Genomic DNA, 72,089 nt, shown 5'->3' with positions numbered 1-72,089 from the left:
GAATGAACTAAATGGCTTTACTTTAAATGTTACCTCAGAGGTTTAGATACTGTGCTAAATATTTTTCTTGTCACTTTTATTTTTCCTTCTTTTTCTGACAGATCTGGTTCTCAACTTTCACATGCCCTGTGCCAAAGCTCCCTCTTCATGCCTCACATACTCAAACTTAAGGCTCTGGTCTATATTTAAAGTTGCTGTGACTATCTCAAGTTCTTCCTAGCCCACTAATCAAGTAGCACACAATCTTTCAAAACCATTCTTATATAATCAGAGCAGATTGTGTTCATTTTGGCTCTCATCATTACCTTTTTCACTACATGCAACATGTATATATATTAAATCTACTAATAATCAGTTCATTTTTAAAATGGCACCTACTCTTTCGTGTAATCATGAGTATGTTCTTAGAAGACCCACTCAAAACTGATATCTTACTCTGTATGAACCTAAGTTTGTAGCAGCATACTGTACTTGTAATCACAGTATGTATTTCATACATAACTATCATGTCTCACCACGGGACCTGAGAACACATGACTTAAGTCAGGTCAGCAAATAGCCCACATATCTTAAATCTGCTGATTTACAGTACTTCTAACTGGGCACCACCACTGCAAAGAGCTACTGGGCAGAAGACATACGAAGGAGTCTGGTTATTGCCACATCTCACTTTTAGGGTCCTGGCCAAATTCACAACACCCACCACAGCATCCTGCCACAGTGCTGGGCAGGCGCAGGACCCACAGCACAGAGCCTCCTGCAGAAGTGGTCACCAGAGGCTCCCTTAATAGAGTCAGTGAAAGAAAAACACACACTTGGTAGCTGCAGGTTGTCTGCCCACTGTAGAAGTCCACCATAGGGTGAGCATCCCTGAATTCCACAGATAGTACTGACTACCTCTGAAGGGAGCTTTGGGAGAACAGGAAGGCTGGACCTAGCTAAAAGGCAGAGGTCTATATTTTTAGCAGATGGACCTACCTGAGTTCCCAAGAATAGGATCCACACCAACCATGGGGTGAGAAGGTAGTTGGTTAGGTTAGCTGATGGAGAACGATATGGGCCAAAGCAAGTCTTAAACGCTGTCATTGTTTGTGAGCCAGTTGCCTTTCCTGGGGCTGCAGAGACACTTCATTCTGCTTAGACACAGGTGGTTTTAGCCTCTTTGTGTTAAGCCTTATAGCCTTTTATTTTAAAAGTTGAATGCATTGACATTGTTGAGATCCTTCCTCAATGCAAGGAGTGAGACTTTATATCCTCCAAAGCCAACGGCACACCATGTCCCTGTCCTGAGATGTCACATATTATTCCTATATAGAGTTGCCTATCCAGCAGATGAGGAGAGGCTGACAGACATTATCGAGTCTGTATGACATGTACATTATCACCAGTATGCCTTTTTCAGTTTACTGAAGCATAAAACAGATCCTAAAGTGGACAGGGACATCAGATCAGCAGAAAGAAAGGAGAAATCATTAGATGTTTGGAGTACCCAGTCACAAAAGGAGTTACCAATTACCTTTGCATCCATCTCAGTCACAGGCACATATGGGAGGTGGAGATCTGGATGCATTTCTCTTCTCCCTCCGGGCAGATGGGCAAAGGACTGCCCAGCCCTGTGAGCAGGATGCAGAGAGCTAACTGCCACTGCAGGTCATTCAGCTCCTAGGGCACTTCACTGATGAAAAATGTAAGTGCATCCAGACAGTGTCTCCAGGATGAGATGGCAGCCCTGTGAGGATCTTCAGAATTTACGTTTTGGGCATGGTGAGCATAAGTGCTCCATATTGTTGATGTTTGCAGCTCACCAATCTTGCCCTTCTGGAAATCACTGAAAATGTCCATAAAACTTTCACATTTTAACGATCACAACACACTCTCTCACAATCATTCATTCACATTGAGCTTTGCTTCATGCAGGCTTGTTAGCAAGGCTGATCCTCAATGGGAACACAACAGGGAATCATCACGATTTTTTGGTGTCTGGTGAGTGGGATTAATCGCTTCTAAGTTGAAATATCACACTGCAGTCAGTGGGGAGAAACAGTACTCCAACTGGCGATTCATTTCACATAAAATAGATATTTACAGTGGCCTGCAAGGTATTTAGCTCTTATATCTCCACAATTATGTGAGATGAATATGAACTGAGAAGTCCAGGATAACAAGGCAAAATGTTTTAGAGAAGATTGTAACAGCCAAAGTGTGGGTCACTTCAAATACACATTTATAATTGCTGCCAGATCACAGTCTCTTGTTCTGTCAGATTTTATTTATTTTTAGACTTGTTATTATATTTTATTGTTTAATGTTTTCGTTTTTAGCTTTGTTATTTCTAGACTTCTTTTCACAATAAGCTGTGAGACAGAAAACATTTCTTTGTTATTTCTATCCAACATTTCCAACTGGACAGAAGCTGCAGTACTATGAGCCAAGTTACAAACCCCCATGGTAACACAACGAGACTAGGTCAGTGGTTCTGACCCACAGAAGGTCACAGGCAGCCCTGAACACAACGGAGAAAGAGGACAACTTAAAATTGCTTCTAAGGCAACACAAAAGAAAGGTAAGGCAAGAAGGGTGAAAGAGCGGGAGGCCTCAGTTTTAGTCTGTTATAGCTGGCTGTCTTCAAACTGCTTTAAATGTCAGGTCAAGAGTGATGAAAACACCAGTTCACCTGCAATAGCAGTGACCTTGTCACCTCAAGGACAATCAGGACAGTGAATAACATTTAGGAGACTGAATATCAGAGGTGAAATAGTGTGGAAATGCTGTAGAAAGCTTAGCCAAAATGGTTGTATTTTACATCTCAGCTTGAATGCACTCACACTTGCTCTGAATAGAGCCATGTTCTAGGACACAGCCTTTGTTTTTCACTAGGTTTTAAAGAAAAATGTTGAAAGGCAACTTCTCCTGTGGTGCTAAGCATCAGACCTTGCAGATAATTAATTTCTCCTGGAAGATAACTGAAAGCTCTCAGAGGATTCAGGACTGTGCTCTGGGACATGCTCTCACTGCACTCCCTTGCCCAGCCAGTATTGGCTGAAGCTATGGAGAGGCTTTTGAGCTTAACTTTCTGTAAAGCTAATTTCAGCAACCAGGGTCAAGGTCACAGCGAAGTAGGTTACCGTGGCCACACTCCTCCACAGTGTTAGAGCTTAAAACACGCTGCTGGCCGGAGCTGCAGCCACAGCAGGCAGGTGCAGGATCAATCTCTGTGGCTGCAGGCCCCACACCAGCAACATCTTCGGGGCAGAACAGTTCTGACCATTGCCACTTCAGTAAAAGTTTCTTACTGCAATGGATGCAATCTCCAGGTTGTATATTTGAACTGGAAGACTTTCACCCACAAATACAAGGCGCTAAGGGAGCAGAAAAAAATCTAGCCAGCATTTGTTTGGGGGAAAAACAACCTACAATGTAGCATCCAAATGCATGACAGGCATTGATAGCAGAATCTGTGCTGGAGGGAGAACGTGTAGAAATTCAAAATATGATCAGCTTTGTTTTCTGAACTGATCTCTGCTCACAGGTGGTGAAGGAAAATCTTCGGTGCAGCAGGGTCAGAGGCACAGGCAGAGAAGAGCAGCTTTCTGTACACGGACTTTGAAGTCCGGACAAATTTCACATGCCTGGCAGAGAGAAGACTGAAGAGTGGTTACTGCATTCTCAGGCTAAGAAATTCAGCAGGTCTTCCCAGTTGCACAGCATATAGTGTTCAGGCTGGGAGGTCTACAGTGTTGCTAGTGGCACGTAGGAGTGTGAAGACACCCTTAATGTCAGCCTTTCCCGACCTGCTAACCTAACACATCCTAGGGTTTCACAAACATCTTTTGGGGCTGGTAGCCAAAATCTTTTAGAACTGGTCTTCATGAAAAGCTCTTTGAGGTTAATGGACATCTGTCTACTCTTGTCAGCGGGCCTTGCATGAGAACTTTACATCAGGATGCCTCCTTGGGATGAGTATGACAGTTTTCTGTGTTCGATACACTGATAAAGAAGTACTTCCCTATAACTCGTGTTTGCTTATGGTATGACATTAAGGAAATACTTTGAGTGAAACTTTACAGTGCTCTTATATCAAGACTGACTGATGCCTCTGTTGCTATCAAAGTAGTGAAAGTCTCCAGCAACTGGTCCAGCCGCCCTGGCACAGGAATGGACACAAGGCAGCAAGGGAGGATGTGAACTGGCTGTATAAGCACAGGCAGGGTGCTTATCTCAGTGACAGCAGGGCAGGTTACTGTGAGCTTATTTCTGAGTAGGACATGAGGTGCTGCCGATGTCCAGCAGGTTCCCCCTTCACCCTACCCCAGAGTGAGGTGTCTGTGTGCCCACAGCCTGATTTAGTTCTCTTACATGAAAAGAAGTGAGTCTTTAATAAACTATGTCCTGGCACTGCATAGAAATATATTTTTTATCTCCGTGAACAACCATATCAGCACTACTGCTATGTGAAAAGCTCTCAGCTCTAGCTCATACAGCTGTCGTGTGAGTTCTTAAATCTCCAGAGCCATTTATAAGGCACCCTGTAAACACTCCCTGTGAGGAAGGTTTGCCTTTAGTTACTAGGTAGCCACCAGCCGTTGTTCCAACACACCCTGGCGCCTTCGGCCTGCAGTGCTTGTGTGGATCTGTAGGACTGTGGGTGGATGAACCTGCTGCTGAAGGCTCGTGGCCTAGCTCTGCCCCAGCGTGCAAGCCTGCATGGATGCCCTTAACCCGAAGCGGTGCTTCCTCCTCCTGTGTGGGAAAAAATGCTTCCTATTTGCTACAGAACAGCAAACACAGATGCTATGGAGCAGGTGCTGCATTTCAAGAAGGCAGCATTATTTCTCCTCAGATGGATATGTTGCCCAAATCCACATAGCTAAGCTGCAGCAGCCGCAGAGAAGTGGGAACCATTTCTTGGTGGCTATAAAGGCCTGTAGAAGGGTATGCCTAGGTGGGGTTTTGGGGGCTCTCCTGAAGGACAGAAGCTACTGAAGAGATAGCACAGCACTGCATACAGCATCCAAAAGGAGTGGAGTCTGGAGTCCCTCTGTGTACTCCTGGGAAACCTAAGGCAGCCCCACCTGAGTCCAACAAAGCAAAACCTCTGAAATTCCAGCTAAACCCTAGCAAAACTGAGTCCTTAAATAACTTTTGGCAGCCAAATAAGAAACAAGTTCAGGGTGATACTCTGCCTATTAGCATGAGCTTTTGTTTCCTCCCACTCTCTCTACTTCACAAACACCAACAGAGAACTCTTGGACTTAACTGTACAGTTTGGTTAGATTAAAAGAGAAAAAAGAAAGGAACAGCACCACGGTGGGATGTCATTCCCTCAGCTAGAAGATCACCAGGAAGATCATCTAGCCAGCAGTGGGTAGTTTATATAGTACGATGTCCACCATGAGAAGATAGAGCCCAAGCCTAAGAACGTGGAAAGGGAACCATGATCTGCCTGAGGGACACTCAGAGCAGCATGCAAACAGAGCCAGCAAGCTGAAACCCTAACCCGCATTCCATCTGGGGGAATAAAATACCAGATAGAAAGTGCCTGCCCTGCTTCTGCATTTGTAAAGCTCAGAGGTGGAAGCAGCATATTTCCAGCCAGGAACCACTGCAAGAAAACATGAGGGGCTGCAAATAGGGTATGTAGGGATGAGCTCCAGTGCCAGCCCTTGAAGTATAGAGACTAGGCTGGATATCTGTATTAGAACCAGGAATATTGTTGATTTTAAGAAAAAAAAAAGTTTATCTCCATAAACGTTTCATAACATGAGATCTGGTGTGACCGTGGTTTAGCAATCATTGATTAGACATTGTTTTTTACAGTAGTTTGAGTTTCTGGATGCTGTAGACAAGACCCTTGAGTTAGTCAGGAGATGCCTGAGACAGGAGCAACACAACATATCTTTTGCAAGGTGTAGGTGCGCTCTAATAATGTAAATGGGAGTAATGAGTAGATAAAGTGCCACTGAATGGTGGCTAAAATATGTTTCTGCTGGCTCACCACATTCATAAAGACCCTCTGCAGAGAGATGCTGATACTTACATTTCTATTTTATTTATTAAGCCAAACACAAGGCCAATATAAACTAGCCTTGCTCCAGTGAGAAAAGTCATGATCCTCATCTTAAAATATTTTATTCTGTGAACTAAAATCAAGTGAGAGACAACCCTCAGTACAAACAGTATTGTTTTCATGATTTCGAGGCAGTCAGAGTGATTAATGCAGTGCTTGTGGTATTTAGTTTTCAAATTGCCCACATCCAGCATTCCAGCTATAGGCTGAATTTGGTTTGCATAACAGCATCAAGTAACCATAGCAACCGAAATAAGTGGTTGATTCCTGAGAAAAGTATGAAATAAAATAGCAAACGTGACCTTAATTTAAGTAGTCATGGCCTAATCAGCTTTCCTTCCTACCTAGGGGTGTTTGGTGTTAATGAGCCCATGAAGGATCTCATTCTTCTCTCTTGAGTTCAAGAGGAATCTTGCTACAGGTTTTAGCCAGGCCAGAAATGAGCCCTAAGTGCATGGCGGCCCTATTTCATGTTTTTTTAGGGCAAGCGAAGCTAATATGTCTGCAGTGACACCACAGGGAGGGAAGGCAGGAGCAGATCCCCTCTCAGCACTGACTCACCCTTCCATCTTTGAACTACTAATACACAGCCAAAGAGAGTCAAGAGGTCTCTAATGACTTTCTAATCACATCAGTCATTTACCCTGAGCAAATGGAAGTAAATCTGAAATGAAACTTGGCACAAGACTATGCAGACTGGAATTTTGTACGTAACTATTCAAAAGAAATTGTGTGTTTGTTTTGTTTTGGTTGGTGTTTTTTTTTCAGTACAATTATGGAATAAAAGAGAAGCCAGACACAGATACCCTAGACAATCCAGCAACCCCCTCTCACACCAGGACCCAGACTCTTGCTCCAGGCTATCACTAATACAGCTGAGCTTTAGGGACTGTCAGGATCCAGCCCAGAAACAAAGCTTTGAACAGCCAGATCCTGGAGCAGCCCAAGTAAGCACCCTCAGTCTGGGCTCCCCCAGTGCTTCTTTCCTTGGTCAAAACCCACATCTGATATAAACTGATATAAGCCATTTGGAGGTTGCCCTCCTCATCTGTTTTACTAGACATATGTTTGGACTTTTTGCAATACAATTGTTAAGAGTAAACAGTGATTTTTAACAGGACTACTGGCCAGGAACGTACAGGGAGCAAAGTCTTTTAACACTCAATAGCTACAATACTAAGGTTAAGCTTCCTCTTTTGTTTGTGATAAATATCCCTTGCCCTCTTCCTGTCTTAGCAATCACACCTTGTGCGTCACTGGTGAACAGTTAAATCCACTTTTTCCTTTCTACAAAATCAATTAACACATCTCAGCATGAGCAGATGGAGGCTTCATTACCTGAGGGTATACAACTGCAGACAGAGAGCAGCGAGTGAGCAGTGCACAGACACCTACATTTGTGCCTGCAGACTTCAGTGTGATACGGCTAAGGAAAAAACAAGGCCATCCGCTCCCTGCTCAGCCAGCATACCTTTCCTCGGAAGCACCATACCCTCTGTTAACACATTATCGTTCATTCCCTTCTCTGGAGTGCTTTACGCTCCCAGGGCTTGATTAGGCAACCAGTAAAATCAAATCTGCGTGCAACCAAAGCAGCTGTCAGCGTACCTTTCCCTGGATCCGACCACAGACAGTCCTGCAGCTGTGAACTGCCAGCACATGGTGTTTGTGGCACCTGGTGCCAGGCCGCCACCCTCCCTCCACCCCTGAGCGCACCGCTGACCGCAAGGCACCCCACGCTGTGCAAACACTTGCAGCTGGCCGTCTCGAGGGGCTGCCCGCTTCCAGGAAGGGTGAGCCTGGAAACCCAGGGACTCTGTGATGTTCCCAGAGCACCTCCCTTGTTTCCCTCTCCATGTGCAAGGTGCTCTCAGCAGACTGTGCCGAGTAGCAGCAGGATCTGCCCTTAGCAGGGTGCTACAAGTGGTGTTCTCCCATCAGACATAGGCGAATTGCCTATACTGCAGCCCACTTCCCGTTGTTGGAGCAGACACTCGAGGCAAAATTGGCCGTATGTCTATTTTTCCTTGTATGTTGGCCAAAACAAGTGAAAGGGGAACGGAGGGCTGTTGTGTCCTTTAGCTGTTGCAGTGTGTGCAAAGATCTCCCCAGCTTGTAAGGAGAAGTGTGGCTGGTGGCAGGTCTGGCTGCCTGTGTGGACAGGATCAACAGCAGGGTGGTAATTTTGGACTGGGAGGGGTGGAGCTCCATGATGAACCCCCACAAGAAACGAGAGAGCTGCTGAAGATGGCCAGATGGCAGCACTGGGCCTTCAGAGCCAGCCATTACGTTTTCCCATTATTTCACTGTAAAGCAGTCTGAGCTTTGACACCTGGCAATGAACACCTAAACGGTGACTCCTAAACGGTGACCTCGACCAGCAGGAAAGTGGTTGACCTGTATTGTCTGTGAGGGGTGAAAGCACAGGTGGTTCCAACACGCTCTGCTTGAAAGCGCTCTGTTGACAACACTGGCTGAATGCACCTCTGGCATTCACCCTTCTCTGAAGCCCATTTCAGCTCTTCTTCACTAGAAGAGGTGTCATCTGCCGTCTTCCAGGTCCGTGTGGATCACAGGAGACACTTTCCAGATTGGAGGTCAGGCTGAACTGGCAGCAAGACCGAATTCCTACTCCTTCGTACCTTCTCTGACAGAGAGGCTCAGGCACACAGGTCAGTAGGCTCCTTGCCTTGGCCTGGTCATATGAACAAAATCAGTTCTTCGCCTAGTAACCACCTGCCCCTAATAGTCTGCTTACGCTGGATGACATGACATTGACCTGTGCCAGACCTAGCTAATAAAAGCATCTCTGCCGCCAGCAGGAACAGGCAGTGAACCATGCCCTGATCCTCCGCAGAGCTCCTGCGGGGCCCGCTGCACTCTTGGGGAGAAGTGGCAATCTGTGCCAGGTCAGACAAGAAACTTGTTATCCCAGGAAACATTACCAGGATGTCGCTTCATTATCTTGAGATAAAGTTCAGTTTTTCCACCCCTGACACGCTGGCAGGGGTTGATGCTTGTTTGATGGTTACCTGCGCAGCAAGGGCACATGCCCCGTGCTAGCTCATGTTGTTTTCTCTACACCATTCTCCTTGCAATAAGAAATGATTGGTTCAGTGCCAATTATTTTCTGAGGTTTGCCGGCTCATGGCTTGGGTATGACCACCCTGGGAGAAGGGGAGGTGCTTGGGAAATGTCAGCCAAGGAGCAAAGCAGAAGTGTGCGTGTGTACATGTGTGTGTGTACAAGGGGGGCAGGATGCAAGGGATACTCTAAGCAAACAAGTTTGTCCCCCCCAAAGGCACGGCTATGCATTCCTGTGCATCCCCAAGGCATTTGACTTGGAAGAAGAAGAAGGTCTTGTCCTGCCAGCGCCCTAACAAAGAGGGTGCATGAAGATGGTTACAAAGAAAAGTGGCAGGCAACAAGGCTTTCTGCATCCAGCCACAAGTATTTTTGGACAGGACTGAACCCACAGCCACTTTTCACTTGGTCAGCAGCGGTGCCTACAGTGGGATTTACCACTATGCCTGGCCATGGCTGGTCCTTCTCACCATGCTGCACTAGGCAGGGAAAGCAGAGCGGGTTTGGAGTGGTCAGGGAAACGTATGCCATTTGTGGCATCACCAGAATACTGCACATAACACCATGATTGTATAAATTACTGCTTTTTATCAAGTATACTCAAAATCATTTCTTCAGCAGAAACTCAGACTCTTACCGATTTAAAAGCATGGTAGCAGAGAGATCAAAAAGACAACCAGAGTTTCAGTCTTCAGAGACTGTAAAATCGGGGTTATTTGGGCAGCTTTCCTTCCTCACATCACTCCTCTGTTCTTTACTCCACATCAGTCCAAATCCAGGTTATCTTACTTGTTCAAGCCATGAATTTCATAAATGCCTTTGGCACTTTAGCAGACCTATGCCTGTAAAATAACTGTAATCTGAGCAAGAAATATTTTTGCTCCCACCTACAAATCTCACCTTGAACTGGGGTTGCATCTCAGTACTGCCTTTGTTGCCCAGTCACACACACCACAGATGCTGCAAGGGGGTGAGGAGCTTTCTGACCAGCCTTCTGAGTGCACGATGGAGATGAAAATTGCAGCCATCCATCTGCAGCATCACCAGTGCCCACTCTGTGAGCCTCCCTGGAGCACCTGCTGTCCACTGGGCCCTGTCTCCATGAGAGAAGGAAATTTGACCTTCTGACATCAAAAAATCCCTTTTCAAGACTCAGTGTTCATCAGCTCTGAACTTCTGCTGAATTCACTACTCTGCATTTTTTTATACCCTGTTTATTGTATTTTATCCAGGTATTTCGGATTCCCATCCCAGACTACTGATGATGCAGCGAGTGAGGGGAAAGAAGTGCTCTATTACTTGATCTCAGTCCCACCAGGCTTAGCATAAAACCAGAAGTATCTCCTGCAGGAGGTAAGTTCCTTGTGTCATGAACTAAGCTTTTCGGACAGATTGACAAGCCGGCCTTTACACTAATTTCTTTGGCAGGAGGTCTTCATCACATAGCATAGGTTGGCAACATCAGCTCATGTTTATCATCATTTTTGGGACAAAGCACGGCTTGTCACACCTGACGTTTATCTTTCGCCATGGTTAGGTGCAAATCCCAGTTTACGGGCTTGCTGAAACTTTAGCTAAGCTCCAGTTTTAAAAAAAGAAGCAGTGGGACAGGATTCACCTACCCATAAATTTGTCAGGCCTGTATCTCTGCTGCTCATCCTTTCTAGACAAAGCCCATGGGCACACAGGGAGGAGGAGGAGATCTGCTCTCTCCAGATCCTGGGATTTCTCCCCTGCCATAAGGATGCCCTTGCCTCTTTGCTCCCCACTAGTCCTTAATGCCCCATCTGCTCTGTGATCCAGGCACATCCAGGACACACCCTTGGCCAAGATCCACGGGCCATGCCTCCCGCCCTCAGACCCCCAAACTGCCCTTGGACTATTTTATTCAGTAGGTGCAGCACACAGGACTAATGTCACACCAGGCTGGTCAGCCTCTGCCTTGCAGGACCTGCCTGCCCTCTTGCCTTTGCTCAGCCATGGCAGAAGAGCTGCTGTGCAGTGAGGACATGTCCTCCTTTCCCTTCTGCCCTGCGAGCTACGTGCTGAGCTCTCACACAGTTCCCAGAGCTGAGATGGAAACGACTGTTCAGCACAGGTTGCATTGCCATCCCCTTATAGATAATCATGTTCCCTGCTTAGGTCTCCTCTCACGGCAGACTTGCCCGGACCTTTTTATGGCTGCTTTGGGACTGAGATACAAAGCGAAGTGTAAAATTGTGCTCGGGGCAGCAGCAGCACCTCTGCTCATCGATCACGCAGGGGACAGGCGGGCCGGAGGCAGCCCTGCGGCACGGCAGCAACAGGGCTCGCGGCAGAGAGGGTCTGTGCTATTAATGGTGCTGCGAGGGAACAGCTGCTCCACTTACAGCCCATGAAATATTTGCAAAATAAACTTCTGGAACGTGATAAGGACATTTAATAGGATGTCATCTCCTGGGATTAATGGGGCACTAGAAGAACTGTAAGGTCATAATCCTGCTGCAAAGAGTGACTCTGAGGGTAAGTACGCTGCTCTCTTCTGCTGGTTTGCAGTGCGAAGGCATGTAGTCAAGAAACCCTTTGTGCCAAGCACTGGTCAGACACAGAATTGGCAACGGGCACAGGTGCAGACCTGGGGAGCAGGTGCTGAACCCAGCCAGGTCTCCACTCGCTCAGAACAGAGTCTTGTCTGTGCTCCTGGCTTTCATACATCCACGCAGGCTGCAAGAACATTCCCTCTTCCCAAGGTGGACTGAGGATTTATCCTGCCTCCCATGTTGGTGTTTAATCTTCCTGGGACAGTCAGAGAGGAGACCGATGGCTCAGCCCCAGGGCAGATAGAGCAGCACAAGACGGAGCCATGGCACAGCCCCAGCATCCTTATGGCCTGCAATGTCAGCACCACTGGGCTGAGAACAGACTTGTGCTACTGATGCCAGTGCTCACCCTACAGAGTCACCACCCCAATGGAGGAAGGGGTTCAGTTACCCGAACGTTGTTGTTGTGCCTGTTGGAAACAACGTGCCAACGGGACCCTTCAAGGTGCCAGCCTCTCAGCACTGTGATGACCAGTTTTAAAACAGTGCTCACCTGCTTGGTGCGCATGGCAGTGAACAAACTGCTTCACCCAAATCTGCAGGAGATAAACGTGGCTTCTGTGCATTTGCTGGTGACACCACTAAGTCAGGTCTCTCAAACGCTGCTGTGTGGCCTAGCTGTTCCCCATCAGTCATTAGCAACCGTGAGTAGCTCCGGGTAGAAAGCAGCTGCCCTCTGGCCAGCGAGGATTGCTGTGTCCGTGGAGGCTGTTGCAGCACGCGGTGCTCCAGATCTCTGTGGGACTGAGGTCAGCGTGGGCTGGTCAGATGGGGACAGAGCATGAGCTAGGGTGGGTGAAGGCTGCTAAAGGGGATGGGGAACTGCCCAGTGCCTGAGGAGTCTACCTGATGGTTTCGTGGAGGTGTAAAGGGCAAAATCTAGTTAGGCAAGTTCAGGCAGCCAGGCTGTGCGAATCTTATGGCATTTTCCTGCCTGCAGTGCAGCTAGGTTAATAAATGCTTATCTGAGGAGGCAAATCATTCATAGCTCCACTTCTAATTTCAAGCATTTATAAAAGGGTGCAGTGTTACACAGATGGAATTTTGTACTGGGACGCAAACAGACACTGCACCGCAGAAATATCCTGGCCACAGAAAACTAATGAAAGCAGAGGGAGGACCCCCTTCTCTGCGAACTAAAAAGCCAGTTCCCGCCCAGCATTCAGCCTAGTTTATACATCAAAACCTAAAAGGAGCCTGGTGGGAGGGAGGCAGTACCAGGAGGCAGGTCCAGAGGTGTGCTTGCATGGATTTCGCTTGGCGTGGTACATCCCAGTTTGCCTCATCCTGTTCAACCCCAGCTACCAGAAAATGTCAGGGGTATTAAGTTGTCTGCATTGGGATTCAGATGAAACAATTCCCATCAAGAACATTTTCTCTAAACTGTTAGTAAAGGCTATATTTTTAACAATGCTTTGGGGTTTGGTTTTGTTTTGTGTGTGTGTGTGTTATTTTTGGCTAAAAGCTAGAGCTAAGAAAGCCCTGGAGAAAATCTCCAGCACCTTGGGTGAGATTTTAAGATGCATTTTCTCCCACCTCCTTTCTTAGTAGGATGGAGAGGAATTATTCACAGTTTATTTCTCACTATCTTTCATGAGAACTGTTCGCTGAGACGATGAACGTTTACATAAATTCAGCTGTTCTTTAAGTACTGTACCATTTCTTAGTTTTCCTGTCATATAATCATGGGCAAATGTGAAAATTTCAGTAGAGAAGAAGTTAATGTTTACAGCGAGTTGTAGCTGCAGTGTGCTCGGGGAGAAACAGCTGGCAAAATAACCTCCCTCAAGGGCCTGATTTAAACCCCAGGAAAGCCAGAGATGCTTTTCCATGGTTTTTGGTTCAAGCAACACTTACTCTGCTTATCTCTTGGACCACTTATACTGTTGTAAAATTTGGATGGACCTGCAAGCCAAGGAAAAAAAAAAAAAGACATAAATTCAGATCTACTTCTTTAATTTGGACAAAAATCTTTGAAATAGAATGTGGACTTTTTATTATATTGAAACAAAAAAGAAAGCTTGTATCAATTACCCCAATAAAGAAGAATTAGTTTTTCCATTCAAAAGCATGTTATTTATTTACTTTATATACAGCAAGTTCCTTTGTCTGAATTTCAAAGCTTCTGAGTATCACTACAGACCAAGCTATAATTTATCTATTTGATAAACTGCATACTGGAAAGCTGTTTTGGTATGAACAGTTCAGACAATGAAGTGGTTGCATTGGCTGTTCTTTATTCCTAGATAATTCCAGAGGAGAGAGGGGAAAAAATGAGAAAGACCTATATAGAAAACAAGCGTGATATTTTCTTTGCTCAACTGTCTGCATGATTAAGATGTAGGGGTGTACAGACAAAGCTCATCTCCAGCCTAAGGAGATCAATCTTTCTGAAACATCCAAAGTCTCTCTGGAGCTCCAGGTCTCAGCTGGTGCTGGCCACCACGGACAGGGAGGCGGTGGGCAGAGGTGGGAAGGTGTCTGCCTTGCTCCCAACCACAGGTGGTTGGGAGGGTCTCACCTGCAGCCCCTTGAGAACGGGGAGGGGGTTTCCTGAGTGCTCCTCTCCCCTCTGGTGCCTGCTCAAGGCCATCACTGGGGCAGGAGGCTCCCTGCCTGCTCTGCATTTTCAGGAGGAGTCTTGCTGCAATTCATAGGGTTGGGAAAGCTTTTGTAAAGTTTGCAGAGGCCAGAAAAGCCGAGAAGAAAACCATCCATAAATTCTCTGCCTTTGCACTAGGTGGCAACTTTGATTTCCCTATTATATTGGTACTATGGATATTTTACATTTATGGATTGGGGCCTTTTACTCGAGCTACAAAGTTTGTCACAGGCTGTGGGTAGATAATCCTTGGTGTTTGTAGACAGGTAAGGGACAGACTGCAATAATTTATTGAGGAATGAAAGCTGGACTTTACAGATGCAAAATTCCAGAGAGCACTTGGCTTTTCAATCATTAGTCCTTGCTGAAGCAGCATTTAAAGTATTCTTTACTGCATGCGGTTATATATATTCACACCAGCCCTGTACTGATACGGGCTTGAGGTCTGGCAGGTTTCCCAGATCATTGTTGTGCTCCGTAAGTCTCAGACAACAGAGGTACAACGCACAGCCAGAGCCTGCTGTGAGCCGAGCAGACGGGGTCACATCGTGCCACCACCGCCACGGGGTTTTGGGCTCTGACACTGCCACCATGGCCATCCTCAGCTCTCACTTCCTTCCCTTCCTCAGGACATCTGTCAGCTCGTGCTTCAAAATCTCATTGAGAAGGGGCTGGGCATTCTCTGATCCCAGAAAGACTTGTTTGGGGGAATTATTTCTGCAGTATAATGTTTCAGCTGCCCTTACTTTTCCAGGCATGCAAAGCAAGAGAACATGTCAAGAAGGATTAGATGAGTCTTCACTTAGAGGACCGGTTAAATAATCCACTGTCATGTTCAGGTGAAGAAAGACGTGGCCTGGCTACAGAGGCAACCCCAAAATGGACACAGCAGATGAAATCGATCGAAACAATACCAAAAATGACTCTGTAAGTGGTCTGGGCCTGAAAAAAATGTCTCTCCACATAGCAGCAAAAATGTCTGAAGCCAGTTAAAAGATGCCTTCATTATTCAGAGGAAGGAAGGTGGATCTGTGGAGCAGCTTACTGGGCGCTTGCAGCCAGGACACTAATGGTTGCATTTAAATCCACAGAAAGACACTTTCGTCTGAGTGCCTTCTGAGAGCTGCAGAGTTGGAGAAGCTGGGAAAAAGAAGGAAAGCTCAACAGTGTCAGTGGCTTTTAGATGCCAACGTATTTTCTGCCTACTGGCAAAAAATAATACTAATACAATAAATGCACAAGTCTGACAGGTGGCCGATCCATGCACCCACCGCCTGGCTGCGCGCCGAGCTACCCAGAGGCGGGGAGCCACGCGATAGCATCCCATCAAGTGCTCGAGTGCACGCTTAATTCTGCGTGAGTCAGCTGCTGATTTCAGACGAGCTCTTCTCACACAGAAAGCGGAATGCACTTGAGAGGTTTTGCTGAATCAGGCCCCAGGGAAACTGTGATAGGACATGTTAAATTCTAATAGTGATTTCCTTACTGAAAGATGATCTAGTCTTATTTTAGTCATTTGAGGCACTGCCACTGACCATTAGAGGAGCTCTCTGTGATCCAAAAAGTGTCAGGGAAATGCAAATGCAGCTAAAGTGTAGCCAGTTTCAATGTTTTATATGCTCTTTCAATTTTGTAAGCCAGAAGCTGCGTGTATGTGCACTGTGTCAATGGGTAAGGAAGAGGAGCACATAATTCTGCCCTGTCTGCACATCTCTGTTAATCCAAAAGCTGCATCATTTGTTGAAGGGAAACACAGATGGTCTGACGTAGAGTCAGTACTTTTCATCTCATAAAGGGGCTGCAGACTCCTCAGATGCACCAAGATGCTTAATATTAGAAACCAGACAGCAGGGAAAGTGGACAAGGGGTGGAGTAATGCAGATGTCTGTGAGTGTGGGGTGTATTTCCCAGCACATTCGCAGGGTTTTGTGCTTACTTGGTGGAAAAGCTGAAACCAATGGGATTTGTGGCTCAAATACCCTCATCTGTCCTTTGCTGCTAACATCACCCTCTCTATCATCATCTTAGAGACAAAGATGCGGGGCCCTTGCTCTGTGTTTAGGCTGTGGTACCACGCATCGTGGTACCATGTGGCATGGTCCCCCGAGCCAAGGGGAGTACAGATATTTAGCCACGCCAGGTTAAGAACACTTCATTCATGTATTATTGTCCTGACATTCTCCAAATCCCTCTCATCCCATGAGCTTTGTTTTACAGTGCTGGGTGAAACATGTCCCCCACAGCCAGTGCAGGGAGAGGCAAACCTGGTCTTCTTAGGCTGAGGGAACTGAATCCAGGTCTTTCATTTCCCAGGCAAGTGCTGTGGTCATTTCTTGATACGCTCCAGGTGGGTGGCTGTGCAGCAGCCACTGGTGCCAGCAATGCATTTTGTGAGGACCCCGCTCCCAGAGGGGTGGGATGCAGGCACAGAGGCCAACGTATGGACCCCCAGGGGAACTGGGTAGGACAGCTGGAGACTTCCAAGCAAGCTGCAGTGCCAACCTGCACGTCCTGTGCACAGCCTGAAGTCCCTGCAGCCAAACAGCATGGTGCCCGGCAAGCATGGACAATGTACAGGCACTTGCCGTGGCATGGCCTGGATCATTTGGAGGGACATCTTGGGTCTCAGTTTTGGGGTGTGATGATTCAGTTCTCTCTCAGTATCTCTCCAGATCCCTATGGTCATTACCACCTGCAGGGTTTAATTTTGGGATCACCGACCATTTTTCCACAAGGCTTCAAAGTCATTCTTTGTTCTGGGAGTTCCGTTCTGGTGGTGGGTCAGGAAAGGGAGCTGCAGGCATTTGGACCACTGCTTTACCTGTTGTGGTGTTGGTACCTACTGGAAACCCCCAGGAGGATGTATGAGGTCAACCTAAGGCTCTCTCCAAGGTCAAAGTGCTCCAGAGAGGCACACAAAGAAAAGGCTTCCAGGAATCCTCATTAAGCCTCAGAAGGAGTCAGTCCTGCACCAAGGCTGGCCTTGCCAGAGGGCAGGACGTGAAACATTCTACCAAAATATCTGGTGTTTTTTTCTAATTAATTCAGCCCCTGTTTTTTGTTTTTGTTTTGTTTTGTTTTTTAATTGGTTCTTTGAATTCTACTTCTGTTAATTGCTGTGATGGCTACCTCAATGTCATCTTTTCTAATATTTCAGTTATAGAATTGCATGCTTAAATGTTCCGTATCAGTATAGCGTAGCCAAGACAGGGGCCTGTGACAACTACAGAAGTGAACCAATCATGATATAATCAATATTATGTTGCCTTCATCCTGAACACTAAAATGGAGTAGTTAACAAGAGCATACAAGTATTTTGTAACCTTGTGATGGCATAGGCAGACCTGGAGGAGGGTAGCAACATAAAAATATTAGGCATCAACATAAAAATATTAGGCATAAACAAGGGAAAACAGAGAAGAAAGAAACCCATTTGGGCCCCAGATTCTCTTACTAATGGGCTCTCGGGCCTGATGAGCTGGACTTCAGTGACTATGAGTGACCAGGGACCACAGCCAGTAGTGCAAACTATTAGCTCCACAGTATTGTGTCCTCACAGCTAACTTAGACTATGGCTGCAAAGGACTATGTTTTCTCATAGTAATAGTGCTTAATATAGTGTAAGAATTGCCCATTGGCAAGTGTGTTGCTGGTGAATTAATTTAGCAGGCTATTTAGTTTTAAAGCTGGCTTGATTTGCCACTCCTAAACATTCCCGTCACAGAGATCTCTACCAGCATAGCTGATATGAAGATGCACTCAAACAAAATGGCAAGACCTACCTAAGCTGCAGCTGTATCTTGTGTCAGCTCTATTTAAGTACAGTTGTATCTGCACATTAAAAGCTGTAGCATAGCCAATGGCTAGCTGTGAACTTCCCAGTAATATTCCTGCTGCCCTTTGATTTAGGACTTGAAAAGCGAAACATTAGCTTGAAAGGTGAAACACAAATTGCTGGGGCAGGAGGTCATTTGCTGGAAGTTTTTATACCTTAGGAGTCCTATTTGCAAGCTCTTCTGACTACAGTAGCTACACGTTTGCTTTTCAGTTAAAGTGAAGTGTTCTTGTTTGTTAAGATGATTCCAGGTGCTGAAGCTGCAGGGAGGAATTCAAACGTACCATGATAATCATTATAACCCACACGAGCTGGCAACTCTATCCTAATTAAGAATGCAACTTCTTAGAGATTTAACCTGGCCTTTGCCTGACAATGGGATCCCAACCATGTTAGAATTTTTTAATCTGTTTTAACAAGGGCAAGGAATTAAAGTGGTCCACTGACTCAGCCACAGTTTCAAGGAACAGTCTCAGACTCAGAATTAAGACAACCCTCCTCCATTTCAGACTCAGCTAAGCCTCAATCTTTTATGTGGGACTCATGGATCAGTTTCCTCATGTTGCTCTGCCTACCAGCTTACTTGGAAACCTCCTTCTGCTGTACTGCAACTAAGCACAGAATTTTCTCTCGTAATCAGAGTGAGCTCAATGTTGCTGAAGACATTTTGGTCTCAGTTCCTCCACCAAGGTGGTAATAAACAACTGTAGTACATCTACATTTACAAGAGAAAATTGTCAGAGAAGAATGTTATTTGAAAAAGATGCTATGCCTGTTTAAAAGGCCAGCTTGAGCTATAATTAGGCAGCACTCAGCTGGATGCAGAGGAGGTCCCTGAACTGTAATGTAATACCTGTGTGGAATAAGACTAGAAACAAATTTATAATGCCAGCCCACAAAGCAACTGAAGTTGAGAATAAAATTGGGCAATGAAACAAAACAAGGCAGGAATGAAATCTACATCATATTTACTACCCACCTTCTAGCCCAAACCTACCTTTTAACCTACAAATGAACTCCCTCCACATTCAAATATTTCCACTGTAGGAAGGGAGAGAGGTGAAAGTAGAGTGTGGTGGCTCTGGGGAAGCTGGGACCATGCCAAGGTGTCCTGCAGCACTGGAGACGCTGGCAGGGGCACAGCCACGCTTAGGAGGAGGCAGGAGTCACAGCAAGGCAGAGTCCTGCAGGTCCACCGCAGCTGCCCAGAACTGTATTTTCCTACCAGGAAATTTGCTTCCAGCCAGTAGCACCTCAAAAAGAGATCGCTGCTGCTTGGTGTGGTTTTGACCAGATATGAGTAGCTCCAAAATGCAAAAAGAGCTCGGAGAAGACCAAGCTGTAGGTAGGGCACTGAGGGGAAGCCCTGTTTCAGGCATCTCCATCTCCTGGTGGACCCCTGGCCATTGTTGATGCGCTGGGGCATCAATTCTGATGCAGACAGGGAAGAACAGGACCTGAAATTCATGCTTAGCCTGCGTGTCCTGGAGGTGGTCACTCTGACCAGCTTCCAGAGCCTGTGGGCAGCCATCACTGGCTGGGATGAGGAGTGAGCCAAAGAGCTCCAGTTCCAGGAGTCATACACATGGCTGGACCGGCACAACCTGCACATCCATCTCGGGTCCAAAAAACAAGACCGCAGCACTGTGGCTGGAGCTACCCTGCTCATGCATGCCCTGAGTTTTATCAGCAGGTGTGAAGGACTTGCAACTTGAAGGAAGTTGCAACTTTCTTTTTTGTCTCATTAACTATTTCGCTTCACCATGGGATGTGTAAATAAAAAGGCATCCCTAAGCTGTACTGCTGTCTTATTTCTGCCTGGCCTTGGGAGTGCTCATGGCACATCCCCACTGCAGAGAGGTCTCGGACCATGGGCAGCACAAAGGCAGGACATATTTGTGTTCCGAATGTGGAGATGAACCAAAAGAACAGGTATTTGGAGACTAAATCCACGCTGTTTATCTCTCTGATTCAGCATATTACAAATTTCTGACCTTGTATCGATTTCTGGTTTTAGCAGAGATGGTGTTTACAGGAACCAATTGTAACTTGAACTACTTACGCTTTCTTGGTCTAAGAATAGCTCGTCCTGGGCTTCCATTGCCTGCCAGGACTGACAGCTGCTCGTGAGATCACTATCAGACATACTTTAAAGGGTGTTTTCCACTTAAGGAGATCTACAAGATGCCTTTTGCCTTTTTTGGGTTTCACTTATTACTAGAAAAAAATAATAATATCCATTTAGAAGAGATTGTGGCCTAAAAATGACCTTGCAAAGCACATCCAAAGGAGTTGGTAAAGCAAAGTGAGAAAGAGAAATAGCAAAGCAGGACAGATCTATGTCTGTTTCTTCTTTATTTTCGGTTTCTAGGGTCTCATCAGCAGCTTGGACATCTCTGCAGCCAGTTCCCTTTTTTGGGCTCTTTCACCCAATGCAGAGGTGTCTGTGTGAATGTGGGTCCATGCCAAGGCACATTTATATCCTGTCTTTCTCACCTTCTTGCCCCAAACCCCTGATACCCACACAACACTGGCAAAATAAGGGGCACTTCCACTGACCAGCCATGCATGGACACCGCTGGACCTGCCCCACTGCCCACCCCCTGTCCTGCCAACACAGCCGGTGTGGAGTGAGACAGGGCCCACAGCCAGCCCAGTGCTGCTGTGGGTGCAGGCACTAGAGGCTCTGCTCCCATTACTTTACTGTGGGTTTCTGTGTTTGGGGCTTTTCAACTGTGTTTGGGGCTTTTCAACTTCAACCTAATGTGTTTTTCCAGGGATAAATCTGTTTACTGGCACAGCTTGCCCAGAGAGGTTATGGGACCTCCCTCCCTCCATGGAGATCTACAAAAGCTGCCTGGAGGCGGTCCTGGGCAGCCTGCTGTAGGTGTCCCTGCCTGGGCAGGGGTTGGACCAGAAGACCTTCAGAGGGCCCTTCCAAGCTCAGCTATTCTGTGATTCTGTGAAACATGCATGCAGGGCTTCTGGTGACAACTAAATGTCTTTGAATTTCTACTTTTTTAGTTATAACTTTGTTATTTTCCTACCTTTGGGATTATAATGCACCTTCTAGGCAATAGCAGTCAGATTTCCTTCTCTGAGAAATGAGACTGACAAATAACGGATGCAAGTATTGGAGGAGGAGGGGCAGAGAAAGCAACAAATAAGACTTGAATTCGTATTTGAGAGCAATCAGAGGAGCAGCCTCAGTTCCTCCCCTCTCGCAGGGTGGTGAGGTCCATGCAGCTCCCCTGTGGCATTTCCCAGGGGTGCACTCCAGCCGCACGGGCCTGGATCTGCAGGCAGAGTCAGGCTGGTGCTGCAGCAGATAAATCCACCAGGGAATTTATCACCAGGGCTGGCAAGGTGCAGACAGCCCACATGCCAGTGCTAGGCTGCAGCAGTTTGTGGCAAGACCACAAGCCCCAGCGAGGGCAAGGCCAGGCTCGCAGCATCCCACCTGTGTCAGGGCCACCACCAGCGGCCACCACACAGCAACTTCCTCAATAGGCCTGTGCCAGGGCTGTCTCCACCCCTGGCTGGGGGCTAACCTCCCCAGAGGTTCATCTTCCAGTTTGCTGTAAGATATTCATTTTTCCCTCTCAAGCACAGGTACCCGTGTGCAGTGGCTGGTCATCCTCTCAGTGAGGCTTCTGGAGGGACCATCCACAAACAGGAGGCAGCCACAGGGAAGCCCCACTGTACTGCCAGGATTTTCATGGAAACTGAACCAAAGTCATCAATACTGGACAGGACTCTCACCAGGGCTGTCACCAGCTTTTCACCAGGGAGCACAGCTTGAAGCATCCCCTCCCCTGCAGTCCCTCAGCTGCACACCAGGCCCTTTCCCTCCCTCTCAGCCACCCAAACCACTACCCCACCGTGCAACACTTTGCACCACCGCCTACAGGAAAGTCAGAGTAAATCTCTCATTCTCCAAACCTTCCAAGACCAAGGATACAATTTATCTGACCCTGTCCTGAAGGCAGGAGCTGGAGAATGTAGCACCCCTGCCTTTTACTTCTTGCTTCCACTGCTGTTGTGGAGACTCCAGGTGGCCAAGCACACACCTTAGTAGGCCATGGCCAAAAACTCATCTTGACGTCTGCCTGAGACAACAGCAAGAAAGGAAGATTTTATTTGAAATATGAAGACCTCATCAGCAGAATGTGATGCCTATTAATCTGACATTTATTTGCATTAAGCTAGTGATATATATTAATGCTCATCGTTCACAATGGACATGTTTTGCAGAAACACGTTTTGATCCGTCATTCGTTGTCACCTGGTTGCTGTTATTAACTGCTATGGCTTCGTGATTTGCTGCTTTTGTCTCTCATAGATCACTTGAATCACATATGATTGTCATCTTCCTGACTGAGCACTGTAGATTTTATGGACAGGAATCAAGAAGTGCATACAGATAAATTAAAATTCTTAATTACTATCTCTAATTTATAAAGTCCCTTAACTATTTGGTAAATAAAAGTTGTGCACCACACCTAAAAAGCAATTTCATCATGTGCCCTTTCAAAGACATTATTTCCATCGCTATGTTTTATTACTAAAATGGTAGTATCTGAGGATCAGAACCACTTGAGAAAGCACTGAACAGTTAAGTAACAAGAATATCCCTAACTTGAAGAACTTAAACCTATGCACAAGAATATAAAAAGATATAAAACATATAGATTTTATTTGGATCTGGTGCAAAAAAAAAAAATAGATGAGGAAACCCAAGAAGACTAATGGCACTACTGGTTGGGGGACTGGGAAAGAAAACTTTTCTACTGGCACAATCCAATATATTGTGTTTCATTCAAATTACGTGTCAGAGAAAACTTGTGCATTCAAATACCTGGAAAATTTGTGACTCATCTGATGTGTACTGATAATAATATCTTACGTATCATATTTATTTTGCTCTGTTTATCCAATGTTCATCTTAAGGACAACCTGCTTTATCCCACCGCAGCACCTGAGCACTCACCAGTCTTCTGGAGTGATGCCCATGGAATCCATGGCTGTAATGATGCAAGAGGGAAATTAGCCCTTCAGAGCCTGGTCTGAACTGGCTAGTTAGCTGCTTCTTTTGACATGAGAGCTTAAGCAAAATTGCAAACTGTTCATAGAATCATAGAAACGTGGACTATGCTGAGTTGGAAGGGACCCACAAGGATCATCAAGGTCTTGACTCTATACAGGACCACCCAAAAATCTGACCAGACGCCTGAGAGTGTTTTCCAAGCACTTCTTGAACTCCAGCAGTCTCAGTGCCATGACCACATCCCTGAGGAGCCTGTCCGAGTGCCAGACCACCCTCTCAGTGAAAAACCTTTCCCTAACCCCCAGCCTGACCCTCCCCTGTCCCAGCTCCATGCTGTTCCCTCGGGTCCTGTCGCTGTCCCCAGAGAGCAGAGCTCAGCGCCTGCCCCTCCGCTCCCCTCGTGAGGGAGCTGCAGGCCGCCATGAGGCCTCCCCTCAGCCTGCTCTGCTCTGAACAAACCAAGGGACTGCAGCTGCTCCTCATACATCTTGCCTTCTAGACCCTTCACCATCTTTGTAGCCCTCCTTTGGATACTTTCTAATAGTTTTATGTCCTTCTTGTACTGTGGTGTCCAAAACTGCACACAGTGCTCAAGGTGAGGCCATACCAGCGCGAAGGGCAAAGTATAGTGGAAGCACAGACTAGAGTGCTTCTACAAAGAAGAAAAATTGAGGGGTATCGTATTTCCCAAGTATGTAAAGTGTTTTATCCGTGAGTGTATAAAGAGTCAGCTAGCAACACACAGTCTATGGCCAGGACCTTCTCACAAAGTTTCATGCCTTGTTTTCTCTCCTGGTTTCACAGAAAGCACCTCTCTGGTTGTCTTCACGTCTGACCCTTGGTGGTTTCCCTCCTCTCACAAAAAAGCAGCAGCTACCACACCTTTTCTCCCTCCTGAGATTTTCACTCAGACCATTAGGAAACACCTTGGACCCCAGGGTCCAAACACATGGCTTTCCCCATGTGCATTATTTTTCTGCTGTACCTAATCAAGGAGACATTCAGTCTTCCCTTGTTCTTCAGAATGGAAGGCAACTGTCATGCCTTCATCAAAATGTGAGCTACCAAATCGTATTCTGATGTGAGCTTCTTACAACAAAAAGACAGAGAGAAACCCCTCAAAATGAAAAGTCTTGTTCTGACTTTTATTTACAATTAATATGGAACTCAGTGAATGAAAACAAGCTTGAAAAATGAAGAAAATCCTTCACAGAATTACATTATGCAAATTGTTTTAATGGAAAAGCTGCTTGCTTTATTAGAGCCCATACTGCCTGCTCGACAGTCATGTTCTTAATCAGATTAATTGCTCTTGCTTCTGCAGTTTAGAGAAAAGCCAGGGATGCACACAATTGTTAATGTAGATTAAAACTAATTTACAACCTGAAAATCTTCACCGTGATCTGCAGCATCTCAGCTGAGCCACAGACATCTCAGCTGAGCCACAGACACCTCCCCTCCTCTGCCCAAGGTTGATGAGATTGAGAGAGGCAATAGCCTTGTAGAAATGCTGAAGTGTGGTTGTGATAATGCTCTTGCTCCCTTTTTTAATTTAATCAGGCTCTCTCTCACAACAAGATGACAAGCAAGTGCCCCAGGAATTGTGTTGGATATGCATGGACATCTACTGGGTACAGAGTAGCAGGACTAAAAAACGTCCCCTAGATGTTGAGGACCTCTGTAGCAAATTCACACATGCCAAAAAATTGCTGTGTATATGCACAAGGTACAGACTGAATAAAAAGGCAGTTGCCCAACCCTGTATTTGCCTGTTTAGGAAACGTGATTTTTATTTAGGAAGAGTGTTGACTCAGAGTGCTGTTCTGGAATAGTTGATTCACCTAAATAGTGTTAGTCAATTTGCTATGTATGGTAAAAGCATCTAAGAGCATCAAATGCTCAGGTTATCTATAAGAAAGATTCCCATTGCAAACCCAGTCTGCATATGGGCTTTCCATGTGAGAAACAAAAGCCTACTCAACAAGATTGGATCTTGCTATGATTCAATATGATACTATAGTGCCTTTTCACGCAGTAATAATCCTAATAGCACGTATTTCTGGTAGCTCCAAAATAAGGTATCTGCAAAATGACAAATTATTGTCCTTCCTTCTACTGTCTTGTGCAGAAAATAACATGAGAAACTTCCAATTTCCTTCTTACAAAGTAGACTTGTTGCTGGAAGAGCTGGATCTCAGTTTGAAACATGAAGTGAACCTTCAGATCATCAGGTCCAGCCCCCTGCTCTTACAGGAATTTATGCCCCCAGATCACCAGGAGGGCTCCAAACCAGTTAAATCAGCATACTATTGGATTTGGAGCTTGGCTTTGTTTTCCATCTTGTTTCACTTTCAAAACAGCAAAGGTCAAGGGTGTGCCATTACTGTGAATTCACACACAAATAGGGAAGGCTCAGCTCCCTGCATGCCGTCAGTACTGTGATTACTTTGTGGAGAGCCTGTGGAAGTTTTAAGAGAAACCAGGCTTACTTGGGTTAGTACTGCCAGTTTCCAATATTTAAATATCATGAATCAGATCCTGAAAAAAAAATAATTTTCTTCAAATAGCAGCAAATATAGAAGTCTTTTGATTTAAGCCATTATTGTTTCCTTGGATCACATTTCTTCTGCAAGCACAAAGGCAAGAAAATTATTTTTTTGTAAAATGCAAGAAACTCACCTCATCTCAGGTTGCCAGGACCCACAGGTCTAAAAGCACCCTGAGGTGCCTAAAAAAATCACAAGAATTAGTAGCTTAGTGCTAAATAAACTTGCCTCCAAATGGAGTTTTGATTTCCAAGTACATTGACTTGGCTCCTATTCTCTTTAAACCCGGAACCTGAGTAAGCGTTGGATTTCTCTTCTTCTCTTCAGTGCTCTTTTGTTTCATGTACAGGGGAACAGTCATTATTCAGAAGGTAGTGTGATAACTTCCTTCCAAGTAAGACAAGAATCTCTTCTTCCCCTTTGAAATGCCTTAGATTATGAGATAGTTTCAAGTTAAAAAAAATTGCCAAGGAATGAAATTTCTTCAGAAGTGTCCTTTGAGTCAAAGATGAAAGTGATGCCCAGCAGGTATAGGCTAGCTGTAGTCAAAGAGGAGATGAACTCCCAGCAGAAGCTGTGAAATTCACTCCCTCTAGTTTAGCTACTGTGGAAGACTACACTGTTCTCTATTAATAATCCCTTTTTTTTTTCATGTGCACTGGTTATACCAATAAATATGCAAAAAATCTGTCTGTGAATCTGCCCTTTTATCCTAATTATCCTGGTGCTTATGGTGCTTTCCCTAAGAACAGGACTTAGACCTCCAGACACTTCATACAGTGACCCAAGTGCCATTAAGAGATTACACATCTGCACACCTCTGCAGCAGGTGAAGGACACCAGGGCTGTGAGAGGGGGCACCAGCTTGGACCTCAGGAAGATGATCTTCCAGGCTTAGCAATGATCTGCTGATATATCTGTGAGCATTTAGCATCTTCTGCCTTGGTAAATGTGAGATTCTGGGAAAGTTCATTGATATTCTGTGGAATTATAAGTTTGAATTCAATGCTATGAATGCAGAAAAGCTAAGATCCTCTTGCAGGAGGTGGAAAATTAACATGGAGAGGCAGGGTAAGCATCCAGACCAGAGATGCTGGTGGTAAGAGGACTGTTTCTGAGAAAAATTCTTTCATCTCCTGCAAATGTGTACTACCCTTAAGCCCGTATTTCCTTGATTGCCCTCATGCCAACCATACTGGTTCTTACTCTGACTTAAAGCCAGGGCACGCCAACAAGGGAAGCTCAGGCTCAGGTTTGTGTCCCTGACTCTGTTGCCAGCTTCAGCTTCCCCAGGAAAGCAATGCTCAGAGAATAAAGACACGTTGCATCCTGTTCTGGTCAGGCAAGTTGTAACGCTCAATTTGTTGGTGCTACAACATAATATCAATGTTGCACATTCAAGGGTCCTTTAAGGGATATCAGGAAGGAAATGCCATTCTTGTCTGACTTGAAAAATTAACTCTTAAAAATTAACAATGTTCCCAGTAGATCTCTAACTCACAGTCCTCTAAGACTGTTGAGGATCAGAGCACTCCTAGGCTACTTCTCGTCTCTAACTTCAGAAGTATTTGCAGGAGAATCTGGTATCTTCTTATCCCCCTCTAATACCTGGGAAACATGAGTTTGGAAGATCAAATGACTTTCCCCAACCACCTAGCAGTCCCGTGACACGGTCTCCTGGCTCAGCTCCTGGGGTCCTGGCTATCATCACAGCTCCTCAGACCACGGCAGTTCCATTGTGTTATGTGAGAAGCTGTAATAAAATAGCTTATTTCCATGCTTCCTGAGTATCCTGTACTTCGTGCACCTCCATTGTGCCTGTATGGCTGGCAGTAACCCAATAAGCCCGTGCTGACTGCTGCATACCCAACCAGCAACCAGACAACACCATAACCCCGCTATGCAAAGTGCTTTAATGCACTCCTTCTAAGTTAACTAAATGTTGCTGATGTTCTCTGATAAATAAAAGCCCTCTAAACTGTTCCCAGTGGTACAGTACTGATCAGGGAGTAGTGTATCTCAAGGCAACTCCTTTACATTGAAGTTTTATATAAAGAATATGCTGAAGCTTCACCATAAATAATTAACTCTCTTTTTAAAATATTAATGCAGTTTGTTGATAGCTTCTGTTTTGCTTATGGTGTCTCAAAGATGTTGTCTGTAGGCAAGTATAGATCTTATCTCTGATGAAAAAAAGCTTTGAAAATAGTCTAACACCTTTGCAGTTGAAAGTCTTTCTCCAGACAGGCACTTTTAACTGAGCTGTGCTGTCTGCGAGGCAGCGCTCCTGAGGAGGAAGATCTAAAGATCAAAACAGAGCACAGCAAAGTCACTGCAAACAAATCTGTTTTGTGTTTGACCAGCTAATGTCAGCCACTTACAAATCCCAGAATTTTGGTGCTAAGGCCACAGTCAGAAGTATGCAAGTTTGGATAGAGATGGTTTGAGGCAATAATTGACATTATTTCCACAGTGACTAATACAAAAAGCATTAATTCAAGGCAGCTCAGTGCTGAGAAATGAGAGCAGTCTGTAGTACATCATTTTCTTTACTGTGGTTCCCTTCTATTTAGAAAGAGCATATGGGCATCAAGGCTGATGGCATCTAACAAATGAGTACTATCCCTGTTTCTGGAGCCAATCATGAGGCTGCAGATAACTAGAACTGCATTTTTAAGCTCGTAGAAATGTGACAAAGCTTTTCCAATTATTTTTCTGTTTGGAAAGACTCAAGGTTTCCAACCAGCTGATGACGGGGCACCAAGAGGAATCTGGAGCATTCCAGTCTCGACCCTCCACAAAACAGAGGGCACAAATGCCACAGCTCTGGTGCCAGCTTTATGAGTTAAATGCCTCTCAAAGCTCACTCTTCTAAGAATGGTCCTGCGTGGCCAAGAGCGACTTTTGTTGTCAGCCTCGCGTCCTCTGCTCCCGACTGCTCAAAGCTGATCCTTCACAATATTTCTGTGCTGTTTCTTGATGCAGCTTGGTAACAGCGTCTATCTGGCCTGCACTGAACACTAGGGATTTCATTTAAAAATAAATAAATAAATAAAAGGTTAATATTAAAGGAAACTGAGAAAAATGTAGTATAGAATCAAAAAAAAAAAAAAAACCTTCCTTAGGGTTGGAAAGTTGACAACTGCCAGCTTATAAGCAGAGTTCCAGATGTGGAAAAGCACCCCTCCACATCCTTGCCTTTGTGCCAACCCAGTAAAATAACCACTCTCAAAATGCAGAATTAAATTGCCTCCTGTTACTGCAGTAAACCTGCAGATGAGCGTGGCTAATCTGTTGTACTGAACACAGGCGTCTATTGTCTGTGTTATTATCTGCTGAGCACAGATTCCAGCACTGAACACAAATGCAGGGCATTGGTATGCCGGAGCTCGTGTGCTCCACTGTTTGTGTTAAATGGGTTCACATAAGTACTAGTGTAAATGGTCAAGCTCATTATTCCCTCCTAGGAATGTGCTCGCTCGGTTTCAGATGAGAAGGAAGAGCTTCTGTTGACTCCCGCGGCTTCTTCAGACACCCAGAGCAGCGCTTGCCTGCAGACCTGTCACTGCAACACGGCCTCGAGTCAATTAGGCCATTTCAAAATGCAAAAAGAATATTCGGTGTCACCGGCAGATGGTGAAGCTCTGGAAGTAGATAAAGTCTGGATACATTTTCAGGGAAGAAGAATGAAGAAATAAGCACATAAAACTGAAATGTTGCTAGACCTTAGAACAGAAATGTGGTTTTCTGGGTGTGTTCTGCCTCAGCTGAGCAGTGGTGTATGAGGGAGAATTTTCCTGCACTGGATCATGGTCCTTGACTTGACTTGACTTGACATGGTCCATGAATTTCAGCAGTGAAATTTCCAGGAGTCTCCACTGCTGGCACAGCCTAAACAGAAAAATCAAAGTCCTAAGAGCTCTGCACCTGTATAAAGATGTGTACAACTTCTCCCCTCCTTCTGGTGGTACAGCACTGGTCTTTTCTGGATGACTGCTCCGTCTTCCAAATGGGACGCTTTCAAAACTACCATATTACCTTCAGTTTGCTTTTGTATCACACTATTAGTCCAGACCCTTATCTTAGCAAGTTAGCATCAAAATGTCACCGCATGATCAAAGCACTGGAATTCACACTACTTTCCCTCGTTGCTTGAAGAAGTGAAATTATTAACTAGGTTATTAAAATAAAATTTTAACACTGTATGCATTCATTTACAACATTTTGCTTCCACTAATTAATTGCCAACTGAATCCCCTGCCAGAGGATCAACTTACTACTGAGACAGAGGTCACAGCATGCAGAAGCTTAATTGGAGGGGAAGAAGTCCCAGAGGGACACAGCCCCCCTGTATCTCCACACTGGGCTGGACCGACGGCTGCCACGGGCCAGGCAGAGCTGGAACCGCATGAGATTGTGCAAACGCAGCTGCCGGGCTTTGCTGCTGTGGGGCTCTGTCCTCATCGCAAGCGTCAGAGCATGCACAGGAATGTGTTTCCTTCATAATGAAGAGAATTGTAATCAGCTTGTCCCATCCCTGAAGTAGGCAGGATTACATTTCAGCAGCAGGGTGGCCAGGTGTTCACCAGCACCATGGCCATACCAAGATTTTAGCAAGCCTCCAGGTCTGCCTAAGCAAGGCACAGCCCCAGGGCTGCCACTGGTAGCTGTGGCTTGGGTGACTGAATGGACCCATGCCACTGCGGTGTCTTTGCAAACAACCCCTGCCCATGTGGCCTTCAGCAGGAGAGGGGGAAGGTGATGGGAACAGAGGTCGTGCTCATCCAAGGGACCACATCCCACCTGCCTGACCACACTGTTGGGAGCCACCATAGATGTCCCTGCTTCCTCAGCCAGGAAACCCATAGTCAGGCAGGACTAACCTGAGTATCATGGAAAGGGGATACCAGCACACACAAGTTCATTTTAGCGATCATTAATCAATATGACCAGGCAGGTGACAAAAATTCATCTGGCAAAAGCATCCATAGGTCAGTCCCTTACTGGGAGAAATTAGATTGGCATCCATCTTCTGCTCTCTGTTCCCTTTTTTAAGGGAAGCATGTGAAGGACTTGGTTTCAGGGACATCAGTCCATCAGCTTTGTCTGCAGGACATGGGGCACAAGCCTCAGAGAAGTTCTTCCTTGAGGCTACAGGCTGATCCAGTACTGAGTAACTCTCAACATGCAACATCCCCAATTTATAATCAAAACTGAAATAGGATTATTTTAATGAAATTTCTCAGATCTGTCACTTCTGCTAACTGAATGGCCATCAAATGACTAGGGAAATTTCCCTGTGGAAAACTTTGTAGTACTACCACCAAATTAAAAAGCAAAATTCAGGTCTTCTGTAAAGCAATTTTAATTCAGTTTGTTAAAAAAAAAAAAAAAAAGCCTCTAAATTCTGCCAGCAGCCTTATAATACTACTAAAAGACTATTGTACTCTTTTTGCAGAAAGAAAAGGTAGCAGTTCTTCAAATTCTCTTCTTTTAGTACAGAGATGAAAGGTCCTTTTCTTTACAAAAAGTTGCCAGCTCTTAGTAGACCATAATCCTTGTAATGGAGTCTTAAGGTTAACTGTCTGGGATGGGATATTTGTCTTTTGAAATGTCTTTCATGTTTGGATAAATCATTCCCTTCCCTCAATGCAGTACCTTTTTCTCCCAGCCGTCGTTCAAACACTATCAGAAAACCTGTGAAGGAACTGTAGAGGAGAGACAACACACACCTTGAAATTCCAAGGACTTTTGTAAACACCTATAGAAAATGCAGAAGGGTGTTTGATGCAACATTTTACTGCAAAAATGTTTTATTAGCAATAGTCAAAGTAGGTCACTAGCGCCTTTGAAGTGGCTCTCTCACTCCACTGGGTGACACCACAGAATTTGCAGAATTTGCAGAGCAGAATTAAGGGATGAGGAGTGTGCTCTCCAAACTCACTGGCTGTCCTCTACTAAAAATAGTCTTCAGTGAAAGAAAGCAGGACCCAGGTATGCACATGGGCTTGACATTTAAGAGGCTGTCATCACACTGGCATTAATGAAGTTTGCACTAACACTCGTCACTGCTTGTTCCTGGATGAAGTACATACAGATTCCTGGCACCCAAAGATTCACTGCAGAAACGACACAGCAGAGGGGAGAAAAGGACATTAAAAAGGCACCTGTACTGGGGGTGGGGTGGGACTCAGTCTTCTGAAATGGTGTCACAACAAACTTGTGCTGCTCATCCAGACCCTGGACAATAGAAGAACTGCTGGGTCCTCCCTGTTCTGCTTCACCTGAGCTATCTGGTGGTACAGCTCACCTCTACCACAGTTTTCACCTGATAAAACGCAGAAAATAAAACTAAAGACCATCAGATTCTGTTTTGCTCTGACTGGTCTTCCCCAGACAAATCTGGGGAGGACGAGCATAGACCAGCAGCTCTTCGTGGAAGGCAGATGCACAAGGCTCAGTTTTAAGGCAGGGATTTGACCCACAGGGACAGGAGCTGTGTCACACCACCTGTAGGCAGGGGCTTCTTCAAGCACCGCTCCAAATGGGCAGCAAGGGCATGGCTGCACCAGCCTGGGCTCCCATCGCCCTTGGCAGACTCCAGCAGTCTCCTAGAAGACCTTGCGCATCAGACAGCCCCTCAAACCACATGCCAGGGCCTGAAAGATGCAACCTGAGTTTGAGGACATAAAACCGTTCTTCTGGTGGTTTACAACTCAGCCTTCACACCTTTTCAGATTCTGTGAACAAAAGAAAATCTCAAAATAATAACTAACTTCTTAGAGCCACCAGGGATTTCCATAGAGACCAGGAAGACCAGGACCAAGTACTGTGCAATGTACTTGGAACCAAACATCATGTGGACACCACACGGGCAGGAGCCGGCATCACTCCCCACTGGATGCAGTTTGCTCCACTTCAGCAGAGCTCCCTTCCAGGAAAGCAGAACTCGAGCATCAGCCACACCATGTGACATTTTTTAGTTCCCCAGAAAAACACTTACTGCAAGTCTGAGTGTGAGGAAACACACCTAGTTGGAGAGTTCCTTTTCTTTCTCCATCGTGGTAGACCAACCTCCCCCAAAAGAAGTTGGTTTTTACAGCATGTGGCAAGAATTATATTCGTACCAAGCATATCAGGAAAAAAAAAAATACATGACAAAGACTTAATGTGGTGATCTTCTGGTGTTTCCCAGAGCCCGCTCCATACTAGTTGCTGTGAAGCTGTCAATGCCTTTCTCTTTGCAGAAGCAAATCCTCTGCTGTGGTAGAAGCTGCAGCTTCCACTTGTGCTTGAAAACTGAAGAGACCAAGCGTGGTGGTTTTACCCTGCTGGGCAGCTGAGCTCCACCACTCCACCACAACCTCGCTCTCACTCCCCCTCCTCAAAAGGAAGGCGGGAGAAAATACAATGGAAAGAGCTCAAGGGTTGAGAAAAGGACAGGGAGATCGCTCAACAATTATTGTCATGGGCAAAACAGGCTCACCATAGGGAGATTAATAAAATTTATTGATTATATTTATTAGAAATAATTATAATAATTATAATTTACGGCCTATGACTAACAGACTACTCTAGTGAGAACTAAAAACAAACAAACAAAAAAAACCACACCTTCCCCCATCCACCCTATTCTACCTCCTCCCCCTGAGCGGTGCAGGGGAACAGGCAATGGGGGCTGCGGTCAGTCCCTGACGCTTCGTCTCCGCCGCTCCCTCACGGTCCCTCCCTGCCCCTGCTCCCCGTGGGGTCCCTCCCACGGGATGCCGTCCTTCCCGAACTGAGCCTGGGGGGCTGCCCACAGGCCGCAGCTCTTCCAGAACTGCTCCCACACGGCTCCGTACCACGGGGTCCATCCCCCAGGAGCAAACTGCTCCAGCACGGGTCCCCCACGGGCGGCAGCTCCCCCCAGACCCCCTGCTCCTGCGTGGGCTCCTCTCCACGGGCTGCAGCTCCGGCCCGGGGCCTGCTCCTGCGGGGGCTCTCCATGGGCCGCAGCCTCCTCCAGGCCACATCCACCTGCTCCACCGGGGGCTCCTCCACGGGCTGCAGCGTGGAGATCTGCTCCGTGTGGGACCCGTGGGCTGCAGGGGGACAGCCTGCTCCACCAGGGGCCTCTCCACGGGCCGCAGGGGAACTTGTGCTGCGTGCCTGGAGCACCTCCTGCCCTCCTGCTGCACTCACCTTGGGGGCTGCAGGGCTGCTTCTCTCTCAGCTCTCACCCCTCTCTCCCAGCTGCTGTAGCACAGCAGATTTCCCCTTCCTTCAATCTGCTCTCCCAGAGGCCCACCCAGCGTCGCTCATGGCTGGGCTCTGGCCAGCGGTGGGTCCCTTTTGGAGCCGTCTGGAGCTGGCTCTGATCTGACCTGGGGCAGCTGCTGGGCTCTGCTCACAGAGGCCACCCCTGCAGCCCCCCTGCTACCTAAACCTTGCCACATAAATTCAATACACCAAGGCACAAGCTCAGGCTGTGTCCCGCAGTCATCCATATCGCTGAATTTTGTTCCTGGCATGGTTTTGTCTCTCCTATATAGTCCCTAGGACAGCTCAGGGCTTGTCATGGGGCAGCAACCATTCCCTACAGGCGACAGCACTGCAGCCACCTCACTGGGCATGAAACTTCTTGGCTGTTTGGGTCTGAGCCACACTGTGCCATTGGCTTAGGAATCCCAAAGCACCTCTTTTAGTTACCAGTACATGGTGTGCACTTACGCAGCCATAAGGTCTTGCCAGTGACTCACTCTTGGGCAGGTCTACCAGTGCCATGGAGGACCTCTGCATCTTGTGTCTGTAGGAGGTCCCCAGCAGGCCAGAGGGCTGATGTGGCTCCAAATCCTATTGCATGGGCCTCACGTCTACCTTCTGTGCTGCTGCAAATCCCTTCCAGTAAAACTAATCACCTGTGTATTTCAAAGTGGGCCCCAAAAAAGTGAGTCTGGGCCCATGTTTAACTGGGATGTGAGGATGATTTTGAGCCTCATACCTTCACCCCGTCCCCACGAGCATGGACCTCAGACCACAGACCCTGCTTCATGACACCCCAATTGCTGCAGTGGCTGCCCTCTGCAGAGCCCAAGGGACACCTCCCTTTGGCAGATGACCCTCAGCTGGAACCCGAGACCCAAAGCGAGTCATCCCAGCCATTGAATGTCCCAGCTGGGATGGGCCTGTGGCTCCTGCCAGACCTGGTTCTGTGCAAGCCAAGCAAGCAGATTCTTCCTGCCCAATGACTCAGATTAAGGAAAACAACCAGAATAAAAGCCATATCTCTCCAGTGGAGCAAAGTGTGTGTCACCACTCACACCTTGGTACAGCTCAGAGATAAGATTGCATCTTGGGTTTGCAAACATGAAAGTCATAGAATCACAGAATCACAGAATATCCCAAGTTGGAAGGGAGGTAGCCCTCTGATTGCTTCTAAGTTATACAGACATTTCTCACGTTTGCACAACTAGGCAGATACTGTAGGGGGGAATGCACCATATCTTTGTGAATGCTGATTCCTGTTTGACTAAATTCATAACCTTAATATCACATTAACACGGCATGTACATTTATGCTGTAATTGCATTCCAACTGCCTGAATGCTCCTCTTAATTTGCTCATGCTACTTTAGTTTTGTTGTGAGTTATAAATCATTCTTGCTCTCAAGAAACAAATTAATTTATGGATGCTACAAGAGATAGGATTACCCAGCAGGATTTATTTATTTATTTATCACATGCAATGTATAAACTTTATTAGATGAAAGTAATTTCTTCAGGGAAGTCCAACAGGCACTTGCACTATGGCAGAGGGAGACAAATTACACAGATTTTTTAGCTTCAAAGAGCATGGCAGTCTCCTTGTGACTGATTGGAAGGAGCTCTGCTGCAGATAATTCAGCAAAGCAAAAATACCAGTGTTATCATGCATTGGTCCAGCTTTTAAATACTCACTGATTTTTCCAGGGCACAAATATTATGCACACATACTCACTATCATCAGAAGCAGTGGCTTGTTTAAGGCTGGTTGGTGCTTTCCACTCCAAGCAAGCGTGGAGTCATGATTAAAAATCATCTATAATTTTTTGTCATGTTAGTTAATTTTTCAAGGATGCAGTGTTTTAGTGGCTCAGTAGTTTGAGGCTAAAATGTAAGACATTCCTCACTTCATTACAAAGATCCATGTATGGATGAGATAGCTGGTTTCTTAAAATAATAATAATAATAATAATAATAACAATCTGTTAAAGCAAAACCTGTCTTTTCTGGAGGACTGAGAAGCATCCATCCTTGTGTGCAGTCCTCTGTCTGCCACATTTAACCTGTTTGCTACCATCCTTTCGGTCATGCACTGTTGAGTTACATCGCTGACTTCTGGAAGGCGCACTCTCAGAGTGCTCTGTGCAGAATCAAAATAACTAGGTGTGGTGTCAGTAGATGGTGCTGAAGAGCAGCAAGATCGACCTGGACTGTTGTAGCATCAAAAATATACCTGGAGAGTTGCAATGGCTTTTGCTAGCTGCTATTTACATAAATTTTCTGTGACCTGCGATTCTGGGGATATTGCACTATTTCCAGCCTTTGATACAAAATCACCCTTAGTATTTCTATAAAATTAATTTATCATTCTTAAATAAACATGACAACTTCTGTTGTACAATAATAATATGCCTCCGTTATTTTTTTTTGGTCATGTTCTCTAATGCCTTCTTGGGATGTCATTTGTACTGTAGTTCCGGTATTCATTACCCGCTGTCTTGGAGTACTCTGGATGTTCTGACACTGTGATTTATGAGAACAAAATACACCTTTATTACAACATTTTTACCTAGCTGTTCCCAGACCTTTTATGCCTTTGGAAACAGAGAAGCTAAATACATTTGGTGCTTTAAAAACTTGGTCTGAGACAGTGAAGCAACACACACAGACACATACACACAAGTCCCAGCCAGCCAGCACTGCCTTATGCAAATAAATATTTAAGCCTATTTTAGAAAAGGATCTAGAGATGATCTCACAACTTTCTGCTGGTATATAAAGAGATGCTCTCACATCCAAGCCAAGGTTCATTTCAGCTGCATGGGGAAGGTGCAGCGTGAGATGGGGCAGCAGGCAGGAATGTGCAGAACGCATTTCACCTCTCACATCTCCCAGTGGTGGGGACATGGGCCAGCTTCCTCCCAGCTTTGAGCCTCGGTGTGCTCTGACCCACCAACCAGCCAGGCGCAAAGGTTTTCCCTCTTGATTTGCTCTCAGTTCAGATGTCATTCTGCAAAACGTTGCAGTCAGAAGTGGTGTAAACACTGGTGACCCAACGCAGGAGGTATCTGGTATGTATTCTGTTTGCCATCAGCTGTAGCCACAGTGACCTTCCTGCTTTGCTGCATGAGCTCTGCTGTTGGTATCAACAGCCGGGGAGATCAGCTGGAGATGAGCTGGAGAAATAAAGTTTTTTTTGAATACGGTGACGTCATGAGCTTGAGTTTGGTGGTACTGACCCCAGGTCCTACATTTAAGATGAAAATATCACAACTGTTCCCAGCTGGTGGCTTAACAAAAATACATCAGACTTGAAGGGCATGGGAACCTGCTCCCAGAGGCTGCTTACATTCAGAGAGCTCTGAGTTGTAACTTTCTCTCTTCACTCTTTATATGACCAAAAGGCAGCTCATGAAAAAAATAAAATAAAAATCAATTCTCCTACTTCCAGAAAAGGTGAATTCAACATTACTTTGGGAATTTAATGTCATAAAGAGATGATATATCTTAACTACAAAATACAAATTTGATTCTGAACAATCAGCTGCAATGCTTTTACCTGTGTTTTACAAGAAAGCAGATTTTCCCCTATGGCTCTTTCCCATAAAATATATAACTTGCAGTCTTGAACAGTCTTTTATAAGAGAAAAAATAAATTGCATCTGGAGTGGAGTGCAAGATGCACATTTTGGATACCCCTGCACACAAATCTCGCTGAACCTCCCATGGGCTTGCATAGCTTCTAAGCAAATCTCTCTTTCATCCCTCCCATAAATTGTTCATCTTCCAGCTTGGATAGTCCCTTACTACAGACACTAATGTGTGTAAGAATGGGGCACTGAGCTTGATTGGGATCTCCAGACCTGGTTTGATCCCACCCAAAACTAAGCACCCAAAATAATAAATCCTGATAAGGAAATATTTTCATCTTTAAGGGAGAGCTGAATAGATCCCCCCAGGGGATCTCTTAAGAGAGAGCTCAGGATGGTGAGGCCCCAACACCTCGAATGCTGCTCACTTGATAAATGTAGGTTTAGGTGTAGCCCCAAGTTAAAAATTAAATTCTATAACATCACAGCTCATCAGCTTCGCATCAGCTCTAACACGTAAGTTGCCAAGAACTTAAATCAGCTGTATTTTGGTGAAAGACCGAGACAGTCCCAGGAGACTTCACTTTGGATTTTTAGGAATCTTCTGTCTGCTTGCTCAAAATTGTTCATGACTGATCATGTAGCCTCTGCTGCCTCTCTCTGTCAAACTTCCTATATTGATTGAAATAGATATTTACAAGACAGATATTTATAACTCGATGAAATAGCCCACAATACGTAATGTGTGAGTGAACGTTGCTGACAAGGACTGATATGCTTGTCCCAGACATCACATCATATAGAACCAAGAGTGTGCAACACAGGAAAGGTCAAAAACCTTAAAATAGCTGATGTCAAAAAGCTCATCTTCTCCCTCAGACTGTAGCGCAGATAATGTCACCACTCAATTACTGCCGCACTAATTTTTCCTTTTCCAACACATCATGACATTCTGATGCCAGATAATTCTTGATGTCCTTGTAACCAAACCTTGGAGGGAGGCTGGATGTCACACATTTTTATTTGGATACTTGGGTTTAATGCAAGTGACAGCTGGATTGTTTCTCCAGCTTACTCCAATATTAAAAAGATACACGCGAAGGAAACTTCTACACACCTTCTCTCAGAGGTGCCAGATGATCTGGTATCTGTGATTCATTAACTGAACATTTGTTTCCCCAGGGGCAATACTCCTGTCACTGGTGTTCTGAAGCGATGCGCCTTTCTCGAAGTCTCTGCACCTACCTCCTTCCTACCTGTGGGCAGGGCGGCGTGTCTGTCCCCCAACCCATGGAGAGCAGGCTGCAGGGGAGCAGCACCCTGTGCGCTGGGCACTGCAAGGCCAGGCTTCAGGGACCTGTTCTGTCACACGGACACACACAGGCAATGCAGCAAGTGCAGTCACTTCCTTTCTCTTGGGAAAACTCCTTTTCTTGACTGTAGGCAGCGAGGAAGTGTAGGACAGCAGGCATGGGCAACCACTGAATTGTGGCTGGCCACCGTCCTGGGCTGCGCGAGGAGGCCCCGACCCCAACAGGGTCACAAGGGGCGAAATGAGAGCCTTGTAGCATGAGGACAGCAAGGGCATGGGGTCAGTGACAAAAGGATTGACAAAAAATATCAGCTTCTTCCTTACGGAAAGTTTGAAAGACCTTCCTGACATTTTTGGTGACATTGATGCACCCCCTGTTAGCTACCAACAGCGTGGCACAAAAACCTCTTGGCAACAAGCTGTATGAAGTCAAGTCAGACTGTATCTGTGAAACAGTTGGGAAGTTTTCAGTTCAGACTATGATCCAGCCAAGAAATGAACCTGTCCCAGTGTAAGCGATGGGGAATTGCCACGGGGACGGGTGGGCTGCCACGCTGCAGCCCTGCTGCCTGCTCCAGGCAGCTCAGCAGAAGTCCCGCTAGGCCCCATTTTTGTTTGGGGCCCGTTTTTTGTTTGAAGCAGATTACAATCCGCTCTTACAGTCCTATTTCAAAAACCCTAGAAGAACAAATCCGTAGTTGATAGCCTGTGCTTGTAATCTCACGCGTTTTATGCAATTCTTTTTTCAGTGGTCTGTATGTTGAGAGGATTAGTTACCGCTTATCAACACACCACACCACACCACACCACGGCCCCGTGTTTGAAGGCCAGCCAAAGCCTGTGCCAGTACATGCTTCCGTGTACTTTCAGACAAAATTGGCATTATGTTACAGCTGATTGTAGCAGTAATTATACAGAATAAAATACACCCCCCTCAAAGGGAGCATTACACACGGTAGGGGTCTGAGTAGCCACATTAAAGTTAATCCAAACATGGAAATAATACCACATTTAGAAATATAACAGACTGCACCCCCCGTAAGCATGATCTTCGTCCTACAGTAGTGACTGTATGAGATAACCACTTAATTAAAACTTTTGGGTGTTTGCAGTGCAAATGTAAAGCCATCCGAACCAGTAATCAAATGCATCTCTTTCCCCCTTGGTTCTGCTGCAACGGAGAGTTCCCACTCTTTGGATGCAGCCTGTTCACGCTGATGGATTTACACAGCACAAAACGAGTGAAGCAAGCCCAGCCGCGGCTCGGAGAGCAGTGAGGAAAAGACCAGCAAGTTGGGTCTTTTTCTCCCCAGTAGGCAAACGTGATTTCTACCTCCCGCATGCAAACCTCACTGAAAGATGTTCTTCAGATAGGTGAGACCTCTCTGACGATAGCTGCAAAAATACCTGTGTACCTAGACCATGGGCGTGTTCCAGACACCCAGGAGCATTGCTCCAGAAATGCATGCACTTGATTATTGATGACATTGTATTTGTATTGCGAACACCAAACTGTTTGTCCTGGTTCCAGTTAGGACAGAGTTAATTTTTCCTCATAGTAGCTGGTAGGGTGCTATGTTTTGGATTAGGATGAGAAGAGCGCTGATAACATGCTGATGTTTTAATTGTTGCAGAGCAGTGCTTACACCAGGCCAAGGACTTTTCGGCTTCTCGCTCTGTCCTGCCAGCGAGCAGGCTGGGGGTGCAGCAGGAGCTGGGAGGGAACAGACCCAGGACAGCTGACCCAAACTGGCCAAAGGGGTATTCCATACCATCTGACGTCATGCCAAACAATATATAGGGGTGGCTGGCCGGGGTGGGGGGGCCAGCTGCTCGGGGATAGGCTGGGCATCGGTCAGCGGGTGGTGAGCAATTGCATTGTGCATCACTTGTTTTCTTACACATTATTATTAGTAATACTATTATCATTATCACTATTATTATTATTGTTATTATTATATTCCTGTCTTAATAAACTGTCTTTATCTCAACTCACCGGCTTCACTTTCCCGTTTCTCTCCCCCATCCCAGAGAGGGAGGGGGGAGGGTGAGCGAACGGCTGTGTGGTGTTTAGCTGCCAGCCGGGTTAAACCACAACACTGTTTTAGTTAGATGGTTATCACATACCATCACTACTACAGGTCACAGATCATCCCTGTGGGAGTGTAGTATGTTACACTGCTAAACACGGTATTATTTCCAGGTCTGTGTTCATCTTCATTGTAATTTGGGAGCATGGCAGCCACCAGCTGACCAGCAGGAAGCAAAGGTTGCACCCTGTTTTCAGGAGAACAGCGCTCGGTGCCTTCCTCATCAACAAAAAACATTTCCCCCAGGGAAGCTGCCACATCCTCTCCTGCTTGACTCTGCCACTTGGCCACTATGGGAAACTGCCTGAGCCTCCTCCTTTAGTGGAGCTGCTGTGACATGAGCTGGTGGCCCAGAGTCCCCTTTGATTCTTTTTTTTTTTTTTAATATATATATATTAATTATTTATTTATTGCACAAAGGGAAAAACCTCCCCCTGCTTTTCTTCCAATGGGAAATATTAGAGGGGATGCTGCCAACTTAAGAGCTAACTTACCTGCCAAGGTCAGCACGCTTTAGCACACTGTTGCCAGCCTCTGACTGGGGGCACTTGCAATCACACCTGCCTTATAACTGCAGCTGCTGCCTCATGATTCAGAGCCGCTGCAAAGGGCTCTGCTATTTTTCTTGCGGTGCATAAAATGAGACCATATTTTCATGCCACACTGCAAAAGGAATGCGGAGGCACACCAAAGCCCGGATACATGCAGCTGCTTTAGCAAAGCCCACGGAGATGCTGAAATGCCACCCAGCGACCACAGAAAGAAAATGCTGCAGGTCGGGCCACGGGCTTCACCTGGGATTCGTCAAACCCAGCTTTAGCTGTGTAAATGTTAAACATCTGAAGTAATCGCCTACGGTACAGCACAGCCATCAGGGAAGCATCCAGTGGCTCAACCACAGGCTGCAGTGCCATTTTGGAGATCCTAGGTCATCTCACCCGGCCTCCACCTGCTGCTCCAGGCCAGAGGTCTCCTCTAGAGCCTGGGTCCTATCTTGCCAGCCCCAACAGATGCCACAGGCTCCACAGGGTGTCTCTGTTGACACCCTTTGGCAACTGAATCATGCCCCACAGATTCAGATTAGACAGGACCCCAGCAACTCTATTACACAAACTACATAGCTTGCTACGTTTAGGAACTAAATCCCACTCTGCGACAAAAGCTGCAGAGTTCTGGAGCATTCACCTACAGATCTATAGATTTGCTTGTCATTTGTTTTGTAACTGCACATAGTTAACTAACAACACAGGTAACAGTGGGTGGGATTTAGCTCCAGGTTGCAGGCATCTAAAATTAGGTATGGAGAACTACAACTTCATCCAGGTGGCCTCTTGTTAGGCATCTGCTGCCGTCAGACTTCCCTACCCCAAATGGTTTCCAGCTCCCTGTTCAGCTTTTGATGTACAGATGTCTATAGGTGCCTCAGTTTAGGTGTCTTAATCTGGAGTCCAAATCTAACCCAAATTGTAAAGCAAAAGATAAAGGGGCCCAAATGCTTTTCATCAGCACCTCTTTACCCTTCTGTGCATGAACTACGTAGTGAAAAGATGATGTCCGTTGTTTTACTGTCTGCTGAAAGTTTGTTTGATATTGCTAAATAAATCAGGTAAGATTTTTGCTGAATCATTTTACTTGAATAAACTATACCAGAAGCATACAAACAAGTCTTTCTCATTTGATCACCAGTATCTTCAGGAAATGTCACGTTTAGTCGTTATGGTATGACGTTCAGTCATTAAAAGAATCATTTGGTCAGTAAAATCAACTAATATAATTTTGAGCAATAAAAAAAAAATCTGAGCTTAAAAAAATAAACAAACCAAGAGCCAACTCTTCAGCTGCTGAAAACTTTATTCATTGTTACTTCATACGCCTGAACTGTGAAGATGTGTACAAAAAAGATCCCCATATGGTTTTACTGATGTGAAAACTGCAGCTTCATGAATTTTAATCATTTTATTGTAAATATGAAGAGGGGGAGTAAAACTGCAAATGAATCTACTGAAAGCACTTAACCTTTGGGAGATTATGTCATTATCGTTGCAATGAGGATTGCCTAAGACCTCAAAAATTTTTTAGAAATGCAAATTTTATTCAAATCGTTCTGCAGAAATATGTCCCATTTCACGGAGAACTTCACTGAGAAGTGAACTTCAGTTCAAACACTTGCTGTTTCATCCAGAAAAAAAAGTAAAATCAGTTCTTACAGGATAGAGGACTGTCTGTCTCCTCCACCTAGTGGGAATGCACCAAAGAGCAGGCTACTGAGAGAAAAAGAAGGGATTATAAAAACACAGGCTCAAACTGCCTGTATAAGCAAAATTAAAAAATAAAATACTTGTTCTCTGCAGCAACCCCAGCTGCAACAAAGAATGCAGGACTATGAAGAGACAAACGTTTGGCTGGAATGTCAGAAGCAAAAGCCTTCAGCAGATAAACGAAGTCCATCCGCACGTGGAAGGTGTGTGCACATAACACGGCTCGCAGCGCTAGATCCCATGAAAAGCAGAGTGGCTTTTGCAAGATGCTATGTGAGGGCACCCGGCACTGAGGAGTGGGAACCATGAAGCCCCCCAACAGCATCTTGCAGATTTAGGTCCCTAATGCAATACAAAGTATATTTGCTCCAGTTAGCAACCTGAGAACATTCTTTGGCTTTTTCCCCCAAGCATTTGCTGTTAAGTTAATTAAGTATTTAAAAATAACAGTCTCTCACTTCCCAGAGACTCCACATAAATATTACTCTGTCTTCTTCATAGGGCCAGATTTTCTGCAAGGGTAAATCAATACAGTTTCACTGATTGAAGATCTGGCCTTAAAAAGTCTATCCGGTGCATTAAAACCAGCGCAGCATGACATGCGCCTTGGCAGTAGAACAGTTCTCCAGATTAATATTTGAAGGAAACTTTGGCAGTAAAATAAAAGCTCTGTGTTGAAACGCTGCCATTTTTTTAATCAGTGCTGACCACCACAGATTCGTCTCTTGTGAACTGCACGGTTACAACCGGCGTTTGGTTGTCGTTCTCCTCAAGCTTCAGCCCAGCGTTGTCCAAGCCGGTGCTGCGTGGCTGCGGCATGGCAGTGGGCTCTGCAGTCTGAGTCGGAGTGGAGCAATACAAGATGAAGCCCACCATGATGATGACGAAGGACAGGATATAAAGACCTGAAAACTAGCAGAGGAAAAAAGCGCGTTAAGTCTTGTCTGATGCAGAAACACGCAAATGCAGCCTTGTTTTAAGAAGGCAAAAGCCACCCTCCCTGTTAAAAATATTTTAATAAGGATTACCACCACACTCTGCATTCAGGTCTGGAAAACAAACATGAGCAGCTCTATTCACTGGTAGATTCAAGCTGCTGTTTTTCTCTGCAACTCCACCTTAAAACTGTTGGGCAAAAAATATATATATAGGAATCCTAATAGAACAAATGTGGTGACACCTAAGGACAGTTGTTCACACGTGAATGCTGAAACACTGTTCCCCTCAGAGAGTATTTTTTCAACACAGACAAATATTTCACGTCCTGGCAAGAGATGGATCTCTCCCTCCTACTGCAAGTCACCAGAGCAATTGGTTCTCTGCACAACTGTTAACCAACTGCAGGGCCAAATAACTGTTATCACTGGTCCAAACTGGTTTGTTCCCTACACCCAGCAAGTTCTTGAAGAGATGGAGACCGTGGTGCCTTTTACAGGGCGGGCATCTCTGCTCCCTACTGGAAATGAGCAGTCAGTGGTGTGAGGTGAGGATATGAACTGCTGAGGAACATCAGGCATTTGGATCACTATCAACTTGACTGTTGAAAGTCTAACAATTGCCAAGATCCATCCACCTTGAAAGAAAAATAAATGCTTACTTCATAACATCAAATTCAATAGCACAAAGTGCTCAAGTTATGCACAGCCAAGAACACTTTCTCAGCAAGTTTGGTAAAATCTTCTGTATTGTCTTTGCCAAACCACAGATTAAGAAGTAGGATGACAGACATAGTGCATCTTACATCTTACTGTCACGCCACTGGAAGCAGTATCTTTACCCAGACTGTGGGGTGACAGTCTGAATTCTCAACACAGCCTGAGAAATTCCAAAATATATCCAAATCTCCTTAGCTTCTTTAGATTCCTTCGAAAACTATGTTCTGGTTTGTCAAGCAGCTGAGCTGGATGAAGTGAATGGAGCTGGAATGGCACTGGACTCTGATCCAAAACCACCTGAGGCATCCACAATTAAGGCACTGCAATTCCTAGCTGGTAATCACTTGGACTGGAGACCTTCAGAAGGCACTGTGCAAAAGGAAAAGCAGGCTGAAGCACCCTGGCCTTCTGATACCTGATGCTGAACCCTGAGGCTGCTCAGAATTAACGTATCTCTGAGAGGATTCTGATTTTACTCTGTGCAGCTTATATCCCTTTATTCAATACCAAGCCTGAAGTGTAGTTGAGGTGTTACTGGAGGAGTGCAACTCCATCTAGTGTCTGTATTTGCAGTATACTCTTCCCAGAGGAGTTTATACAACAGAAACGCTTGGAGACCTTCTTTAATATCTCTTGAGGGATTGCAGATATCTGTATATAATGAGCTCATTAGGAACAAGCATAGACAAGATTAGCAGTGGAGTAAAAGGAAAAAAAAGAGCTTCTCTCTTAAAAAGAGAGATGCAAAATTCACATTCCACATTAAATGGATTTAGTTGGGCTGAAAAGTTGACAGTGTCACCAAAACACTGTGCTCAAGTCAAAAACTCAAATTCCTGGGCTCAGTCTCTGCTATAGCCACTATACTTTTCTGCAGCTTCTGTTTCATGGCAGGCTCAGACGCCAGGAGCTCAGAGCTCTCCATGCCTCATTCAAGCCCGCAGCCCAGTCCAGGCTTGAGTGGTTCACTGTGAAATATCATCTGGTAATGGGGAAAATCTTTCTTTATTGAATAGTTTGATTCATTACATTTTTATTTGTAGATTTCTGTGTCCAGCATGTTTTCTAACCCATGAGGTGCCCTGCCTGGTGCCTTTGTCCCACAGGGGAAAAAAAAACTAACTTGAACTTTCTGCTGTGAAGCGTTATGTTAAAAGCCCTGCCAAAATCAGCCTCCATCATTGCTTGGTTCCTAAACTATCTCAGACGCTCTGACAACAGAAGATGTGGCATTCTTTTACTCCCTTTTTTGGGTATTTTGTTGTTTCTAACCACAGATGCAATTTCATGTTAACATGTACTTGAAATTCTCTCACGCTACATCCCCAGAGTCTTCTCTAATTCATTTTTCCTTTTTGCCACCCCGTAGCTAATAATGGAAAAATCTGTTCCCAGGAAAACCTCTTCCCCGAATAAGCTAAAATTCCTACAAGTTTACTATGTCCCTTCCAAAGCTCTTGCTTACTTCTTCCTCTTTTCTATTATGAATATAGATTTATAATGTATAAGGTGCAGTCTAGTCAGAGGTGTCCCCAGGGGTCAGTACTGGGTCCGGTCTTGTTCAACTTCATCATGAGTGGCATGGATGAAGGGTCAGAGTGCACCCTCAGCCAGGTTGCTGATGACACAAAACTGGGAAGAGTGGCTGATAGCCCAGAGGGCTGTGCTGCCATTCAGAGACCGGACAAGCTGGAGGGTTGGGTGAAGAGGAACCTCATGAAGTTCAACAAAGAGAAGGGCCCTTCACCCAGGGAGGAATAACCCCAAGCACCAGTACAGGCTGGGGGCTGACCTACTGGTGAGCAGCTCTGCACAGAGGGGCCTGGGGGTCCTGGTGGGCAGCATGCTGACCGGGAGGCAGCAATGCACCCTTGTGGCCAAGAAGGCCAACGGGATCCTGGGGTGCATTCGGAATAGTGTTGCCAGTAGGTCAAGGGAGGTGATCCTCCCGCTCTGCTCAGCCCTGGGGAGGCCACACCTCAAGTACTGCATCCAGCTCTGGGCTCCCCAGTACAAGGCGGACATGGACATGTCAAAGAGTCCAGTACAGAGGCACAGAAATGACTAGGGGACTGAAGCATCTCTCATACGAGGAAAGTCTGAGAGAGCTGTGAGGGTGACGGAGCACTGTAACAGGTTGCCTAGAGAGGTTGTGGAGTCTCCTTCTCTGAAGATATTCAAAACCCTCCTGGATGCCATCCTGGCTACGTGCTTTAGGTGACCCTGCTTGAGCAGGGGGTTGGGCTAGATGATCCCCAGAGGTCCCTTCCAACCTCAGCCACTCCGTGACTCTGTGATAATCACTTCTTCAATTAAGCTATCTAGTGCTGAAATACATGTTTGGAAGGGACTTAGAAAGGATATTTTTAACATGTAAGTACAGTTCATCTCCTACATTCATTTTTAATGGATGCTTTGTCGTTTTTAGCAATTTGGAGCAAATTTTGGAACCCAAACAAGGACGAAAGATGAGCCAGGAGTCTTCTGAAAATGAAAATCTAGCTGTCATTGCGTCCCACCATTACCAGACCTCTCTACCACAAAATAAATTGGCCTTCATCATCAGAAACAAGTCTAACATAAAAGCTTCTGACTCTCTAGAATGCTGAAGAGAAAGTAACCATGTGGAATAACACAAATTAAGTGTCTCAAGCAAAGTTCACAGGCTTCTCACTGAGCCCCTTCAGTCACTGAGCAACTAAGTTGACTTCTCCAGTTGCTGTAACGAGCTACGTTCTCACAAGTGATTCTGGATGGAAAGCATAAGGTGGGATGAAACGTTTTAGCACTGTCATTTAGCTTGAATAGGCACTACAAAAAGTATTTTAGGGAGCAGTAAAAGTAATTGCCTTTTGGAAAGCATAAGGAACATATTTATCTGCGCTTTTTTAGTTCTTTTAGTCACTACTAAGCAGCAGTACTGAGAGAGTTCAAGTCTTCTCCTGAGACATTTGTTGTACTGAACACATGAAATTTCTAAAAGAAAACTACGATTTCTGTCAATCACACTAAACTGCTACTCTTTCAGGACGGTTAGATTCAAATCCTCCCTTTGGACGCTCAGAGAGATGAACCAAATCTAAAGTACAGCAAGAACTCCACCATTTACCTCAGGAAATTATTTACTATCTCTCAACTAATGTATTCCACGAAGTGTAAAATTGTTTTAAAAAATCATTAACTGCCTAATGGTGCGCCATGAGGTAATTAACTATGAGTCCTGACTGACATCTGTCAATGACAACTCGTACAAGCTGTAGAAATTCACAAGCGCAAACAATTGTTCAGGTGCTCTTCAAGTGCTCTATCTATAATTCTGGAGAAAAACTTACTGTAAGCTATAGTGAGAGAAAGAAGTCACTTACTTTGTAGTAAAACAGGAAAAGTCCAAAGAAAAGGCTGTAGAGGTCCGCAGTCAGAATGCCCAAGTTGACCGAGGTCGCACTTGTAACTTTAATCACTACTGGCATGAAGCTGTACAGCCCAAACATACACAGGGCAAACGCTGCGAACAGTAACGCTGAAAAATAAGATGACAATTGACTCCTAAGGGGTGGAATAAGGAGTTTAAAGAACACTGATACTCTTCAGACGTGTCAAAACTATGTATGTTCATCTTTCAGGATAAGGTCTCCGAAAAGATACGGAAATGTAAATTTAAGAAAAACACAGCAAAAATACTTCTCTTCCAAAACTACCCTGAACTGTAGAAATGACTGTCTATACAAGATTGTTCTTTCCTAGCTAACATGACAGCTGACTGAAGAAATTTAGATCCATATTTCTTAATAACGTATAGTTCTGAGATCTAAATGTGTCACAGATCCCATTTTCCCAGTATTTCATCTAGGAAGGACGAGAGAAAAATATTCTTGCAGTGTTCCAACACCAAACACGTTTGTGATTAAAGGGGGTTGATTTTTGCAATTTATTTTGAAAAATGGTTTCATGCTATACGTAAAATGCAAAATCTGAGCTCAAAGTTCTAATGTTTGACCCTGCACTCCCTATGCCTTTGTTGAACTGCAAAGTTTGCAGAAAATAAATGTGCAACAATATGAATGTTACTTAATAACTAGAGAAAGGAAATGAAAACCCCAGCATTTCAAGTCTAAATGATCATCATTTTTCCAGTGTTCTGTAAAAATGCACATCATTTTGCCATACACATACCAATTTTCCAGTTCCATTGAATTCTCATTATATCCCTATGTTCCACAATGGCTCTAGAGTTAGAGAAAAGATATAATAAAAAAAAAGAAAAAAAAAACACAGATTATATTGTATTCAAATAGAGAATTTAATTAACAGAATATACAAGAAACATTTTGATTTGTAATCCCTTAATTTTTGTTTGAAATGTTATTGAATGGCACTAACTCCAACCTCTAACAAGCATGAGGAAAGACTTGAAAATTAAAGTGCCTGAAAGTCAAGAGCACTTTTATTGAATTCTTATGCCTTCTTCCCAGGCCTTTTCATCCTTCAGATTCATTTTTTATGTGAAATATAATTTGAGGAAATTATTAACTCTAATGATGAGAAATGAGGAACATAAAATTCATTAGATAGGCTTAAGTGTATGTGGTCTGTTCCTCTGAGGTGGTTATTTGTAAAAGTATACATGGCTTCATTTGAAACTGAAGTTTAATATGGAAGACCTCCTGCTAATGATTATCTCCTAAAACTATCCACTGAGAAAAGCCATTAGAAACACATTCCCGCAAGCAGTCCTCAGCGTACTGCATGTCCTCATGAAGGTCAACAAAATCGAAAATAAAGCCAGGTATCACTTGTATTCAACTGTAGGATTTGAGCTTTACAATTGCTGTAATAAGAGCAGCGCAAACTAAAAGGATATAAAATGGATGCTGATCAGCAACAAAAATACAATTCAAATAGAAGGACTCCAAGATAGCCCAAATGCAGAGGCAACAAAGAATTAACAACAACAAAATTTCATTGAAGACAAGCAATCATCTGCAGAATATTCTTAATTAGTTTTAAAATAAATATTAGATCCTTACAGCTGTAGACCGCTGATAATAGTCCCAAACAAGCCCACCATTCCTAGAAACTCCACTCTGCTCAGATTTTTCACAATGTATTCCTCACTCACATTAGATATGGCATACAAAGAAGCACCCAGAAGAACTAAGACATCTCCAATCACCACGTCACTTCCTGTACAGAAATATTAATCCACAATAAGGGTAATGCTGCAAACACTTTTGTTTTAAAAAACTTTCCTTAAATAGACAAGCAAATTTATCTCTAGCATTTCTATTTTCCTTGCGCTTTTCAGGGTAGGGGGGAAGGAAGCATCTGTGTGCAGGCGAGTTGCTGGCTAACTGCTCGCATCCCCCTGCACAGTCTGGAAGGAGCTGAACTTGGCATTTAAATCACATCCTGCCCAAGCTGCTGTGTAGGTCCAGGTCTGCTTCTGCTGACGTTAGGCGCTGTCGGAACTGCAAAGTCCAGGTCAGAGATGCTCTCTGCCTTTTCTCAACACCATCCCGCCTTTTGCCATAAGGCAAAAATCCATCTATTGATTTCAGCAGGACCTGGACTGAGCTTCAAGCTTACGACAGATCTTAAGTGGGCGCTGCAGACAGGTGGTATCAGGTGTCACGCTGTGCTATGTGTATACTGGGCAAATGGGACTCCCTGTAATACAATCGGTCATCAAGCAAATGCCGTTATGCATCAGCTGAACAGCGAGGCAATTGCTGTTGTTTAAATCCTTGAATTGATTTAAAATTTCCTTCCCTGAGCCAGCTGGCAATCACTGCAGATATGTCTGGAATATGAGGGTAAGCAATAGTAAGGACATGCAGGTCAGTGAGTTGTGCACAACAGGTCTAAAGTGTAAGGGAAAGAGGATTTTTCTCCCTTAGGGCCAAGAGGTTTGTAGCACACAGCATCACAGCTAAACCTCAGTTTGTCTTTCTGCCTTACCTACAGCTGTGACCCCAACAGGCTTAGCTTTACACTGCCTGATGATGGCAATGCTACTTTCCTGTCCCGCTGAAATTTGCCTTGCCTCACACCCTCTGGCTCTGGAAATTCTCAATTCTTATTCAAGGTAAGATCACTGGGATTCTGGGCATCCTTCCTCCTGGCTCCTCTCGCTCTCATGCCATAGGACAGCACTTTCCAGGCTGGGGACCTTGGGGACACAGGGACTATTTCTGCTGGGTCTGTCAAAGACAACCAGAGAAGTGAGCCTGTTGGTAGGTAGCTTCTGGTTTGCTATTTGTGCTCAGAGAAAACTGCCCACGAGAAAAGTACGAAGCATCTTTTATCAGACCATATCACAAGTAAAATGAACAAGCTTTCAAGAATAAGGCCTTTCATCAGGTTTCATAAACAGCAGCAAAATTTAAGCTTAACATGAGTGTTTCCCTTTTAAGGTGGAAGAAATAATCCAAAACCACAAGCAAACAAAATTTCTCAGCTCTCTATAAAACCAACGTCTCCTCAGCCACTATCTTCTTGAAGAAGAAATACAAATAGCAGTGTCTTCTCCTTTTCTTAAAATAAAACTACATCCTTTCCCCCTGCATGTGCCTCTCTTTCTCCTTTGCAAGTTGGACAATCATGGAAACCGTGACCCCACTTTTCCCCCACGTGATAAGCAATTCCTTACCTTCACTGTCTTGCCTCCCTGCCAAAATGTCTGCACCCACCATTGTTCCTACACCCAGCAAGCAGACGGCAACTGCGATAAAATGGATCAGTCGGTATCTTGCACGGAGAATGAACCAGGACAAAGCCATCAGCACAGGGATCCCGAAACAATCCAGTAGCTGTGAGCACAGAGAAATGAGTTTCACTAGAAGCCTATCCCAAATCTGGATTTCACTATCCTGAAAGCAAACGTTCAGGATTTTATCTTCCAGCATCACCAGATGTTACTGAAAACCACACACAAAAAAAAAAAACAACAAACGTGGATTCGTTTAAATGCAGGAGGGGTCTGACCAACATTTTAACATGAAAAGTACATTGAGAGCAAAGGGGTCTTGGGGAGGGGGAGAGGAAGCACTGTCCCCTCTCTCACTGACCTAGAAACTCTTCCAGTGATGGATCTCATCAATCTTAGCAGCTTCACAAATTAATGCTAGGACATTGCACTGAAACCACGCTGCTTCCCGTGACACCAATACAAGGAGGTGGTTCACCCACACCAATCTGGGCCTGCTAACGGATACAGCTGATCTGATTTTACAGCAAAGTGAGTAAGGCAAAAATCGGACCCTGCAGTTAGGTTACTTTTTTTTTCTTCAAGTGGATCCTACTGAAAAAGCATTGGTACACGTGCTGGGAGCCATGTGCTAAATTGGTGGAAGGAAAACAGGATGGGAAGAAGAGGTTTTCCAAGCCATCTTCACAATCTTCCAGCTTCTCAAAGTCATGTACAATCCACCAGTGTTTTTTCAGCCCACCTCAGCCAGAAGCAGGTAACTGGAATTTATCCGTGCCATGGCAGCAAAGACACACAAGGCAGCTGGAGTTCAGAAGCACTTCCGATGTGTTTGCAGACGTTGCGCTGAGCAGATTTAACAGCCAAAGTTCAAGGATGTCTGCACTCCATGACAAACACTGACACTGACTTCTCTTTCCTTCCTTCATGACCCCCTCCCTGTGTGTTCCTCAAATCTTTCGTATCTTTACCTTGCTGTAAGCCTCACCCACGTTATGGGGAAAAAAATAAAAATCAAAAATTAGCTAACCACTTAACGCAGAAAAATAGGTAGCAGCATAAAACGGACTTAATGTTCTATAATAACCAAATAATACCAAGAACACTGAGCTAATCATAATTGGTTCAATATTTAATTCGACAAAATAGATTTTGTTTCCAAATTTGTCTAGGGAAAAAAGAGGTGGATTTTCTGAGTACCATATAGAAGGGACCAGGCTATTGCAGACCAGATAGTCAGCCTTCCAAAGACTGCTCACAAATTACTCTTAAATGTCAACCCTTAAAACCTGGCCTCCTGAAGTCAATACAAAGTGTTAGGTTCAGGTCTCTAGGACTGTGGCAGAAGCATTACAAATCAAGGTAAGAGCCCCCAGTCCTTCTGTGATGTTCCTGTCCAACTTCTGCCAGCTTCTACCCACCACCACGGTCTTCTACTTCTGTTAGTTCAGCCATCACCCACAAGGATTACAACCAAACTTTCTTAAGTCTGTTTTTACATTTGTAACTACAAATATTAAAGCCTTACCAGCACAGCATTAAGGGGGATGTTACAGATTAAATCCTAATGGTTCTCTCTAATCCTTCCATTTATTTGTCTTTGTTTCTTGGATTGTCTCCAGCTTGTTCAGCTTCGGAAGTCTGTGTAAAAGCACAGGTACTTGCCCAGGCTGTATTATCAGACATTAGAAGCACACAAGTCATAACACATGACACCGTGTATTTCAATACAACTTTGTTCTATCAAAAAAGTATTGTGCTGTGAGTTTCTATCTATTTATCAGCCTTTTTCTCTACCTCACCTTTTGTCTGGGTTCAAAAAAAAAAAACCACCAAAACAACAAAAACTTCTAAGACTTCCTCCGAATTTGGCCGTTTTAACAAGTATCAAGAAGTGTCGATTTATCTGTTTCAGCAACATGTATGATTTAGCTCTCATAACTCTGTTTTTTCACCTCTGGTCCGAAGCAGTTCTGTCCTGAATACAGAACTGTATTTGAAAGCACTGAGTCTTGACCAAAGATCTCTGGTGTGAAGTTGTAATCATGGACATGAAGAAATATTACAAAAATAAAGGAGCAAAATGTTTACCCGCCTCATAGTAGACACCTCTTCTGTTAATAAGTAAGCTTTCGTTTCCCCATTTATTGAGTTGTTACCATGCAGCATTCTAACCTCCAAGCAGTTTTTCAACCCAAACAGAAAGAGCGGAAGAAAAAAACCTTCAGTAAAAAAAAATACTTAATTAGGATGTAAGGAAGTAGTAGATAATGTCCTCTTTCAGTAACACCAGATGGGGAATTGCTGCATCCAGACCAATAACATGCTGTAGAGCTACAGCATCCTGGTTAGTGGACTAGCAGCCAGGACATGCAGGCACCAAATGATGAAGAACACACGCTGGTAATCTGTTGCAGGGGACAATTACCCCCAATTACAGCCAAAAAAAATCTGATTTCCAACTACTGGGTCTTGACTTCCCTTCATCTACTACGTTACTAAGCTCTTTGGTGGAAAATGCTCTCTTCTGTACAGGATCAAGATCAAAGAAGTGCAAAGCAGATGCAACATCGCAATGAATTGTGTCAATGGAACCAATTAAAAGAATGAAGTTTATTTATTCCAGCTTCATGACACTTACGGCAGTACCGCGGTTCTGATTACTATTGCCAGTAGAGTCTCAGCAAACTCTCATCTTCCTCAATCCTAGCCTGTATCTTTACACGGGGCGGGGGGAAGATAACCTGTTGATTTGATTTACAAGTGTTTTGCCTCAAGCCAGGCTTTGGCCACACTGTTTATAAGAAGGTTTTAAAGGTAGGGTGAGTAAATTATTAAAAGGCGTTTTAATATGCGGTTAATCAATTATCACAGATCGCTGGAGGTTGCTGGTTTGTTGTAACTGCCAGCTCCAGACAGCTTTGAGAGCACTAAAGCTCACTAGCTCCCGCTGCTCACTTCCCCACATGCCTTCCAAAGGGCAGCCTCCAGCTGAGCCCCAGGGGCTCACCCCGCAGTTTCTCCTGTTGAGGTTCAGACTCTTGCACAAGCTATTCTGCCTACAAAATTTCCCCACCTGAATTATCAACGGAGAAAATGCTAATCGTGCCTCATAACGTGCTGAAAACACGAAGCCACAGCTGCACTGCTTGCTTTTTGCTGAGAAATATGTGGTCAAACAACAGCACAGTCAGGTCCTGCCTCCAGCCAGGAGCACACCAGCACTGAGGAAGTCTCAGCCACAGCCCTACAAAAGGAGTTGCGGCTGAGACCAAAGTCTTTCTCTGTATTTACAGAGCAGAGAGCTGCCATCCTGATGTTATCTCTGTAAAAATCTCCCAAACCCCTCCTTGCAATGCTAGCTTTTGATAACTAAAGAAAACCTTTTTTCTTTCCCTGTGTTTGCGTGAAAATACATGGAAGTTCCTTGCTGAGCGGAAACTTATCTTTGAAGAAAACCACTGGGCTGAGCTGAAGCTCCAGCCCGCCAGCATTTTCACAGTGATCTCACTGTATTCGGGAAGGTTTCACATACTCCTGCTTTGCTCTTTCACTCCCTGGGCATCCATTTACAGCCGCTACTAAGGCCAGAAGCTCTGAACCACAGATTCTAATGTAACGGCTGAACTGCTTGCTGCTGACAGATAGCCAAAGCCTTGTACTGGAGCAAATCAGTGGCTTTTCTTGTCCTGAATCTCGTTTCTGACAGTGCTGAGAACCTGAGAACTCCAGAAAATGTACAAGAAACCTGGCTGCAACTGACAGTTGCAGCAAATTCACAGTTGCTGAACTGGCACTTGAAGCATCAGTCTGGAGATTATCACAAGCAAAAAAGGTTCAGCAAATGCTTGAATCTGGCAATTGAACTCGATGACCCACTGTACCTATTCTTTCTTAATTTCCATGAAAGAAGTCATGGGAACAGCTTTATTACTGCTGAGAATTTGGATCAAAGTCCTGTCTCTTCCAGCAGTAAAGTACATGATCAAACAGTGTCTCAATTATCAGCTTAGCTTAGTCTTGAGACTGAAACATGTCATTCTTTAGACTAATTTCTGAGGCATTATTTGTAAGTAAATTAAAGGCTCAATGAGCCATAACACTTAATTACACAGTGGAAATGTGACAATAATAACCCATAAGGAACATTACTGCTCTTTTAGCAGTGCAAGAAAAAGTTACTGCAGCTCTCTAAAAGGAGCCCAGACCACGGGAGTTTATTGCTTTACAGGTAAATCTTTTAAATATTAACCCTTGTTACTTTGAACACTTACTTTTACTCTGTCAAACTGATACCTAAATACTCTTTTTCACTGAACAGCTAATTCTGTATCACACCTTATGCCTTTATTCAGGTAAACGGGGCCATGATCCAAGCCACAGATCCACCATCGGTAACAGCAGCCATAGGCTGGCACAGCTCCATCGCCCTCTGCTCTTGCTGCCGCGCTGTCCCCTCCTTGTCCCAGCAGAAGCAGCTGATGTCCATGCAGGGTAAGAAAAACTGCACCCTTGGTCCTCCTGCTGTTTCAGGACAGGAGACGTGTCCTGGTGCAGTGATGCAGCACCGAGCACTGGCACTGCAAGGGACGTTACTGTTAACTGGCATTTTGGGTGCCCAGCACACTTCCCTCCCATCTCTCGCAGAGAGGGGTCTGAAGTGCCACATCTGAACGCGTTGCTGCACGGTCAGAAACACCAGCTAACTTCCAGTATGTCCTCACATGTGGGATTACATCGCACAAAGCCTCCCACTGCTTCTAGGACTAGGTAGGAGATCCACTTCGCTCCCATCAGCAAGAACCCGAGCTGAGTCAGGGTTATCCAGTCCTAAATCTTTATTCTGTCCCATGAAAACAAAAACAAAACAAAACAAAAAAAAAAAACACCTGAGTGGCTGTCAGCAAACTCTCAGAAGTGCTTTCTATCAAAATAATTAGAGTTCAACTCAAGAGCTGGCACTGGGTAATACCAGCCAATTTTCCCAGCTTCCTGGAAATGTTATTCATGAGGCAGGATGCTCTTCTTTGTACTGCAGAGAAAATAGATATTGAAAAGCTTTTTCAGGCTTAAATAGCTTCCCTATCTGTCCTGTGAATCTCATTTCAGAAACAAGACCAAAACTGTAATCAAAGCAGCAGTCCAAATAGAGACTGGTCCTTACCTGCACGCTTGTGAGGGTCGTGTATTGGTAGGCTTTCACAATCGTGTAATTGGCTTCGACATCAGCCAGTCCCAAAAACAGGTACTTCCACCACCTCTGCTTCAAAATTTTAAGAAGACTGTCATCGCCTGTTTAGAAGAAAGCAGCAATCAACGTGCTTCCTTGCATGGAAAGGAAGGAAACGTGCTTTTTAGAAGCCTAAGTAATACTGAGGTGTTCAGTTTGGATTGCCCCTGCTTAAGAAAGGTACAACAACAGCAAAATGTGGCCTGGGAAAAAACAATACAAATAGTGAAAAGCACAGAAATCATTCCATGTGAAAAGAAAAAAAAAATTAGGAATGCTTAAAGAGTAAATTAATAATATAGGAACAATATTAAATAGCCTCTGGTTAAAAAAAAAAAAAAAAACATAAAAAAAAAAGCCTTTCTCCTAATATAACACAGGACTTAAAACCAAAGAAACAATTTTAAGCAGATATGAAGTGAAATCTAATTAACTGCACATTTAACCTACAAAATTCATTCCCATGTGTTATTATAAGGCAGGAATTTCAGCAGGATCTTTAAAAAAAGAGGACAAATATTGAGTAAGTTCTTTAGTTTCAAAATCTGAAAGGAAAATGTAGAAGAGAAAGAAAAACAAAAGCAGCATAATCTCCCGTCCCATATTTCACATACCAGTCCTAAATGCCAGTATTGTTGTATAAACTAGAAGAAGCAAAACATAGTTGATGAAACTTTGCAACATGGGAGTATTCACTTGGTATTGTTCCGCTAGGTACTGGCTTGTAACAGCAGTCCCACAGATAAACAAGGAGAGCATCTGGCCCAGGAGGACGGTTTTCAGAATATGCCTGTAAATATAAGAGACAACACAGTAAGCTTAGAACCAAATGTTCAAACTGGTTTTGAGGATGTTTGGTTATTGTACAGGGAAAAAGGCGTTTTTTAGATTGGCAATTCTTTTTTCACTGCCTATCAGTGTTCCTCCATTTCAGCAGCAAGCGGTGCTCTGTCTACACAGACCTCATCCAACCTCAGGACAGCCAGTAAAAACAGGTGAGGCCAGCCCGACCCAGCAGTAATGGAAACTGCAAAACATTTGCAAGGATCTGCACGCAGCTCAGCCAGGCAGGCTCAGCCCAACCAGAGGATCTGTTCTCATCGTGAGAGACCTCATGCTCTTCTAGCAGCGATTCTTCGCTTAATATGAAGTGGCCTTGGGCTATTCCAGATGTTCCCAGGTGAATAAAGGCACGCAAAGATCGCTGTGTATCCTGTGGTGGGGCTGGCTTTCCTGCCACTGGAGCTATGCAGTCGTGCCACCCTGGTCCCCGCCTGCCTTCTCACTGATGCTGTCCAGCAAGGTTGGCTCGATGCTGCCCTGCCTGCGTGGGTCTGCACAAGCTCACATTTAATTTGTTTACTCTGAAGACTACCGATGACAATTTAACTGCCTGCACGACTGATTCATTTGTTGCTACAGAGTAATTGAGCAAGGAAAGAGCATCCCCACTAGGATTTTGCACCTATCCTGTGCCCACAGCTCTCCACTGATAATTTCCAAGTCACTCCCGCGTGCCAGACACACCACAGGACGGACACTGGTTGTTTTTCCAACGCGTGTGACTCCAACGCAGTAATTACCAGATGACCCAGCCACGGTGTGCAATCCGTCTGCTAATGGCATCCATAGGAAGGGTGTGTTCTGGGGTGCTAACGCCAACTCAAACCATGCAATCGATCCCTTCTCTTGGAATGAACACATCATCTTTGCACGGAGTCAAATTCAGCCGCCTGCATTTCATTTTCAGCCCAGCCTGACACCAAGGCCCATCCACCTTTAAAAATGCTGCTAAACACACTGCCGTCTCCAAATCCATTCTGATGAGACAGCAAATCTCTGAAGTCCAGCAGGGCTGCACTTCCAAGAGACACGAGGCCCATGTTTTGCTACAGCTTGCCTTGAACATCCTAGCAACAGTGCACATCCACACTGCAAATATTCATGGATCTTGTGGCAACCTTTCAGATCCTATCCAGCCTGGTGCGAACGCCTCTTTCCGGCCCATGAAAGAACAAACATTCCCGTTTCCAGCATTTGGAAGGCTGAAGTAAGCAAGGGAAACCATGTTTCAGATAGAAATTCATCACGGCTACTTTGTGGCACAGCATTAACTGTGAATACTGCTGTAAAATGCACATAAAGCAGAAGGAGTGGTTGTCGGAAAAAAAAAAAAAGCTTTGGAGCTATCCCATTTTTGTCATACTGGCTTTCTTTTCATTCTAGCAAGTACCATCTGGTGAACAAATTAGCAAAGACTGCACACATTCCAGCTAATCCTTCAGACCGATGCAGAAATGTCTCTTTACGTACACCCGAAGAACTCAGGCCATCAGGTGCCATTAAGAAGATTTCTTAATTAAGAATTTCAGAGCTGAGACTACCTCTTCTCTCCAGCAGACACGAGCACGGCTCCCGGCTCTCCCTTTGCCAGCCCTGTGAACTCTGGCTCCTCTCGTAGTTGGTAAGAGGAGAGAAGAGCCACTGAAATATCAAGGAAGAACTAAGGTGGTGAACGAGAGTAAGGGAAAATGGGGTTTCAGCAGCACAGGCAACACCACCCCGCAGGCAGCTGGCCTGTTTAATATGGGTTTCTGTGGAGCAGGTTTTTAAACATCCTCCCAAGCTATGCAAGAGGCAGCTTTGCTTCACCTAAACTATCACACTCTCTTTACAGAAGAAGCCTGGACTCTACCTGCACGGTGTTTTGGCCAGCTGGGTACTGACCAAGCTCTGGTGAGAGGCTGAGAGAAAATCTGCTGTCGTTCAAATTTGCTAAGCATTAATCAGCTCCAAAATCAGCTTCATTTCTCAAAATCAAGGATGATCTGGTTGTCTCAGTGGAACTGATCCTCAGCTTTCATAATAACTAAGTTTCTCCAGTTTCAAGTACCTAGGGAATTCTCTCTCTGTATTTTTGCAGGTGGGAAGAGAACCAGGGCCAGAATCTGCAGGACTGTTTGCTTGGTGGTTACTGCACCAGCAAGCATTGCTATTTTGTTAATGTGTGCCCAGGCACTCCTACAGCGCTCGCTTCTGCAGTGCTGGGGGCTTCTGATAAGGCAGGCAGTCAGCCTCACCCTGCCGCCTTTATTTTTGTCCTTTTTAACTCAGGGATTTGTCTTTCCCCTCTCTGAACAGATTCAAAACACTGAGATCAAATGAGGCAAATACAGAGGCTGATCACTGACGGTAGAAGTCCGTCCTCAAAAAACGTCCTGAGAACCCCCTAACGCTGCATTTCTGGCAGCTTTCTCAGCCATGCATACAGCATGAGCCTCTTGCATGGATGCCCCACGCCACGACGAGGCGCACACCTGCTGGGAAGCAGCAGCACTTTCTCCTCACTCCATCTATCCAGGTGCCAAAGTGAACTTCTTCCAAGTGGGACGGCCACAAGGTGCCTGCAGCGTGACGTGGCAGCGAGGCAGCGGTTTGACACAGTAAGGTTACTCGTGTTAAACGCGTGCTCAAGTGCTTTACTTGAGTTTTAGGAGTTCAGTGCTCACCAAATGCCAGCAACAAATAAAAAAACCTTTCCACAAAGTGTTCCTCTGCAAAAATTTGAGAGTAAACTAAATCCTAGGGGTTTCATTTTGCAAGACAATTTCTCATGGGAAAAATGCTTGAGATGTGCTTCCCTTCATTCTAGTATTGACATGACTATCGATTACTGTGATTCTTATTAATAATTCACCTTTTCTTAAAATATATTAACTTTTCCATGCCAGAAATTGGTCCTCTCTTCTTTTTTTGTTTGTTTTTAAATGCATTGGTAAGGACTAAACCACTTGGGACTCTGGTGACGCAAGGTAAGTGGTCTGAAATGGCCTTTTAGCTTTATAGCTTATTTTTTTGGTAGCATTTTTGTTTTGTTGTTGTATTTTTTTGAGGAGGGTGTTCTGGTTTTTTTTTACTGCTTGGTAATTGGCTACTCAGTAATTACTTCTCCTCTCCCTTTAGACAGTGTATCTTATCTGACTATACCTGTAAGCAGCTCTGAGCCCTTCTCGGATTTGCAGAACATATGATGATTTCCCACAGAGGTCTGTAGGAGGCCAGTGCTGACCAAGCCTATTCAGTGTGCAGCTCTCAACATCATGAGAAAGCCAGAGTGGCTTTCTGTGGCTCCATGTGAAACGCAGAGAAAAATATCCCAGGATACTAAAATACATTCAGAGTCTGTATCTGAGGAAGTCAAAATCTGTTAGGCCCACTGTTAACAGTTTCATTGGCTATTTTAATAAACCCTATAATTTTAATCTGATTTTTTCGCCACTAAAACAAATACTGCTTTCCTTTCAGTAATTAAGATTTATTTATGCCAGCAGTTAAACAGTAACAGGTAACACTTGGCAACACCTTATGTAGACAGCTTACTCACATTTCAGCTTTAACTACTACTGACCCCTTCCTGAACAAGAAAAACAAAAAGGAGACAGACTTTCATTTGAAGAATCTCACACTGCACACGAAAATGCAGGTTCAGACTGAAGCCATATTCCAATATGATGAGTAGATAGTTCAGGAGAGAAAAAGTTTTTCTCCAATTAAACTTTTCAGTATTTCAATGCTCTATTTTGAAATCAAGGTCAATTTAATTCGTAAAAGGTACGGAACTGGAGAGGTAAGGAACTGGAGGAAAAAAAAAATGTTTTGCTTTAAGAACCAGAAAGTATGCTTTCTATGTTTTTTCCCCCATGTATTTTAGCTTAAAAAAAAAAAAACCCACAACAACAAAACAAACAGTCCAACTCATTTATTACATACAAGTATTAAACCTCCGTATACTCAGGCTTCTAAGAAATCTCAGGTGGCTGAGCCTCCAACCACCTGGAAAAAAAAAAATTCAATTCAGTAACACAGAGAAGACCTTGAAGAAGTCAGAGAGAGCTACTTATTTTCTTTCAAGTACCAACAACAGACTCAGTACAGCCCTTTGGCAACATTTTGGCAAAACTACTAGCACAGGTGAGGTTACTGAGCAGCTCATTCCAGTCCTATCCTGCCTTTTGGGGCATTCCTAGCATACAGGAGCAACTGGAAGATGAAAAACTTGTAACCAAGAACAGAAAGATGGGTTTTACCCTCTGGAATAGGTCTGTACCTGACCGCACACAGCCCTGTGTCTTTCAGGTGTTCAGCGTGATGCTGGCAGGACAGCCAGCACCTCCTGTTTGTCAGCTGAGGGTACCTGATGCAGGGCTTCACAGAGACTCACCTGGAGCCCTAAAAAGGCTTTTAAACAGAGATCCCCTCCAGATGAAGGCCAGATCTGTGGGCAAGGGGTAGTTCTCGCGGGCTGGGTGCAGGAGGAGGCAGTCTGTGCTCGCTGAAGGCAGCCCTTGGCCAGCACACGAAGGCGTGCGGCACCTGCACGGCCCGGTGGGCTTCTCCCCCCACATTTTCTGTGCTTTACCAGTGCTGCCAGGGGAGGTGACACACCTTCCTGGGGCTCTGTCCCAAGCTGATTCAAGGGATGAGGGACCTTGGTCTTTGTGGACTCCGCACTCTCAGGTATTTTGTTCTCTCGGGTATTTCGTTCTATTACCTGCCTTCCCCACCCCCCTTTGCCACAACGCCGATAAAAAGAGGCTGAAGAGGAAGACATAACACTAAACGAGACCTACCAAAACCAACCCAACAACCCCAGCGCATCCCGGACCCGCGCCACGCCGCTCCCAGCGCCGGGAGCTGCAGCACATCGCTCCCCCTCGGGCTTCCCTCAGCGGGGCTCCGCTCCCGCTCCCTGCTCCCCGCTCCCCCCCCCCAGGCTCGCCCCCGAAGACCCGCAGCCTTCCCCCGTTACCGAGGGGGCCGAGCGGCTCGGCGAGCAGCCCGGCTCCACGTGGAGGCCGGCGGCCGCCGACTCACCATGTGCACAGCTTGGCCCCGAGCAGCGCCAGCAGCCGGCGCCGAGGGGCAGCGGCGGCCTCTTGGGGCGCCTCAGCCCCGGCTTCGGCCTCGGCTCCAGCCCCGGCAGCCTCCATGGCGCGGCGCTGCCCCGCAGCCCCGTGCCCGCCGTGAGGGAAGGAGCTCCGGGGCGCTGCCTGCCGGTCCTGGCCTGGCCTGGCCCAGCCTGCTGGAGGCCGGGCCCAGCTTTGTGCCCGCCGAGGAGCCGCCCCCAGGCGGGGCAGGGCTCGTCGTGAGGCGGGAGGCTTGTGGGCTTTCGTGCCTGTGCAGCGGGAGTGCCCAAGCCCTGCCTTCCTCCTGGTACAACAAAGTTACCCTAAAGACTTGGGTTTGAGTCGTTCCCCGATCTCTGCCACAGCTCCGCCAAGTCTCCAGTTCACGCTGATGAACCCCATCCAGAAAGATTTAACCCTGCCCTCGTCGTCTTCACCCACATCTCTCCCACTCGTAAAAATCATCTGGAGAACTCGGTGGTGTTTTCCATGGAGGTTTTTTTAATGACTCCCACTTCTAATGACACTCCGTCTGCACCGCAGATGATGGAAAAACCAAGAGGTGCCTCCAGGAAGAGCCCCCTCCTGCCCTTGGTGCAAATGTCTGTCCCTGTCCTGGCTATGCCAGCATCCACTCTGCCACAAGATGGCTTGTCTCTGTTCCCCACAGCACGATGGTTTGATCTCTCTCTCTCCATAACCTAAAATAAAAGTAAGATTAAAAAATAGAAGAACTATCAGCCACTGCATATGTTGTCATATCTGATCTCTACAACTGAGGTACTATCATCTTTGCTTTTCATTTTATTTCTCATATATTTGCAATCTGCTGCTGATTCACCAAAGATGGAGAATCGTGGTTTTGGTGCTTTTTGTCTCCACCTAAGCTCCACACTTGGGGTTCCACGATCCACGTAGGCTGCGGCTGCCTCACAATCAAAAAGAAGGAAGGAAGGAAGGAAGGGAGGGAGGGAGGGAGGGAGGGAGGGAAGAGTAGCAAAGATTTTTTAAAAGTGGTGGTACATGTGTTAGACTTTGAGGACTAAGTTCCGTTTAAGGTGTAATAAACTTGCTATCTTTGGAAAATGTTATGGTTTGTGGATAAGTATGTCGATGAACACAGAGATACTGGGATATCTAGGAGCCAGGAGTTGGACTCAATGACCCTTGTAGGTCCCTTCCAACTCGGGATATTCTGTGATTCTGTGATGACTTTGTGCGGAGATACTCCTGCTTCAGGCTCCTGCTTTTACCACAATTCTGTGTTCACCTCAGGTGTGACCAGGGCTGCATGGTGCTGGTGAGGCCAGCAGGCACCTGAGACCCAGCCCAGCCCAGGACTGGCATTATCGCTCCCTCGTGCTGCCTCACCAGCAGAAACTTGGGAGTGTGAACACCAAAGGCTGTGCATCCTGGAGTTCTACCAAAGTAATTGGTCTCACTATAATGTGGCTTATTCTGTCTTTTCCAGGGTGAGTGGTTAAGTTTAACTGCATTCAGAATGCATTTGGATTTTCAATGGTCCTCTAAAATAGCAGGCATACATCTCTTCTGACTTTGAAAAACATTGGTAAAGAACTATTAGCAATGTATTTGCAGAATTCTTTAAAAAATGAGGCATATTCAAGATTTATGTCAAACTGTTTCGAAGTGTGATTGAAAGAACTAAGAATCTAAGTATTTCTTACAGTTGGTTATCTTCTAGAATGGTTGAAGGATACTCCAAAAGTAATGGCATAGCTGTTTTTCAAAATAAATAAATAAATAAATAAAGCAGAGAGGATATAAAAGTATTAGCACAGCCATTACAAATGAGACTTAGATGTACCTCTCATATCATTATCTGCTTTCTTGTCCTTTTTGTTAAAGTTTGACTTCAGTGTGTTGGATCAAGCTGTTAGTGCTGCTAAGAAAAACTTAAATTTGAGCAGGTGATAGGTGATAAAAGTAGGTGGGGGGAGGAGTCTCTCCTGGCTTCTTTGTACAAAAATCTGCTCAATGTCTGGAGTCAGTCTGTTCTCTCTCACTGTGCTATTTGTGTATTATTTTCAATAACAGCAGGTAAAAACAAATAACATAATTTTTAAGTTGACAGCATCTGCTTTAAGTTCCATGGAACTTAAAGCAAAGGGCCATTGTACACCCTGACACTTTACTGTATATTACAATTTTCTGTTTTTACTTTATCTACAACAAGAAGCACAAAATATCATAGGTGAACTTAAAATCTGAAACTGCTGCAGTGATTCCTAATAAAATTATGAGCAAGCAGAATAGTGAGGTTTTTTATCAAAAGCATTTATACCACTAGGGGTCCTTCATGGTCAGATTATTATTTCTTCCACTTTTTTTCTCCACTTCTTTATGCATGCTACATATGAGAATTACTGTCTATAAAGAAATTTACTTTGTTCACTATAATATAATCTTAGAAAAATGGTGATTTTCCTTTCTGAATTGTTTTATGGAAAAAAAAGTATATGGATTTTTCAAATAGAATATTTAATAGAAACTCCTTTTTATGAAGTAAAATGTCATTTTATTTTGTAGCTCAACAACTGCACATTTAACATTTCCAATTCTTCACCAACTTACACTCGACTTCTCCAACAAAACCTCTTTTCTCTTAGACAAAAAATAAAAAAGGAAGCAAAGGTCAAACTACTGAGACAAATCAGAATAAACAATTCAAACAATAGCACAACATATAGGTAGTTTTTGTCTGCCTTACTTTCATGACTTTCTTCCTATTTTTCCAAGTTAGAAGCCAGTTAATAATGTTTGAAAACTGAAAGAACTGTGCAACCTTGGGAACTTGGCTAGTAGGACTGAGATTAGATGTATCTTTACAAAACACAATACCACTTATCTGGAAACCAGTAACAAAGATTTGTAGCATATGCTCATCGTTTGGAAACAATTAGGTCCTAAGACAAAGAAGTACTTGCTGTTCCCAGGATGGCCATGAGCTGGAAAGGCCTAGTAGCAGCACAAAGGGCAAATGGTAATCCTAGGATGCGTCAGCACCCAGAGCCAGGACAAGAAGCAATGGGCACAAACTGGCACACAGGAGGTTCCCTCTGAACATCAGGAAGCACTTTGGTACTTTGCACTACTGTACGGTGCAGCACATCTGTACTGAGCACCGTGCCTCACTGGCACAGGTTGCCCAGAGAGGCTGTGGAGTCTCCTCTTTGGAGACCTTCAAAAGCTGCCTGGACATGGTCCTGGGCAGCCCGCTCTGGGTGTCCCTGCTTGAGCAGGGGTTGGAGCAGACTTCCAGAGGTCCTTTCCAACCTCAACAATACCGTGATTCTGTGGACCTGTGATCAGCTGGAATCAAGACAGAGATGCACTGGACTATCATCAGTCCTGGAGAGAATTCTTCTGAAATATGGCATACATGATGATTACTCATGTTCAAGAAGAATGCACAAAAAGATGCAAAAATTGAAGGCATGAGAGCATGGCTTGTTAGTCTAGCTGAGACGCTGAGATGGACAAGACTGCTGTCAAAAAAATGCACTGAGAACAAACCTCAAAAAGGAGATAAACCTTTAAAAATAAAAGACAATGTTAGCAGAAGAACAAGCATGTATATATTAAACATTATTAATTTTAGGCTGAAAATGAGTGACGTGCGGAAAACAGACTCCACAATCAGTAAGATGGTAAAGTAGGTATGTTTATTCAGCACTGGGCAGCACGGGGAGTAGTCCCACCAAAGTCGTGCGCACCCCAACACGGCAAGTTGCCTTGGTTATATGCAGCAAAGAGTTACATATGCATGGTTTCCCAATACGCCTATATGTATACATAACCTATCCCCACTTCATCTTAAAATTAGTTCCAAAAAGTCATTTCCATAAACTTCTCCCGTCTGCGCTTGCACAGTGTCTCCTGGTGGTGGTCGCCGGGGGTCGTGGGGATGAAGGCTGATAACTTCTTCATCATCACTAGTTGACCTCCTGCCTTTGTGCAGACTCAGCTGCTCCTTGGCTCTTGTCCTAACCACAGGGGCGGTCTCAGATGGTTTTTGAGACACGTTCCCCGTTTTTGTCAGGAACCATCCTTTGTGACAGGCCCCAAGACTTCTTGTTTCGGTTAATTTGCAGAGTGGTAAGCAAAGACATTAAGCAACATCTATTAATACAATAATCTAGGTGTTCATTAGTCAGCATCCTGTCTACTAAGATTCTCTTAACTCCCTCTCTCATGAGAAGACATATTTCATATTTGCAATGCAGCTGTCCTTATTCAGAAAATCAGGCCCTGGAATGGATATTCTATGGGAGTACTAGAAAAAAGAATCACAATAAATTACTTAGTGCAACTTAAGTGCTAGGCTGGCTGACTCAAAGGGCAAGCACACTCCCAGGAATTTCAGGGCTAAAATTCCAACTTTTATTGTTCCTAACGGGCCTTTTTTCTGACAGCAGGCACTTATGGGGAGCGGGTGGTGTTGAGACACAGGGCCCCCACAGGCTGAATGCCGGGCACTTGGTGTTGCGAGGGAGGTGCTGCAAGCAGGCCAAAGGACCTACACCATGGCACCAAGTGCCACCATTTCCCATGTGCTGAGTAGCCAATCAGCAGACATTGCCAGAATCGTGCCCGTGACTCTCCTGCTTTGATTGGTCAGCCCAGCCATCACTCCAACAGGTGACCCACTCAGCAGCGCTGGAGGCAGAAGTGGGGCGGGGCCCAGACACGAGGAGTGAAGGCGTCAGGGTGGGGGCAGCTGCAGGCCCAGTGAGGGCACCTACATTTGTGGGGCCGACCTGGTCATCTGAGGTGTGACCCCAGGAAAATATCCATTGTTTCTGCAGATGTAGTGCCCCTGAGGCCTGAGTAAGCTCATGGGAGTGCTGATTTCTGTAATAACCAGTTAGATCCCACAGAGCAGTGGCTTCACAGAATCATCGAGGTTGGAAGAGACCTCCAAGATCACCGAGTCCAACCTCTGACCTAACGCTAACAAGTCCTCCACTAAACCATATCACTAAGCTCTACATCTAAACGTCTTTTAAAGACCTCCAGGGATGGTGACCCAACCACTTCCCTGGGCAGCCCATTCCAATGGCTAACAACCCTTTCAGTAAAGAAGTTCTTCCTAATATCCAGCCTAAACCTCCCCTGGCACAACTTTAGCCCATTCCCCCTCGTCCTGTCACCAGGCACGTGGGAGAATAGACCAAGCCCCACCTCGCTACAGCCTCTTTTAAGGTAGCTGTGTCGTGTGTTAAGGTCACCCCTGAGCCTCCTCTTCTCCAGGCTGAACAATCCCAGCTCCCTCAGCCGCTCCTCGTAAGACTTGTTCTCCAGACCCCTCACTTCACACCCAGCCCAAACATGACTGCCTCCAACCTTCAGTCCTCCAGCACTGGCACCATTGTGTAAACGACACTCAAAGAGCTCAGGGGATGCTGGAGATACAGCTTCACAAGGGCAGCTATGTCTTGGAAAGGCAGACACAACAAAGCCCAAGTACCACCACAATTTGCATCTGCTCAGGACATGTTGATAGCATGACTTTTTCCCCACTCTACCACTGAAATGAAGGAAACTGTTCCTCAACCCCCTAGCAGATTTCTTTCTCTTTTCAGAAGTATATTCTCCCAGTGACTTCATGGAATAACATTTAACACCTCCAGTTATGCGGCCACAGTGTGCAACAAGACCTCTTTGACTTTAACCTTCTCTTCTATGGACTAAACAAAATAGTTTTGTTTAGTTTTGTTTAAGTTGGTCACCCTGATGACTGTGAACATAATATTGGAACCTAGCAAATTGCCTAGTTTCCTGGGTTGCACTTCAATCAGGAATTATAGCCTAATGAATATGCCTGAAGTTTGGAAAGATTTTTCATTTTGTTTTCCAGGGAGAAACTCCTGACTATATGAATTCAGTGGGGATCAAACGGGTGTACTTGGCTGCATTTCTGTCAGATTAGACAATGCACAGAAAATGGTCATTCTGGCCTGCATTACAGGCCTGGTTTTGTGCTGTGCCCAGTGATGAGTTCATTCCCTGCATGGACCCCTGCCCTGCTCTGGTCTGGGCTGGTTGGAGCTGCACCCCACAGGGGACCGACCAGCTTTCCTTTTCGAGGATGAACCACTGCGCTGAGCCTTCCACCTCTGGTGCATGCTCCAGCCCCTTCTCTTGAATTCTTCTAATCCTAGCAGGTGTCCCTGCAGGTGGTTGAGCCAGCAGAAAACTTTTGTTTTGTCTTGTTTTTTATCACAATTTTTTTCTTTTTTTTTTTGGATAAGATTAGTGTCCTGATGACTCCGATCTCTGAATCAGATCACTGTCAGGGGGACAAACACCACTTCCAGTGCAAAGGCAGAGGCATACAGGGTACAGGGCTGGAGTTACAAGAATAGCTCTAGTGTAGATCTGTTTTGTTAAGATTGGGTTCTTCTTGGTGAAACACGTTTTATCTGTGCTGTCATCCTATTTTTAATATAATCAGTTTAGGAATTTTAGCATTTAAAAGAATATCACTAATGAAGTACTTTGTTTACTACGTTGATCCCATTTTATTATTAAAATACCTTGTGACACTGCACTTAGCCTTGATATTACAGGAAAAGATACAATGAGCGTATATTTATTTGCAAACCCTGCCATTCTGAGATGTCTTAACTAAGACTGCATTGTTTCTGGAGTATTTATTTCAGACCACTTGTTTGTGATGGCATACTGAAAGAAATTATCACTAAACTCACCATGGCGAAGGCCAGAATCTACAACTGGTCTGAGTGAATGCCAGACTTTGCATTCTGTGTAGTTTATCACAGAATCACAGAATCATCTAGGTTGGAAGAGACCTCCAACCCCCACCTCTCTACAGCCTCCTTTCAGGTACCTATAGAGAGCGATGAGGTCTCCCCTGAGCCGCCTCTTCTCCAGGCTAAACAACCCCAGCTCCCTCAGCCGCTCCTCGTAAGACTTGTTCTCCAGACCCCTCACCAGCTTCGTTGCCCTTCTCTGGACTCTCTCGAGCACCTCCATGTCCTTCTTGTAGCGAGGGGCCCAAAGCTGAACACAGTACTCGAGGTGCGGCCTCACCAGAGCCAAGTACAGGGGCACAATCACTTCCCTAGACCTGCTGGCCACACTGCTTCTTATACAGGCCAGGATGCTGTTGGCCTTCTTGGCCACCTGAGCACACTGCTGGCTCATATTCAGCCGACTATCAACCAATACTCCCAGGTCCTTCTCTGCCAGGCAGCTTTCCAACCACTCATCCCCCAGCCTGTAGCTCTGCTTGGGGTTGTTACACCCCAGGTGCAGGACCCGGCACTTGGCCTTGTTGAACTTCATACAGTTGACCTCAGCCCATCACTCCAGCCTATCCGGATCCTCCTGCAGAGCCTTCCTGCCCTCGAGCAGATCGACACACGCACCTAACTTGGTGTCATCTGCAAACAAATCCTTATCCTTTATCCTTAAATCTTAACACATGCATGCAGACCAAGGCTGAGAAGAGACTAACCAGGCACTGCCAAAACCAGGTTTAAGGGTGTGAAAACATTTCAAAGGCCGATGAGCCCCCTGTCTCCACTCCCAGTCTAACAGAAGAGTTGGGCAGTGTTTCAAAGGTTGTTTTTGCACCATACTGGCACTATAACTTCTCCTTCACACCTTGGTGAAAGAGTAGTAGGTAAGAATGTCTCAGGCAGTATTGTGATGGCCCATCACAGGCAAAATGTGGTTTGCAGAGAGAAGACATCGTTTCATTAGGTCAACTACTAATATTTGAAGATAGATAGACACAAGAGAAGATAGATACACAAACAGTTCATCCAATTGGGTTTGCAGTGTTCCAGACTTGGGCTGTGGTATTATTAAGATAGGGAACTGAGAAAGAAGTTTTTTGAAAGAGCTTGCAGCAGCATATTTTACCTTGTCAGTGAAAGACTGGACGTGAGTTAATAAATCAGCTGCACAGTCTGTGATGCACTGATAAATGGTCATACCTGAGAGAGGAAGAGGACAAAAACTAGTTCTTTCCTTCTTGTCCATTTTTGCCATATTCTTTTTTTCAAGTATTAATACAATCGGTACTATGAGAATTGAAATGCATTCTGAATTTTATTTTATTTATTTTGCACAAGCTCCACAAAGAAAATGAATATCCTAATTGTTATAAGGTAAGCACATGAATGGAGATCTCCAACTGTTCCAGCCTGATGAATGTTCCTTTCAAAGTGTTTCTCGGGTTTTATCAAAACATATTTTAGAATCGCAGAATAGTTTAGGTTGGAAAGAATCTCTGGAGGTTATCTGGCCCAACACCCTGTTCAAAGCAGAGTCAGCTAGAACAGGTTGTTCAGGGCCATGTTCAGTTAAGCCTGAATATCTCCAACCCTGGAGATTCCACAATTCTGTAGACCCCTGTCCCAGTTTTTAAGTACCCTCATGGTGTGTGTGAGAGAGAGAGAGAAAGATGCAAAGAGAGAGAGAGAGAGAGAGAGAGAGATTCTCTTATCTACTCAGAAATTCCCTTGTAAATGGTGACCGTTGTCCTTTGTCCTTTTGATGTGTGCCTCCAACAAAAGTCAGACTCTGTCTTCTCTACTTCCTCCCAACAGAAAAAGCAAAGACTGCAGTAAGATCATGCAGGGTGGTTTAGTAGTTTCACCGTTTAATGCCTCAGAAGCATGGTTTCTGCCAGTTTCTTTTTGAAGTCTTACATTTTCTTACTTCTTATTAACTGTTTCTTACTTCTTTTTTCCTGTTCACATCTATATTGAAAGAAGGGTTACTTATTCTTAGGAAAGACACTGTTCTTAAAATCAATGCATGCCTTCTGACATTTAGAACCACGCTTGGAGGCAGAGTATTCTGTAGAAGTATATTCGGTGTTACCCAGGAAAAATCAGATATTGCATATCAACTTCAATATGGAACTAAGATCAAATTAATTTTTCTTCATTTTAAGTTTTTGTCAAGATCAACAAGACATGAGTAGTAGCAGACATTCAAATGGTGTAAAATAAAACTCTATTTTACATATTACATAAAATACATGGTAGAAAATAGATACTGTAAGCTCATATAAATAATGCAGAAGTAAACAGAAGAAGCAATTATTTTTCCTAAATTTCCTACATATACAAAAGACATTTTATTCATATTGCCTGCTTGAAGAATTTCTAGTTAGATAACATGATCTTGTTTAACATCAATTCCCTCTTAGAAAAATGACTATTTTTTCTCAAGACCATTCTATTGCAGTATTAAGTATTTAAAGCTTTTGTTGTAAATACAAATCTGTTCTATTATTAATGTTCGATCTTAGGTTTTGGTATTTTTATTCTGAAGAGT

At 44.9% G+C, this 72,089-nt stretch overlaps 1 protein-coding gene across 2 annotated transcripts; it reads right to left on the bottom strand.

Moving 5' to 3' along the window:
* Positions 1 to 42,828: 42,828 nt before the first annotated feature.
* Positions 42,829 to 63,286, bottom strand: SLC35F2 (solute carrier family 35 member F2). Of its 2 annotated transcripts, XM_083823938.1 has the most exons (9): positions 62,719 to 62,868; positions 61,615 to 61,677; positions 57,459 to 57,634; positions 56,779 to 56,906; positions 51,558 to 51,717; positions 49,936 to 50,092; positions 49,082 to 49,134; positions 48,274 to 48,428; positions 42,829 to 44,165 (listed from the first exon to the last, which is right to left on the bottom strand). In XM_083823938.1, exons 3-9 carry the CDS (start codon positions 57,601 to 57,603, stop codon positions 43,947 to 43,949), a joined length of 1,017 nt encoding a protein of 338 aa, XP_083680064.1. In that variant the 5' UTR covers positions 57,604 to 57,634; positions 61,615 to 61,677; positions 62,719 to 62,868; the 3' UTR covers positions 42,829 to 43,946. The 2 variants fall into 2 exon arrangements, with proteins under 2 accessions (XP_083680064.1, XP_083680063.1); XM_083823937.1 differs by lacking the exon at positions 61,615 to 61,677 and having other exon boundaries at positions 62,719 to 63,286.
* Between the last annotated feature and the right edge of the window lie 8,803 nt (positions 63,287 to 72,089).

The sequence above is a fragment of the Anser anser genome, assembly GCF_964211835.1.
Source record: "Anser anser genome assembly, chromosome: 1".
NCBI lineage: Eukaryota > Metazoa > Chordata > Aves > Anseriformes > Anatidae > Anser > Anser anser.
Note: the sequence above shows the minus strand (reverse complement) of the source record. Positions and strands in the feature narration are given on the sequence as shown.

Excerpts from the sequence above, each read along its gene's own strand:
- SLC35F2 (XM_083823937.1), bottom strand. The coding sequence starts at position 62,834 with ATGGAGGCTGCCGGGGCTGGAGCCGAGGCCGAAGCCGGGGCTGAGGCG. Across the intron at positions 49,135-49,935 it reads ATTATCAGCGGTCTACAGCT|AGCCATTGTGGAACATAGGG; the intron begins GTAAGGATCTAA and ends CTCTAACTCTAG. Across the intron at positions 48,429-49,081 it reads TCAATGGAACTGGAAAATTG|CGTTACTGTTCGCAGCGTTT; the intron begins GTATGTGTATGG and ends CTTATTTTTCAG.